This window comes from Oncorhynchus clarkii, chromosome 13 (genome assembly GCF_045791955.1).
Source record: "Oncorhynchus clarkii lewisi isolate Uvic-CL-2024 chromosome 13, UVic_Ocla_1.0, whole genome shotgun sequence".
In the NCBI taxonomy this organism is placed as follows: Eukaryota; Metazoa; Chordata; class Actinopteri; order Salmoniformes; family Salmonidae; genus Oncorhynchus; species Oncorhynchus clarkii.
Genome location: NC_092159.1, coordinates 33,801,211 through 33,867,787, shown reverse-complemented (window position 1 = coordinate 33,867,787; position 66,577 = coordinate 33,801,211). Strand labels below are relative to the sequence as shown.

Here is a 66,577-nt window from a genome sequence, read left to right as displayed (position 1 = left end):
AATGTTTTTTTTTCTAAACAATGATTTATCATCGTTTGCTTTTGTCAGTCAGTTGTTTAGAGCAGTCATTGCATTGATATTCTCCGTGTCGTCCGTGGCCACAAGAAGTAGACCATTTATTTTGCTTTATTATGTACTATCAGTATTTGTTTTTTTATTTCCTGGATCAGCTGATGATGGTCGACAATATCACTAGACAACTAGCCTACATCTAGGCACCAATACGCATCCAATCCATCCAACAAGTAGGCTATAAGGTAATGAAAGTAGCCTAGGCCTATATACAGTTGACTCTTTCAGTTAGAAGCATTTGATTTTGCAAGGGCATAGGCCTACATTATTTTGGATTTGTGTGCCCGAGAGAACAGTTTTCACAGTGAAACAATTAAATGTTCAGTAGGCATAGTTACACTTAGTGTCTCCATGATCCAGGATTCCCACTGGGTTCAATGTTCTAATAAAATTGTCAAATGCTTAATAATGATAAATAACAAGCCATAAATGTCACTAATGTAAAGAAAGAAAGGTAGTGTTTTATGACACACACAGGAGGCTGCTGAGGGAAGGACGGCTCATAGTAATGGCCAGGAAACCATGTGTTTTGAAGTATTTGATACCATTCCACTCCAGTCATTGCCACTAGCCAGTCCTCCCCAATTAAGGTGCCACCAACCTCTTGTGTTGACACACTATCTGTTAAGACTCCAAGCATTTTTTACTGTTTACAATGTCTTTGTCAATTAATTGTGTCCGTGCTAACCTTGTGATATCTTAATGGTGCTTTCAAGACAACTTAGAATTCTGAAAAAAACACAGTTTAAATCATGACGTTAGTGATCTTCAGGTCGGAAAGTCGGAGTTCTAGGAAGATGCCTGCGTTTCCGACTTGTAATTCCGAGTTGGATGACCATTCAAAACAATTTTCCCAGAAGGAGCTGTTTTTTTTTGGGGGGGGGGGGGGGGGGTTGTCTTGAATTTACTGAAGTCGGAAGTCTGAGATTTCCGAGTTCCCAGTTGTTTTGAACATGGAAACAGCAGCTTTATCTGAAACCTGCCTGTGTTCATGGGTGTAAAATTGCCTCGGATAAAAGGATAGGCTACCGGCAGTGGTGTAAGCCTAGTGGAGGGTAAACGCAAGGACTGTAAATGCAGTTAACCCACCTTTTTCAGAAAAATGCATAGAAAGTAGAGGGAGCATTAAGCATTACCATCATCCACATATCAATTCATTCCAAACTTTGCTTTTTTGTGTCAGCAATTAGACATTGTTCTTACGGGGGCTAGTTACCCCCTAGTACCGTATTTTTTTTTTACCGCGACTGGCAATCAGAGTTTACACACCTATTTATTTTACCACACCAGGCTACATAACTGGTTACCAGTAGGCCTATTTGAAGTTCATGGTAATACACATCGTATTATAGTAAATTGACGCGTTTGTCAGGGTGATCATGACATTTTTCCTGGAACAGTTTGAACCCCATTTCATGAGACCTGACTTTTCAGGCTACAAAAAAAGGTACATTTGTCAGCAAGAGCATCAATTAATGTAGGCCTAATCAATATAGAGTTAATTAATGTAGGCCTAGTCAATATAGAACTAATTAATGTAGGCCTAGTCAATGGCAATCTGCGAATGTCAATAGACACACTTTTTGTAACAGATGTCTATTTCCATTCATCAAGTGGCTCAAGTATACTGTACATGCAGTGCACTGTTTGGATGCTGGCATTATATTGGAGTGGATGACTACTACTACAGGCAGACTACTTTATTTTATTAAAAAAAAAAATGTTTACCCCGTTTTCTCCCCAATTTCATGGTATCCAATTGTTTAGTTGCTACTATCTTGACGAAGGTTGAAAGTCATGCGTCCTCCGATACATAACCCAACCAAGCCGCACTGCTTCTTAACACAGCGCGCATCCAACCTGGAAGCCAGCTGCACCAATGTGTCGGAGGAAACACCGTGCACCTGGAAACCTTGGTTAGCGCGCACTGCACCTGGCCCGCCACTGGAGTCGCTACATTTTGGTACACCAGAAGTACATTCATTTCTAATAGAATGCTGCGTTTGCCTTACAGCATTGCGGAGGCAGTTGCTGTCACACCCTGATCTGTTTCACCTGCCTTTGTGCTTGTCTCCACCCCCTTCCAGGTGTCGCCCATCTTCCCCATGATCCTCTGTGCATTTATACAGTTCTCTGTTTGTCTACCAGCGTGTGTACCCCTGATCCTGTCTGTTTCTTGCTCCTGTTTCCTAGTCCTTCCCGGTTTTGACCTTTCTGCCTGCCTTGACCCTGAGACTGCCTGTCGTTCTGGACCCTTTGCACCTTCTCTGGATTACTGACCCCTGCCTGCCTTTGACCTGTCGTTTGCCTGCCCCTGTATTAGAAATAAATGTTTGTTTCTTCGACACTGTCTGCATCTGGGTCATACCCGAAACGTGATAGTTGCAGTGCATTCTGTGTGGTGCATAAAGTGCGTAGACGGCCTGACAAAAACAGTAGCAAAAGGTGAATGTTGAACTTGTCTTACACACATATCCAGAAGATGCTGTTTACCATTTTGTGAATGACACCATTGATGTGATCGAGGCATTATGCACCACACAATGCAATGCTGCCAGGCAAACATAGCATTCCATTGGAAATGAATGTACTTCTGGTGTTAAGCCAAGACAGTAATCCAATCTAAAGGATATAGGAATGGCGAACTTGATGAAATATCTTATTCTCTGTCCACTGATGTTTGGTAGGCCTAAGTAGAATGTCAATGTGAGAGGGAAATTGGAAATATAACATTTAGCATTATGGTACTTTATGGTCACCATAGCAGCACCCACTCGTAGCACGCGCTCCAGCAGGTATATCTCACTGGTCACCCCCAAAGCCAATGGCGATGGCCTCCTTTGGCCATCTTTCCTTCCAGTTCTCTGCTGCCCATGACTGGAACGAATTGCAAAAATCTCTGAAGCTGGAGACTCACATCTCCCTCACTAGATTTAAGCACCAGCTGTCAGAGCAGTTTACAGATCACTGCACCTGTACTTAGCCTATCTGTAAACAGCCCATCTATCTACCTACCTCATCCCCATACTGGTATTTATTTATTTATTTTGCTCCTTTGAACCCCAGTATCTCTACCTGCACATTCATCTTCTGCCGATCTACCATTCCAGTGTTTAATTGCTATATTGTAATTACTTCGCCACCATGGCCTATTTATTTCCTTAACTTACCTCATTTGCACTCACTGTATATAGACTTTGTTTTTTTTGTTCTACTGTATGTTTTGTTTATTCCATGTGTAACTCTGTGTTGTTGTATGTGTTGAATTGCTACGCTTTATCTTGGCCAGGTCGCAGTTGCAAATGAGAACTTGTTCTCAACTAGCCTACCTGGTTAAATAAAGGTTAAATAAAAAATAAAATAAATGTCAAATGATCAATCCAGGATTACACTTGAATATGCAGTTGTGCATTTTCCATTTATTATTCCATGATTTACTGATATTGTTGTGTTACTAGGGCTATTTGTTGTAAGATTATGTGTAAAACAGTCTTTGATGAAAATAATGTAGACAATCTAATGAGCTGAGTTCCCACTCATTTAAAATTGACCACCAGCTCAAGAACATGTGTTACGAATGAATCCCTTTTGGCCCGACAGTCTAAGGGGGGATGGTAACGAGACCCGTAACATAACTCGTGCAAATTATAATAGTGAAACAGTATGAGTGAGAACAAAATAACCACAGATAACTAAATTACCATCAAACACTCATGGTTTATTTGAAAACACAAGGTAAAGGGGGGAGCAGGAAAAGGGGCTGAGCTGGACCCAAGGAAAGAAATAATAAGTATCCAAAAACACCCCTAAGCTAGACGAGCCTACTTCACCAACAGCTAACTAACCAAAAATACAGTGGGTGGTCCGCCCAGTTCTAACTAGTGTTCTTATGCAAAGTATTCCTATGGGTATGTATGCCCATTGGCAACTTGTCTTGGTTCCCCCTTTTCCCACCGTCAAACAAACACCATAACAAAACCAATACTCACAGGTGGGGACAAAGTGACATGTGGTTGCCAAAAACCAAACAAGAGATCTACAGACAGATGGCATTGACGGAGAGATTGAGCTCTAGAGGAAACATAGGACAGGGTTTTTAAACCAAGGGAAAGGGGATGTGATAGGGTAATGGAAATAGGAGGTGCGTCTTCTGATTGATGATTGATTGGTGACTGATTGGGGAATGATGATTGCCACCTGTGAGGAGGGGCGAAGGAAAGAAAAGAAATACACACACACACACACAGGATACACACACAGGATACCTGTATCCGTAACAACATCCGTGAAAACAGAGGAAGATCTTCAAAGGTAAGTGATTTATTTAATCATTATTTGTGATTTTGTGAAGCCTGTGCTGGTGGAAAAATGTGTTGTGTGTCGCTGTCCTCATATTATTGTATGGTATACTTTCGCCGTAAAGCCTTTTTGAAATCTGACAACACAGTTGTGTCCCGCTAGCGGAACCCCTAGCCCAAAATGAAGGTTGATATTAATGCATGGTCTGTTGTACATATTCTTAGAAGGGCTAGGCCCCTTAACTGTTCATATTTGTCCTGGGCCCCCTATTGGCTAACACCTGCCCTGGAAAGTGGCGACACATTGCCGTGAGTGCTTGTGCTCTGAAGAGAACATCTAAATTTCAGCAATTGTTACTTGTCAGGCAAGTCACTCAGGTAACTCAGAGGTGTCAAGCATTCGTGCCGTTTTTTGGTGTTTGCTAAACAATGGGTTTTTAAAGTAGTAGTAGTATAGTAGGAACGGTAGTACAGTATTATTACATGCTTTATTGGTGGTGTTTTTCTTAGGATTATAACCCTTGGGATACAGCAGAGTGCAATCAGACCCAGCGCCAGGATAGAGTGACTAAGGGGGAAGTTGAAATCGATGAGGGGGCACAATTCTTTGGGGTTCTTGCATTGGAATTATATTGAATTCTGCTTATATAACGCTATACCACAAACATAAAGTTCAAATGCCGAGACTCCGAGATCATTGAGCGCTTTTGATGTGTTGCTGTATCAGCACAATGAACAGTGAACAGCGTAAGGCCATTTTGGTAATGACTAAAATGTGGCTTGTCATCTAAAACACTCACAAACTTTTACAGGTGCATAATTGAAATCCTGTCTGGCTGTATCCCTGCTTGGTACTGCAACTGCTCCGCCCACAACCGCAAGGCTCTCCAGATGGAGGTATGGTCTGTATAATGCATCACCGGGGGCAAACTACCTGCCCTCCAGGACACCTACAGCACCCGATGTCACAGGAAGGCCAAAAAGATCATCAAGGACAATAACTACCCGAGCCACTGCCTGTTCACCCCTCTACCATCCAGAAGGCAAGGTCAGTACAGGTGCATCAAAGCTGGGACTGAGAGACTAAAGAACAGCTTCTATTTAAAGGCCATCAGACTGTTAAACAGCCACCACTAACATACAGTGGCTGCTGCCAACATACTGACTCAAATCTCTGGCCACTTTAATAAATGGATTTAATAAAGGTATGACTAGTCAGTTTAAATAACGGCACTTTAATAATGTCTACATATCCTCCATTACTCATCTCATATATATATATATATATACTGTATTCTATACCATCTACTGAATCTTGCCTCTGCCGCACGGCTATCGTTCATCCATATTTTTTTTTATATGTGCATACTCTTATTTACCCCTTTAAATTTGTGTGTATAAGGTAGTCGTTGTGAATTTGTTAGATTACTTGTTATATATTACTGCACTGTCGAACTAGAAGCACAAGCATTTCCTACACTCGCATTATCATCTGCTAACCATGTGTATGCGACCAATACAATTTGATTTGAAGGGGCCTAGCCCAAACCAAGACAAACAGCCCCAAACCATTATTCCTCCTCCACCAATCTTTACAGTTGGCACTATGCATTGGGGCAGGTAGTGTTCTCCTGGCATCCGCCAAACCCAGATTCGACTGCCGGACTGCCAGATGGTGAAGCGTGATTCATCACTCCAGAGAATCCATTTCCACAGCTCCAGAGTCCAATGGCGGCGAGCTTTACACCCCTCCAGCCGGCACTTTTCATTGCCATTGGTAATCTTTTGTGCAACTGAGCGGCTATGTAAGCCCATTTCATGAAGCTCCTGATGAACAGTTATTGTGCTGACATTGCTTCCAGAGGCAGTTTGTAACTGGTAGTGAGTATTGCAGCTGAGGACAGAAGATTTTTACGCGTTACGTGCTTCAACACTCGGAGCACTCCCATTCTGTGAGCTTGTGTGGCCTACCACTTTGCGGCTGAACCGTTGTTGCTCCTAAAGGTCCCACTTCAAAATAACAGCACTTACAGTTCACCCAGGCAGATCTAGCAGGGCATAAATATGACGAACTGACTTGTTGGAAAGGTGGCATCCTATGACGATGCCATGTTGAAAGTCACTGAGCTCATCAGTAAGGCAATTCTACTGACAATGTTTGTCTATAATCAGTACACCGAGATTAACTGGCGACAAAAGAGCTGAGCGTAGAACTCTGAGATATGCAGCAGGTAACTTCGATTGTAAACTACATCGCACATGCCTGTTCGCAAAACTATGTGGAGATATGGGATCAAAGCATGACAATGTTCTATTTCACACCGAGGCTTGGTGGTTATCGAGGGGGAGTGTTGGAAAGATTTTTTGAATTGAGAGTGAATGTTGTCATTTGCAATGGATGTAAAAAAAAACAGACTGTTGACTTTCTGGGTAATGAAAAGAAAATGTGTGCCTTGCCTATGTAAACAGACATATTTGTGAACCTGAACAAACGGAACGCAAGCAAAAAATATCTAGAGATGAGTGACCGAATCAGCTAAATCCATTTGACTGTGATCCTGGCTCTACTGACATGCCAGTAAGTGAACTCGAACAGCTGATTGAGTTGTCATGTGACCGAATGCTGAAGACAACACATTCATGGGTCACTATGGAGGAATTTTGGTTTATGACTCAAAGGGAAAACGGTGCCGTCTCCCTCTGAGCAATACATCTCATGGTAGATTGATTCAGTGCTCTTGTCTGCAATAAAAACAAATATCAATCCAGGCTGGATGTGACAGGAGAGATGAGGTGCGCACTGTCGACCACACCCCCTGACTTTGAGAAGCTCCTATGCGACATGCATCAAGCACCCATCTCATTAGTGGTGGTGAGAAATTATGAAATTATGTCAGACTCATTTGCAATTGACTGTCATAGCCCCATATTAAAAGTACAGTTAACGTCGGAGGTTTACATACACTTAGGTTGGAGTAATTGAAACCACTCCACAAATTTCTTGTTAACAAACTATAGTTTTGGCAAGTCAGTTAAGGACATCTACTTTGTGCATGACGCAAGTAACTTTTCCAACAACTATTTACAGGCAGATTATTTCACTTATAAATAACTGTATCACAAATCCAGTGGGTTAGAATTTTACAACACTAAGTTGACTGTACCTATAAACAGCTTGGAAAATGCCAGAACATAATGTCATGGCTTTAGAAGCTTATGATAGGCTAATTGACATAATTTGAGTCAATTGGAGGTGTACCTGTGGATGTATTTCAAGGCCTACTCAGTGCCTCTTTGCTTAATATCGTGTGAAAATCAAAAGAAATCAGCCAAGACCTCAGAAAAACTTTTGTAGACCTCCACAAGTCTGGTTCATCCTTGGGAGCCATTTCCAAATGCCTGAAGGTACCACGTTCATCTGTACAACCAATAGTACGCACGTATAAACACCATGGGACCACGCAGCCATCATACCGCTCAGGAAGAAGACGCATTCTGTCTCCTAGAAATGAATGTACTTTGGTGCGAAAAGTGCAAATCAATACCAGAACAACAGCAAAGGACCTTGTGAAGATGCTGGAGGAAACAGGCACAAAAGTATCTATATCCACAGTGAAACGAGTCCTATATCGCAACATAACCTGAAAGGCCGCTCAGCAAGGAAGAAGCCACTGCTCCAAAACTGCCATAAAAAAGCCAGACTACGGTTTGCAACTACACATGGGGACAAAGATTGTACTTTTTGGAGATATGTCCTCTGGTCTGATGAAACAAAAATAGAACTGTTTGGCCATAATGGCTTAAGGACAACAAAGACAAGGCATTGGAGTGACCATCACAAAGCCCTGACCTCAATCCTATAGAAATATGTGGGTAGAACTGAAAAAGCGTGTGCGAGCAAGGAGGCCTACAAACCTGACTCAGTTACACCAGCTCTGTCAGGAGGAACTTATTGTGGGAAGCTTGTGGAAGGTGAAATGCTTGACCCAAGTTAAACAATTTACAGGCAATGCTACCAAATACTAATTGAGTGTAAACTTCTGACCCACTGGGAATGTGATGAAAGAAATAAAAGGTGAAATAAATCATTCTCTCTGCTATTATTCTGACATTTCAGATTCTTTAAAAAAGTGGTGATCCTAACTAACCTAAAACAGGGAATTTTTAATTGGATTTAATGTCAGGAATTGTGAAAAACTGAGTTTAAATGTATTTGGCTAAGGTGTATGTAAACTTCCAACTTCAACTGTATATGATGCTGAGTTGAAAATACAATCAGAAATACTGTTTTACAATTGACTGCCATAGCCTTAATCAAACAATAAGCATTGGCTGTTAATTACATATATTTTTTCACATGGTTGGGGTCGCAGGAATTTTCAGATATCAAAATATGGTCGTAGGCCAAAACATTTTGGGAACCCCTGGGTTATATTAATAAGTGTGTGAATCGGAACATATTGCTGTCTTGGCTGAGCATTCAAAATGTAACAACTACTTTTGGGTGTCAGGGAAGTACATATTCTCATTAGGAATGTAGTGAAGTAAAAGTTGTCATCATACAGTATATAAATAGTAAAGCAGGATCCTGAGTGGAGCAACGGTTCGTTCCCAGGCTTTGTCAAAACCGGTCAGCCCTGTTGCCCCATAGGACAGGCTTTCCTTGGCTCATTGCGCTCTAGCAACTCCTTGTGGCAGGGCCGGGTTCCTGCAAGCTGACTCAGTCCTCTGACACATTTGGTGCGGCTAACTTCTGGATGAGCCGAGCAGTGTGATAAGAAGTAGCGTGGCCAGGCGGGTCATGTTTCGGATGCCGCATAACTCAACTTTCGCCAAGCCGATTGGGGAGTTGCAGCGATGAGCCAAGCGTGTAATTCGTGGAGAAAATTGTGAAAAAAAGGATACACTGGTGGCTGCATCTTCGGGCCTGGTTAGTACTTGGATGGGAGACCGCCTGAGAATACCAGGGGCTGTAAACTCAAATTATTATTATTATTATAAAAAATATATTTAAATAGTAAAGTACAGATACCCCCAAAAAAATACTTTAAAGTATTTTTACTTAAGTACTTTACACCACTGCCATTTGGGATGCCACCCGACTACAATCGTTGTCTGGCACCCGTTTATGAGCTCTACTTGTGGTTACCGTAGATTTACAGCATACCTTTGACTATCACATGCACAGATTACATTACTATGTCCAAGACCTATTCACGTATAGGGTCCCAGAATCAAACCCACTATCCTGGCGTTGCAAACACCATGTTCTACCAACTATACTACAGAGGATCAAGTCAGGTAGAGTCCTGCTTGAGAGGAGTCTGTCTGTGTAGCAGATGGACACCATAGCATGCCATTGCCAAGCAGTGAGTTTGTACAAATTAGGCTAATTTATAGCCCCCATTACAACAGCAGTGGAATGGCCTGCGGTTCGAGGACAGGGTGTAGCTGTCCACCACTGCAGATTGAACCAAGTGAAAACCCTGAAATGCTCATTGTGTGGCTGAGTGAGTGTTGTGGTGTGGTGGAAGACTGTTGTTAAGGCTAAAGGAAAGTGCATGCTCCTTGGGACTACACAGAGAAAACCAGACCAAAAAGGGAACGCCTGCCCATTGTGGTCGGGTTGCGTTTAAACCACTAATGTCTCAGTCAGCACAACTATAGAGAGGGAATCATGAACAATCATGAAATATTTTCTCACTGTGGTGTTTTTTTTTATGTCCACTTGAACTCGGCTCCACTCTTGTGCACTAACCAGTCCATCCAACCATGATATTCTTATTGCCTTTGGTAGAAGGCTACAATAATCCATCAACACTCAAAATAACAGATAATAGGTCCTATAACATTGGAGGTTGTTCATTTATGAAGACATGTAAAGTAAGCTTGAGGTTGAGACAAAAATGTTTCCATATCTTTATTATTGAAAAGGGTTTGCGAAGTTATTGTAAAATATGTATTGGTCGTTCATGTTTAAGCAGAATATGTAAAAAAAAATATTGAATTACAAAACAAAATATAATGTAGCACCTTTTTGTACATTATTTAGCACCATAAGACAGACAATCAAGTAACTTGAAAAGCAAAACACATTGGATCATTTTTGTCATGAATAAAGGAGGAATAGTTCTCAGATGATGACATCTCTACCCCTGTGTCTACTAGCTAACTTTCTAAATGAAAAGTTCTCCCCTGAATGGCCAGCTTCCCAAAGCTAACTTCCTATCAACTCATTCCCCATTCTGACACAAAAACAACATTCAACAAAATTGCTGTGTGAAGAGGTTTGAACTTGGCTGAAGGATGCCACCTGTTGTTAAAACCATTGACCTACATGGTTAGGAATTGGTTCATGAGGGCAACAGTACTGTGAGTACTTGGTAGGGTTTTTGGATAGCTTGCACTCTGCCATTCCATTGAAAAGCCACTGTCTGTCACACCATTAAACACATATAGAATTATATTTGTCCTTCATTCGCTCTCTCTATTTTCACACTTAATCAACCCTTTGATCAACAGTTTATCTTTGTTTGATCTCTGGACTCCCTTCTGCATGTGATATGTGGGTGGAGGTCTGTCTGGATGACTGACTCGAAGAAACTTACCTGCACCTCTGACATCCTGTTTTGAATCTTTACAGCCCCCTCCCTTCTTTACATTCCTGTAAAGCCCCTCTCTGACTCTCACACAGACATTCATAAACCTGCAGTACAACCACACATTTGGAAGCATTTACGGTGTGAATTTGAAAACGATTGAAGGATGTTTTAGCACCATGTTTTTAGCATACAGTAAGGCTACTGCTGGTAACTGGATTTGTGTTGATTTTAGACTCCGATATGCTCTATTTTCTGAAGCTATGTTACTGTTGGAGTTTTACTGGGTTTCACGCCATTACTTTTCAGAGTACCTGGCAAAATAGTATCACACAAGGAACCTCTGATATTTCCGTAAAAATGTAAATTCCCTGATGTGCAAGGCGACAAATTTCACAATACTTGTCTCAGCTGCTGTCATTGAAGGAAATACTGCCAAGAGAACTGTTCATACATTTTTTTTTTGTCGTTACTTTTGGAATCAATCAATTCATCTTTCTACTCCAGAGGGCTTATTCGTGGTATTGAATACTTGATCCATGTCGACCCTGTTTAAGTGGTGCGATGGTACCCTATTCCAGCTGGCACTGTTAGTCTTCCACATCAGGTTCTGACTAGAGAAGACCAAACAGAAACAGCACCAAACTGTAAATAACATTTATGTATCCTGTTACCAAGGCATCCCTGTTGAGATTGAACTATTATCATATTTTTCTAATTTGTACTTGTGAGATCAATTTTGCAAGCCCACTGTAATCACTACCATAGTCTTTTTCATTTATACAACTGTGGAAAATATCAGGATCTTATGAACAGCTTTTACCAGACAGAATTGATCAAGAGCTCAGAAACTGAACACTAAAAAAAATCAGCATACACACTGGACTAGTGTCCAGACAAAACTTCTGAGGTAAATGACAGAATTAGGGCATTATAGGAAGGCAACCGGGCTTTTATGGAATCACTAATGGTTTCAAAGCATTTAAACCTGTGTGTCTGTTCACTGTGAAAACTCTTAATAAATCTTAACAACCAATAGTGAAATCCATTACAGCCAGATGCTTACAAAGGGGTTTGTGTCTTTAAGGGGACATCTCTTTCCTTGTGTCATAGGTCTTTTCCCACCCAGCCTCCTTGTCAGCATATACATCTAATAATATTAATTTTTCAATACAGGAGAGAAGGAGTCTATGTTAAAAAAAATAAAAAATAAAAAGAGTATATGTATTTGGAGTCATTACCTTACAAGCCCCCAGTATCCCCTTGCACCGTATAGAGGCACATAAAAGTGGGTGTGTGCGTCAATGAAAACCCTGCATAAAGAGGCCCCCTCTCAATGTGCTCTCCTGAACTCTGACCTCTAGCCCCCTCCCCTCAGGTCAGTCAGATCATGTTCATAAGGGCACACCGTACCAAAACATGTCAAACATTTTGCAACGGAAAAAGAAAACAAGCGTTTCTTCCTGGACAAGTCCAGATAGTACCTCCCCGTTTGACTCTGTTTAGGGCGCTTTCTTCCATTTTGTGCCTACCGAACACGACCCAGCAGGTCATCTCACTCCAAGGTGGGCTTGATGAGGTATCCGTTGAAGGTGATGTACACATCCACATCGTCACTATACACAGCGTTCTCCCTCTCCCTCTTGTACAGCCGGACCCACACCTCGTCACTGAGCGCAAGGGGCAACATAAGGCTCTGGCTTTGCATGATGGACCTCTCGCTGGGCTGGGCGTACACAATGGCCTGCTCCTTGTCATTCCTCATGATGTGCAGGTAGGTCTCTTTAAAGTTCCAGGTGTGGATGTTGACGTTGAAGAAGTAAATCCCAGGGACGTAGCAGTAGAACTTTCCTTTGAACATGTCTAAGTGGCCCTGGAGGTTGACAAACTCTGTGTCGAACACCAGGGCCTGGTAGTAGTCCACGCTGTGGAGGGACTTGCGACGCCCCACCGAGAAGGCTGCGTCCTGGTTCTTGAAGGAGTCCCCTGGGGGGCTCGCCTGGCCCTTGGTTCCTTTGGGGCCCATTGGCCCTCGGGACCCAGGAGCGCCTTCCTCACCAGACTTCCCAGGTGTCCCTCTGTCCCCGCTGTTTCCCTTGTCCCCTGTGAGGCAAGATGGAAAATATACAGCACATGAGTCCTCAGAGCGCTATGACACAGTAATGTAGACTAAAGGTCCAAGTGGGGTAATGTTGAGATTAAAGTTAGTATAACATGAATCACAGAAGCTTTTGTATAGATAGATTGTTTATGATTTTCTGAAGTCCAGATAGGAATGTTACGTAAACTCGGAGCATACACCGATGTAATGGTCACATAAGCCCACTGCTAACACAGTTGGCTTCATGCTACAGATTTTGCCTTCGACAGCCATCAATATCGTTAATCCCTGCACAACTAACGTGCTGTTTCCCATTTAACAACAGCAACAGAAATAAATGATGCTCAACTGGGACCACTGGCTGATGTGATTTATTAGGAGAAAACACAACGCAAGGAGAGTACGATTTACATCTGTTACACTAGCATACTACCAAGTCTCTTAATGTGTCAAATGAGAGCAGGGGTCCAATTGAGTAGAGCCTTGGATCGGAATACACATACTGATAATCCAATCAAATGAAATTCAGTCATTGTGTACAGTGTAGCATGTTTTTTTTTGTGCTGTTTTGCCAATTGCTTTGTCTTTGGTATGACAACCACCATAGGAGTTGGCAAAACACCACAAATAGACCTGGGATCAAGCTATGTCTATTGCAGGTGTAAAGGCACAATCCAGGCGCACCTTTGAGGATGGTCATGTTGATGAAGGTGCGGACTTCAGGTATCTGGTTCAGGCCACTCTTTTGGTCCCTCATCTGAGGGGCCCTCCTGTGGCTCCAGGTCATCACAGCAGCGGCGGCAGGGGGAAGGAGAGGCATTTCCCTGGGGTGGGACAGGGATGACCAGGGGGAGGAAAAGGAGGACGGGGCTCAGGAGGAGGAGGCGGTCAAACATGGCTGCTGCACCTGGGAGGACAAGGAAGGTCAACAGACAGATTAGACACAACCTTTGACCTTTTTACCCTTAAAGGGATAGTTCGCCCATGCAGACAGAGTTCAGTGTGTCAAATCGGAGGGCATGTTGTCCGGTCCTCTGGCAGTCTGTATGGGGGCGCCACAGGGTTCAATTCTCAGGCCGACTCTTTTCTCTGTATATATCAATGATGTTGCTCTTGCTGCGGGCGATTCCCTGATCCACCTCTACGCAGACGACACCATTCTGTATACATTCTGTACGGGAGTTGCAGCGATGGGACCAGTCTGTTACTACCATTTGGATATCACGAAATTAGGGAGAAAAAGTCAAAGTACCTCCAAAAAAATAAAAGCAGGTGAAAATGTTAACTCGGATATCCAAATTGAACCTAGCTCATTTCCAATACATATGACATTGTTTGACAACAGAGGCAGCAAAACAGTACTTCAATTATATGATACTCCACTTACTTAACATACTGCTTGACTAGATGGGCAACATTAAAACCCATTCAGTCTGTCTACAAACGGGCTCTCAACGTACTTGATATAAAGCACACAAAACTGCAGCAACTATCTCACCTTCACAGTAAAACATAAAGTCATGTCTAATGGACAATCAGACTTGTAAACATCATTGTTAGCAATATATTGCCGCTTTCCATGTTATCTGTTCTTTCTTTATATTGTTTTATTTAACTAGGCAAGTCAGTTTTTAAGAACAAATTCTTATTTACAATTACAGCCTACAAAAAAAACATGTATATACAGTGGGGCAAAAAAGTATTTAGTCAGCCACCAATTGTGCAAGTTCTCCCACTTAAAAAGATGAGAGAGGCCTGTAATTTTCATCATAGGTACACTTCAACTATGACAGACAAAATGATAAAAAAAATCCAGAAAATCACATTGTAGGATTTTTAATGAATTTATTTGCAAATGATGGTGGAAAAGAAGTATTTGGTCAATAACAAAAGTTTATCTCAATACTTTGTTATATACCCTTTGTTGGCAATGACAGAGGTCAAACATTTTCTGTAAGTCTTCACAAGGTTTTCACACACTGTTGCTGGTATTTTGGCCCATTCCTCCTTGCAGATCTCCTCTAGAGCAGTGATGTTTTGGGGCTGTTGCTGGGCAACGTGGACTTTCAACTCCCTCCAAAGATTTTCTATGGGGTTGAGATCTGGAGACTGGCTAGGCCACTCTGGGACCTTTAAATGCTTCTTAAGAAGCCACTCCTTCGTTGCCCGGGCGGTGTGTTTGGCAGGCTGAAAGACCCAGCCACATTTCATCTTCAATGCCCTTGCTGATGGAAGGAGGTTTTCACTCAAAATCTCACGATACATGGCCCCATTCATTCTTTCCTTTACACGGATCAGTCGTCCTGGTCCCTTTGCAGAAAAACAGCCCCAAAGTATGATGTTTCCACCCCCATGCTTCACAGTAGGTATGGTGTTCTTTGGATGCAACTCAGCATTCTTTGTCCTCCAAACACGACGAGTTGAGTTTTTACCTTTCATCTGACCGTATAACATTCTCCCAATCTTCTTCTGGATCATCCAAATGCTCTCTAGCAAACTTCAGATGGGCCTGGACATGTACTGGCTTAAGCAGGGGGACACGTCTGGCACTGCAGGATTTGAGTCCCTTAGTGTGTTACTGATGGTAGGCTTTGTTACTTTGATCCCAGCTCTCTGCAGGTCATTCACTAGGTCCCCCTGTGTGGTTCTGGGATTTTTCCTCACCGTTCTTGTGATCATTTTGACCCCAGGGGGTGAGATCTTGCGTGCAGCCCCAGATCGAGGGAGATTCCATTTCCTAATAATTGCTCCCACAGTTGATTTCTTCAAACAAGCTGCTTACCTATTGCAGATTCAGTCTTCCCAGCCTGGTGCAGGTCTACAATTTTGTTTCTGGTGTCCTTTGACAGCTCTTCGGTCTTGGCCATAGTGGAGTTTGGAGTGTGACTGTCTGAGATTGTGGACAGGTGTCTTTTATACTGATAACAAGTTCAAACAGGTGCCATTAATACAGGTAACGAATGGAGGACAGAGGAGCCTCTTAAAGAAGAAGTTACAGGTCTGTGAGAGCCAGAAATCTTGCTTGTTTGTAGGTGACCAAATACTTATTTTCCACCATAATTTGCAAATAAATTCATTAAAAATCCTACAATGTGATTTTCTGGATTTTTTTTTTCATTTTGTCTGTCATAGTTGAAGTGTACCTATGATGAAAATGACAGGCCTCTCTCATCTTTTTAAGTGGGAGAACTTGCACAATTGGTGGCTGACTAAATACTTTTTTGCCCCACTGTATGTTGTCTGTAGCTTGCGTGTTGTTTTTATATATTTTGTTCTGTTTCTTTTTGTGCTATTTCTCTGTCTGTCTGTGTGCTATGTGTTGCTTGTCATATGTTGCTCTGCATGTTCTCATTGCTCTTTGTTTGTCTGTATTGTTATTATAATTGTTTTTAATAACCTGCCCAGGTACTGCGATTTGAAAATTAGCCGGCTTTAAAACCGGTACTTTTACTGAAACGTTGATTAATATGCACTGTCCCTGTAAAAAATAATCTCAGTAAAGTAAAAGTCTGTACATAATGCCAGGCATGAGAAAGTATATGAGAAACATCACATTTTGAATGGCTTTTATTTCAAGTCCACCATCTGGAATGAATGGGAAATAAAGTGGATCTTTGGAACACGATCCACATTAATTTGTCCCTGGTTATCCCTATTGCCTCAAATAAAAGAGCTTCCATATTCTCCCCCCCCTCTAATTTAGGCTAGTCTGTATCTTGGTTACGATTACAGTGTCGTTGACACTTTCCTCCGGGCTCTGTTTCTAATCCACACAAATAAAGAGGACAGACACACCCGACTTGGCCCGACATCCTCAGATTCCAGGGTGGACCCGTTCCAAGACAAGCTCTGATTTTGTAGATTTACTGTATGCTAGTCATGATTTTTTTTATTTCCCTCTTCCTCTGTCTCTCTCTCTCTCTCATTGTAGCTTCATCACCCTGCACATGCTGAGGAGGAGGGCGACAGACAAACAGGCAGGCAGGGGATCCTCAAACAGAGACTCACATGAGACTAAATCAAGCAGGCGCCCCATACTCTGTGCAGATGGAGGTACCAGAGTCTTATACAGGTGAATATGGTGTACAGATGGAAAATGATACACATTCTACAGAAGAAGAAAAAAGTAGTAAGCCAAGTTCAAAGTGACCTTCCGCTCTCGAGATTCATGTGGGAGTCGTTAGTTAGTCTTGTATCTCTATTCGTTTAATCACTTGATACTGCATCTTGTCTTATCATTCCTCTTTGAATACACTCATTCATAGTTATAGAGAAGTTGCCGCATAATAAACGGGAGTATGAAAACTCTTTGTGAGCAGCTGAAGAGGCCAGGGAATAGCTGAGGGATGGAGAAGTGCAAGTGTAACCGATGTGAAATGGCTAGCTTAGTTAGCGGTGCGCGCTAAATAGCGTTTCAATCGGTGACGTCACTTGCTCAGAGACCTTGAAGTAGTGGTTCCCCTTGCTCTGCAAGGGCCGTGGCTTTTGTGGAGCGATGGGTAATGATGCTTCGTGGGTGTCAGTTGTCTGTGTGTGCAGAGGGTCCCTGGTTCGAGCGCGGTTAGGGGCGAGGGGACGGACTAAAGTTATACTGTTACACAACCACTATAACATTCATAGAGTTATGGATGCAAAGACTGACAATCCATGAGATCAAAATTATGGTTTTAACCATGTTCTGAGGCATACTCAGTGTTTCTTTACAATTACATTGTTTACAAACATTGGAGTAGAACAAGCTTATATTTGGGGTTTTGGTGGGGCAAGACAGTTGAACTAAGCTCATAACATATTTATAAGTTATATTTTTCAAGAATAAATGGGTATATATCATTTATCTAAAAGTAAAAAAACGTATGTAACAACTGCAGATTGCCCTTTTAAGGTCTGTTTTAGGTCTGTTATTGTTTTCTTGGCTGCACATTACAAGGTAGAGGATTTATTCTGTGGTATTTATTCTATTGCCACCTGGTGGTAAGAAGCTGACACCACACTAAACTGTTTAAATGCCCAGTGCAGACAAAACAGCTGACGAAACGAACACTGTAAAAGTGTGAAAAAAAATGTATTAGTGTTATTTCCTGATAGTTGTTGATTGAAAATACAATCCGCACAGGGCCTTCTAATCAGCAGGTTTGCATGGGTGGGAGTTTTGGCTTTCCATGGTGATATCACCATGCAGTAAATTGGTTTGTAGAACACTAACAAACAGAGTTCCAAACGTCTCTGCCAACAGCAGCTAGTTTTAAGTTTTCCACCCCTTACTCAGACCACTATCAGACAATGCTAGCAAAATTCTTGTCAGGAAATGCAGCTCTGACTCGGGTTCTGCTGTGGGGAAGTGGTTCGACAGCCTTTCCTCTACACGGAGCCTGGTTTTCCTGTGTCTAGCCTTCTCAATGGCAAGGCTGTGCTCACTGAGCCTATACTTTGTTTTTGTAACTATGGTTAAATAAAATTTGATTTGAATAGATTTGATTTGAATAGTTTGCCATGGTGTACTGTCGATTTAGGGCCAGATAGCATTACAGTTTACTTTGTGCATCTGTTTGTGTTTCCCCATAGGTAATGTAGTTTAGTTTTGTCTGTGTTGTAATTTGGTTTATTCTGACTAATTTGACGTTCAGGTCCTGAGGATTCAGTGTGTTAGTAGAACAGGTTTGTGAACTCAGCCCCATGAGGGGACTTTTCGCTGCCGTAAAGTGCAATTGGTTCAATGACAAATTCAATTAGCTTTAGCCACATTTTAATAGGTATTTAAAATGTGGTATTAGGTATTTCTGTTTGAATTAGTTATTTAATGGCGTAGAATGCCCTGTGTGCTTTTCTCTCAGTTAATTCACTGACCCCCCCACCCCAAGCTCAAACTTATTTTTCTTTTCATCATAGCAATGCCTTGTAACAAGTAAAACAACGTTTTTAAGAGAGCGAAAGTCAGTGGTGGGGACGTGGTGTCACAGTTAAATGTCAGACCACATACTAATACATAAACTCATTCACACACCTGACAGGACATGTTTACACACACAAACAGACCTAATTTCGCATCCTAGCTTTCATAAGCCACAACCGCCCTTAGATCGGCTACACAATTACACTCTCAAATCAGAACCCCTCCCCCACACAACTCACAGGCCCACACACATGCACACACAAACACGCACACATACTGTACATACACACTGAGGAGGCTCCTCAGAGGAGGATAGGGGAAAGGGGGATACCTAGTCAGTTGAAGACAACTGAAAATTGTCTTCCAAATTTCCTCAGTGAATTTCCTTTATTTTAAATTGGTAAAACAATTCAAAAGCATTTTTTTTTATATAAAACTATACTAAATATATTTATGTCACCAAATAATTGATTAAAACACACTGTGTTGCAATGAAGGTCTACAATAGCCTCAACAGCACTCTGTAGGGTAGCACCATGGTGTAGCTGGACGACAGCTAGCTTCCGTCCTCCTCTGGGTAACAGTAGCTAACTCTGTTCCGTACAGATTTTGCGTACCGCGGCATTCAAACAAGGCTGCGATGAAAACTAATAGGACTGTAGTGACTGTGTTGGCATCAAAATCCGGGGTGTAAACTACCCTTCTATTGATTGACATGGTAATAGACCAATGTCTACAATATGTAGCGAGAAAAGTTGAAAAAGCGCTGTACAATCCATTGTGACATATCGTGAAGTATCTTACAGCACGCATTATGCAACACATTGTGTGCCATACAGAGTCTTTCCAACAGGGGTAGCGAGAGGGACAGGGGCATACCTAGTCAATTGTACAACTGAATGCATTCATTTTTCGCGTCATCTCTGCACGCCATCATGATTCTTAAAAGCCGCGAGACAGACGCAGTTTACTTGTGAAGATAACTTTAGCTCCGTACTTAAAACCCTAAAAAATCTGCCGCCCTAAAAATAATGATACATTATATAAACTCTTTATAGTGTTTTATTAACATTTTTGAGAAATCGGTTGAAAAAAGCAGTTTCCCCCCGCGACATCTCTCCCCCTTTCACTATTACTCAGTAGCCTTCTCTTCCCCAACCACAATTTTTTTTAAAGCCAGGTGGAGCTCCATTGCATTCTTCAATCATGCAGAGACGGACAGAAGGTCTGAAGGTTGATTTTGCAGGAAAGCGGAGAAATTGTGCTTTACAATAGTATTCATATTACAGTTGACCTGGAAGTATACATTTTTGGGGGCACTAAAACACTCTCAAGTACGGACGTTTGTTAGTTATCGTTACATTGACTTACAATACAAAACCTAGGAGGCTCATGGTCCTCACCCCCTTCCATAGACTTACACAGTAATTATGACAACTTCCGAAGGATGTCCTCAAACCTATCAGAGCTCTTGCAGCATGAACTGACATGTTGTCCACCCAATCAAAGGATCAGAGAATGAATTTAGTACTGAAAGCATAAGCTACAGCTAGCTAGCACTGCAGTGGATAAAATGTGGTGAATAGTTGACTTGAAGAGAATAGCTGAACAGTTTTGAACATATTAATTTATTCCAAAATGAAGGAGAAGCAAGAGAGAAATAGAGAGATAGTCATTGTTTTTTCACTTTCAGTTTCACTTACTTAGCTAGCAGATGTAGCTAGCTAGTTTAGCCGACTGAAACACCCTGCTCAAACAGAGGGATGCTAGCTATGACTATCCAACACAACATTCAAACACTTCCAATTCAAGGTAAGCTTTTGTTTTGCCACCGGGGCAAGTTCTAAACTGCTTACTAACTGTACACTGTAACACTACTTCATGATTGTAGGGTTACTAACGCGTTAGCTAGTTCTATTAGTTATTACGTTACTTTAGCTAATACGGTGACAATATGTAGGCTGTGTGTAGCGGTTATGATATTGTTTGGCTTGGAAATGTTTTTTCACATGGTCACATACAGCTAATGTGTTGTGCAAAAAAAGTCCAAAAGCAAAGAGAAAAGGTGAGAGGAGGAGAGCGTATGGATGCAATAAAGAATACAACGTGGCTGCTATGAACTGTGAACTGTGTTTTCATGTGATCAAGGGTGCTATTCCTTCTACCGATTCTGTTCAAATGTTTCTTAAACGGAAGCGAACGGAACAAAACTGGGATAAAAAATACGAATTTGTACAATAGAAACTCTTATTTGAAACTGTTGTACTAATGACTACACCCTAGATCAGCTAGATGAAGACAAGAGTGTACAAGGCGGGATTGAATGTGTCACTGTCTATCAATGTGTCACTGTCTGTCATCTTTAATTTTTCTCTCGACCTGTGTGCACCTACGTTGTAAACTTCTTAGACTAGGTTGTAACAACCTCATGATGGGTATAGGGAAATTTTAGTATCATGTAGTAGCCTAAAACCTATCGCTGTTACATTGAACTGGGTGAATGGAATATGAATGACAGTCATCCAACATGCTGTAATAGAAATAACGCAATGCTCATAACATTTTTTTTAAAATGGTCCTCCCTCATCTTTAACAGACCCGACTGCGACTGATACACGCACGCAAACACACCAACACACATACACACACAGCAGGAACACTTGTCCACTCTTTGCCACTTTAACTGCCCTACCAAGCAAAAAAGCAGTAACTGCTCAGAGTGGAACTGAGAAAAATGGCTTTTATTTACCTTGGTTTCACAGTAACTTTATGTAGTTAATGCTAACATGACCCCCATTTTCTCAAAAACACAATACATTAGAGAAAGGATACTTGTCCACATGATTAAGCATGTATTTAACGTAGCAAAAACGACTAACTCATTTTCGACCAAATTAGCAGTTACTGCCTTTTTGCTTGGTACTGTAGGGCAGACTACCTAAGCCCACAAACATAGGAAGTTAAAGGCTGACCCACTTCTCTTCTGCCAGAGGTTTTATTCAGGTCTTCATACAAACAAGATGTCAGTGAACGCATTTAAAGACAAAAACAACTAGCAGCACTAACTATCTGAGATAAAGTAACAACGCATTGGCAAACCAGCTGCCTCAATAGTAATACAAGTAATATGCAAAATGTATATAAAATACAAATAAACTACATGGTATTTTATCATGTAAAATACCATGCAAAAAATTATTTTGTACCTGCATTATCTGAGCCTTGTGTCATAGTTTGCACGAAGAATAAGTTCAACAGCTCAACTAAAATGTAAATTGAGTGAAAAATGGATTGTTCAAATAGACTTGTTGCTGTAGGTATTCTGCAGCTCATTAATGGTCAAATAGCCGCTACAACTGGGTTCCACTGTCATCGAGGAGGATCTGCCTAGAGCAGCCTCTACTGGCCAGGCATTGTAACTGCTGCTAGGCGCCATGGCAGAGTTAGTCTCAGGATTATGAAGGGGGAGTTGAGGGAGACTCGGGGGATGGTGAGGGCCTGGAGGGATCCCAGCAGGCAGGTGGACTGGTAGGACAAGAGGAGGGGGTGAATGATGGTCAACTGGAGCCACATCCCTTTCCTTCTGACCCTTTCCTTCCTCCTCCACCTGGTCCTTCCCCTCTACGCTCTCCATGCAGAAACCAGAGTCTGGGCTCTGGGGCTCCCTCTGCAGCCGACCGAGAAGTTCCAAGAGCTCATAGGAGGAGGATGTGGAGGTGGCGTAGAGAGAGCTGTGGTCCCCCTGGTAGGTGAAGTAGATGGGACAAGACTCGATGCGGAGGCCGCTGGGGTAGAAGTAGCCGATGTTGGAGAAGCAGGAGGACTGGCCGCTGCTGTTCCAGCCATCAGAGGGGGTGTTGGGGTCAGAGTGTAGGAGGAAGGCTGTGGTGGTGGAGCTGGTGGAGTCGGTGACGTCCCAGACTTCTGTTCCAGACACCTCCACAGGGGAGATGTCCTCGCCGGGCTGGGCGGTGATGAAGCACTCTGGAGCAAACAAGGGGCTCAGCCATTTCTGCATGGGGAGGGCCAGAGACACACATCAGTATATGGAGCACTGTACAGTGTCACGGTTATTGGTGAAATGTAAAGTTATGCTGATACTTAGGCAAAATGACAAAGGACAAATATTTTACTGCATCTACACTGGCAAGTATCAAGTTTTGAAAGTTGCTGCAAGATCAGTGTGTGTCTGTATCCTTGTTTGTAATACAAGATGCATACGTGAGTTTATTGGTGTGTTAGTGTGCGCGTGTGGTAGAGAGAGTGTGTCTATGTCTGCATCTAACTGTTAATGCGAGGAATTCAAACCAACAGAGAAACCATATCAAGGGGAATATGCTCATGACTAATGTTTTCTTTGGGTTTTTACTGTGGCTGGGCTTTCCTTTTACTGGCAACGAAAGAGACTGGTCCCAACTGCAAGCATCCAATGTAAGTAAGTAGTAAGTAAAGTTAAATAGGGACACAAATGCAGACATCAACCAGGTTCAAGATTATTATATTAGGCTGTCCACTAGGTTTTCGTATCAAGAAAACATTCACGCTAGTGAATAAAGCCACATACACAGAATTGTATTGGTTCAACAGGTTTCAAGTTTAGCAGGAAGTTGGAGAATTTTCCAGGTACCTGAAAGTTTCCACCGTGGACAGAGTTAAGTGGCTGGAAGTACTTGGCGGGGTCAGGCACATACTGGTGTTTCCTGTAGAGCACCAAAACAAAATGGATTGTAATAAACCATCTTGGGTCTGTTCCAGAATTCATTTTGATACTACATACCCAAACATTATGCAACCAAGGTTATGGGTCTCACTCCTGATCTGAGCCAACAATACGCATATAAATCCACCTTTACGCATTACTCACCTATTGTTAATATGTGTTTTGTAGAAGACTAGCAACATGACAATGATGAGAGTGAAAAGCGCACCACTCAACACCAGCCACAAAGCCAGGTCCGGGGACTGCACTGAAACACAGAACGGAAGCATGGTTGGAATATATGTCTCAGAAATACATCTGGATGCATTTAACACGGGTCGTTAACACAATTTTGTAGACCAGCAAATTAGTTGTATTCCTGTATGGGCCGCATGAACTTCACTATGCACCGACTGTCAGTTTCTCTGGATAGGATAGAGTGTTCTGCATGACCGAACATATAGTAGATGTAATGTTTAAGTTTGTGGCATGACATGGCTTCAAACGTACCAAAGGTTGGTGAGACCTCGTCCTCTGATGTCCAGGATGCAGTGGGGCTCCACTCACTCCAGTGGCTAGAGGCGGGCTGGGTCGGCTTGACTCTCACCCTGATGTGATGAATCCCACTCTCCTCCACACCCAGCTCCATCCACGGTTCCTGCTTTGGTCTGGTAAAATTCTTGGCCTCCTGACAGAGACAGACAGGTAGATAAAAATAAGCATAATCACTGCAAAGCTACAAGACTGTCTCAAACTATTCAGGCTGAAATCCTGATTTGAGATGAGTGTATGTAACTCATAATCGTACTACACAGGCTCTGACGCTCGTCGGATGTGACAGGGCTTGCAAACCATTACAGACTACAAAGGGAAGCACGGTGGATAGCTGCCCAGTGACACGAGCCTACCAAACGATGCTCGCTATGCTCGCTTCGAGGCAAATAACACTGAAACATGCATGAGAGCACCATCTGTTCTGGAAGAATGTGTGATCACGCTCTACGTAGCCGATGTGAGTAAGACCTTTAAACAGGTCAACATTCACAAGGCCGCAGGGCCAGGCGGATTACCAGGATGTGTACTACAAGCATGCGCTGACAAACTAGCAAGTGTCTTCACTGACATTTTCTACTTCTCCCTGTCTGAGTCTGTAATGCCAACATGTTTTAAGTAGACCACCATAGTGCCTGACCCAAGAAACTGAGGTAACCTGTCTAAATGACTACCGACCCGTCGCACTCACGTCTGTAACCATGAAGTGCTTTGAAAGGCTTGTCATGGCTCACATCAACACCATCATCCCAGAAAACCTAGACCCACTCCAATTTGCATACTGCCCCAACAGATCCACAGATGACGCAATATCCATTGCACTCCACACTGCCCTTTCCCACCTGGACAAAAGGAACACCTATGTGAGAATGCTATTCATTGACTAAGGCTCAGTGTTCAACACCATAGTGCCCTCACAGCTCATCACTAAGCTAAGGACCCTGGGACTAAACACCTCTCTCTGCAACTGGATCCTGGACTTCCTGACGGGCCACTCCCAGGTGGTAAGGGTAGGTAACAACACATCCACCACGCTGATCCTCAACACAGAGGCCCCTCAGGGGTGCGTGCTCAGTCCCCTCCTGTACTCCCTGTTCACTCATGGCTGCCCGGCCAGGCACGACTCCAAAACCATCATTAAATTTGCAGATGAAACAACAGTGGTAGGCCTGATCACCGACAACGACGAGACAGCCTATAGGGTAGGATGTCAGAGACATGACCATGTGGTGCCAGGACAACAACCTCTCCCTCAACGTGATCAAGACAAAGGAAATTATTGTGGACTACAGGAAAAAGAGGACCGAGCACGCCCCCATTCTCATCGACGGGGCTGCAGTAAAGCAGGTTGAGAGTTTCAAGTTCCTTGGTGTCCACATCACCAACAAACTAACATGGTCTAAGCACACCAAGACAGTCGTGAAGAGGGCATGACAAAACCTATTCACCCTCAGGAGACTGAAAGGATTTGGCATGGGTCCTCAGATCAAAAGGTTCTACAGCTGCACCATCGAGAGCATCCAGACTGGTTGCATCAGTCCCTGGTATGGCGACTGCTCGACCTCCGACCACAAGGCACTACAGGGTAGTGCGAACGGCCCAGTACATTACTGGGGCCAAGCTTCCTGCCATCCAGGACCTCTATACCAGGCGGTGTCAGAGGAAGGCCCTAAAAATGGTCAAAGACTCCAGCCCCCCTAGTCATAGACTGATCTCTCTGCTACTGCACAGCAAGCAGTAACGGAGTGCCAAGTCTAGGTCCAAGAGGCTTCTAAACAAGTTCTACCCCCAAGCCATAAGACTCCTGAACATCTAGTCAAATGGCTACCCAGACTATTTGCACCACTGCTACTCTCTGTTGTCATCAATGCATAGTCAGTTTAATAACTCTACCTACATGTACATACTACCTCATTTAACCGGTGCCCTGGCACATTGACTCTGTATCGGTGCCACCCTGTAAATAGTCTCGCTGTTGTTATTTTACTGCTACTCTTTAATTACTTGTTACTTTTAGCTCTTATTCTTATCCATATTTTTTTGAAATTGCATTGTTGGTAAGTAAGCATTTCACTGTAAGGTTTACACCTGTTGTATTCGGCGCATGTGACTAATAACATTTGATTTGATTTTGATCATGCTTTGATATCTATGGAAGTGAAGAATCAGCCAAAAATCACAGCTAAATACTCAGGCACCGGTATTATGCATGACTACCCACTAATAAGATTCACTGTAACTCATTCAGCAGGAATACTGCATGTTCCGCCAATACCACACTTTCACACCCACCCACACAATGGTATTGTCTCACTCACCCCCCATAGCTGGTCTTCCCTCTTCACCTTCACCTGGAACTCATATGCAAAGATCTTCTTAGACAGCGGACTACCAGCAGTCCAGGTGGCATTTGTCCCATTGATGATGAGCGGGATACCAGGAGGATGCATCTTAACTGCGAGGAAACAGAGGGAGATGCCACAGTCATCTAATACCATGAAGTGGAAATATAGAGGAGGCGGTTTGGTGAACTAAGACCAGGTGATGAGTAACCATGTCTTGAGACCTGAAGACTTAATAATATTGTCATTTAGCAGATGCTTTCCAAAGCAACGTTTACATTGATAGTGGTACACACATTCAGTATTGAATATGGCCCATGCAAGAATCAAACTCTCAAATGAACCAGTGAAGAAGAACAGCTATTTATAGTGTGAGGCTACTCTCACAGGTACACTAGCTTAAAAGAGAGCACTGAAAAAGTGGACACTCACTGTGTTCGATAGGTGTGTATTTTATGAGGTTTGCCGCCTCAGACCCGTTACACTCTACCTTAATGCTGGGGAGGTTCTCGTTTGAACTGAAATACTGTAGAGAAACACAGTCAGGAAACAGATTGCATGTTTAATAAAGTAAGAACTCCTTGCATCTGTTCTACATTCATGGAGAATAATTCCAGCTGTAACTCTCATTTTCACAAGTAGTTACTATCAAATACATTTCACATTATATATTTAGTTCACTTTTGAAAAATACAATAGAAATCGATATACATTGAAAACAATGAAAATTATATGGAAAATAACATATTGATGGAGAATAACATACTGTATATAATTCTGATATCAGGAAAAACTTACATGGCCCTTAAAGACAAAACTGCAGCCTCCAAAAGAATGACCTTCCAAGGGTTTGAGATCACAACCACTCTGGCTATACAAAACAAAATAAATAAAATATTTCACAAGGAATGCATTTATACCTCAAAACACAATGCAGTCATTTTCTGTATTGCAGTAATAATAAAGACAGACAAAAAAAATATTCCTTACAAAAAATTGTTTTCATAGTCTTCTCTTGTACCGAGGAGCTGGCAGGCCACATCTGGATCTATTCCCGAGCTGTTCCACACACAGGCGATGTTGTTGATGTAGTCATTCACACAAAACAGTCCTTGGAGGGAAAGACAGCAAAGGCAAACCAAAAAGATTATTACTGTATATTAACACTTATCATTTAAAAATCCACAAACTCACCAACTTCACAAATCTGACTTACATTTTTTTTTGGGGGGGGGGGGGGGGTAAATTCAATCAATAAATCATGTTTCTCCACAAGGTGCAGGTACTGTTTGTTTTTTCACAGATCTTATCTGAATGAGTAGGCTGAGAGTAACATGAAGTCACTAGTTACCTTGGAGGTTGTGAGTGAAGCCTGGTGGGACAGACAGCAGGAACAGCAGGTGAAGCATGGACCACATCATTACCACCCCTGTCTAACTGGAAAACAACAGATGGCATAGATGAAGAAAAGAAGACGAAGAAACGGTCACTTACAGAGTCTTGGCCATTGCCACCACTGTTTAAATGTAAAACAAAGATGATGAAAACGTAAGATGAAGAGGCTGTTATAACAAAGCACTGGAACACCAGCAACATTTAGACAGTAAAAATCCTGAGTAACAGTTGCATAGAACAGGAGCAGACACGACACTGATAAGGGACATCCTGAATTGATTGTATACGACGTGAAAATCTTTCCGTCACAAGCCCAATACCATTATGACCCACTGTCATCACCTTTGACTGTAGTACATGAAGAGTTTTAGTAGGCACTTAAAGGCAGCAGCAGAAACTCCTCTAGAATCGATATCTATACAGAATACACATTCATCCAGAGACTGATGAATACTGCATGACTTAATGTTCAACTCTCAATGAGAAAACCTTTTGTACCCTTGTCTCCCCTTAATAGGCAGATGTTGTAGTTCGTTTGCACCAAAAGAAAAAAAACTAGACAGTCTAAACACTATCCTCTTGAGTGCTTGTTGGACAGATTCACCAGGTTGGCCTAGATGTAAAAAGTCAGCCATAGTAATACTAAGCAAATTAGGGTTAAGTGTCTTGCACAATGGCACGTCAACAGATTTTGCACCTTGTTGGCTTGGGTATTCAAACCAGCGACCTTCATTGTGGCTCAACACTCTAACCGCTAGGCTACCTGCCGTCCTAAGGATTAGTTTTAAATGACTACATTCGGTGATGCGGCTGACACCTTGATGATAACAAGAACCATACACGGATAGATACTCAATGATAATTTGGCTTTTATATATATATATAAAATGTTAATCTAAGTTGAATCTTAGAGAGTAAGTGCTAATGCACATGTAAACAAATAGGTATTCAACCTCTTCAGACTTACCCTCTTAGTCAGGGTCGACGTGTCAGCACAGTCCTCATTCTGTTCTCGTACTTTCTTTGTTCTGTTTTGACTATTTGACTTGTGCAGATGCTCTCTCCTCTCTGTCTCCTTAGCCTCAGGTCTCTGTCTGTCTGTCTCTCCCTTTGTGACTGTCTCTCTCTGTGCCTCTAGCGCTCTCTCACTCTGACTTTCTGTCTCTATCATTCTCTCCTGCTCCTTAACGCTATCGCTCTCTTACTCTCTCTCTCCCTCCCTCTCGATTGAAGTGCCCAATGACATTTCATGGTGACACATGTAACCACAACCTCTCGCTAAGGCTGACATTTGCCTGTCTTGCAGGAAGCCACACAAAACACTGAAGATTAAAAAAAAGTATAATTACCATTCTCTACAACAGTGTTTATCAACCTTGGTCCTGGGGACTCAAAGGGTTGCCCATTTTTGTTTTTGCCCTAGCACTCACACACCTGTTTCAAATTAAAGGCATGAAGATGAGTTGATTATTTAAATTAAGTGCAATAGTGCTTGGTCCAAAACAAAGATGTGGTAGCCCTTCCTAGGACCGAGATTGAGAAACACTTCTCTACAACACATACTCTACAAGCAAAGCCATTAGGCCCCTGAGCCCCATTATGTGTTAAGGTATAAATAGTGAATACACCACATCCTGTCAGTCGAGCACCAGTAAAGTAGGCTAGAACAGAGACGCACGTTTACACTGACATTGCGTTGGAGAGGCAGTTGCAGCGCGTTCTGTGTATTGGATTGCATTTCTCGAGCGTATGCCTCAAACTGTATGCGTAGACGGCTTGACAGAAATGGTAGCAGAAGGTGAATGTTGAACTTTTGTTGCACACATAACCAGATGATGTAACATCCGGGGTGTAGTGGGTGAGAAGTCAGGCGCAGGAAGCAGAGAGTTCAGCGTAAGTGCTATACTTTTTAATGTACAAAAACGGTGACCATAAGCCAACCCCACAAAACACAGGCCGCACACCAAAACAAATGCCCCAAACACGGGGGACTTAAACAGTCCAGCAAACCCCACGAAAATGGGAAGACCGTAACTCACAGACGTGCACACAAGTACACCAAACAATCCCAAACCAGGCCTGCTGGTAAATAAAGCCAGACTAATCAGCCTAAAACACAAACAGGTGAAACCAATAAACAGAAAGGGGAAAAGTGATCAGTGGCAGCTAGTAGTCCGGTGACAACGACCACCGAGCACCACCCGAACAGGAAGGGGAGCCACCTTCGGTAGGAGTCGTGACAGTACCACCCCCTGACGCACGGCTCCCGCAGCGCGCTGACACTGGCCTCGAGGGCGACCCGGAGGGCGAGGCGCAGGGCGATCCGGATGGAGGTGATGGAAATCCCTCAACAGTGACGGGTCCAAGATGTCCCCCACCGGTACCCAGCACCTCTCCTCCGGACCGTACCCCTCCCAGTCTACGAGGTACTGCAGGCCCCTCACCCAGCGTCTCGAGTCCAGAATGGCCCGTATCGTGTACGCCGGGGACCCCTCGATGTCCAGAGGGGGCGGAGGGACCTCCGGCACCTCACCGTCCTGCAGGGGACCAGCTACCACCGGCCTGAGGAGAGACACATGAAACGAGGTGTTAATACGATAATTGATAGGGAGTTGCAATCTATAACACACCTCGTTTATTCTCCTCAGGACTTTGAAGGGCCCCACACACATGGAGCGCTGCACCCACTCCTCCACCGCAGGAGCCTCGGTCTGACTCAGATGCCAAGCTGCCAGGACCGGCTGGTAGCCCAACACACTGAAATGGTGATAGGTTCGTCAAGGAGTGACGGAGTGACGGAGTGAGTTCTGGGCCAAGTCCGCCCATGGGACGTACCTAGACCACTCCCCTGGCCGGTCCTGGCAATATGACCGCAGAAACCTACCCACCTCCTGGTTCACTCTCTCCACCTGCCCATTACTCTCGGGGTGATAACCGGAGGTCAGGCTGACCGAGACCCCCAGACGCTCCATAAACGCCCTCCATACCCGGGATGTGAACTGGGGACCCCGATCAGAGATGATGTCCTCCGGCACCCCGTAGTGCCGGAAGACGTGGGTGAATAATGCCTCTGCAGTCTGTAGGGCTGTAGGGAGACCGGGCAACGGGAGGAGATGGCAGGACTTAGAAAACCGATCCACAACAACCAAGACCGTAGTGTTCCCATGAGACGGGGGGAGATCGGTCAGGAAATCCACTGACAAGTGAGATCATGGCCATTGTGGAACGGGGAGGGGTTGTAACTTCCCTCTAGGAAAGTGCCTAGGTGCCTTACTCTGGGCGCACACCGAACAGGAAGAGGCATAAAACCTAACGTCCCTAGCCAAGGTTGACGTTACTTCCCCCTGAGGCCCCGCACTGTCCTCACCACACCAGGATGACCCAAAGAGGGTAGTGTGTGAGCCCACCAAATCAGTTGGTCACGAACACCAAGCGGCACGTACTTACGACCAGCCGGACACAGGTTCCGCCCGTAACGCCCGCTCGATGTCCGAGTCCACCTCCCATACCACTGGTGCCACCAGCCTCGAGGCTGGAAGGATGGGAGTAGGCTCGCTGGACCGATCCTCCGTGTCATAGAGACGGGAGAGCGCGTCGGTCTTCGTGTTCTGGGAGCCTGATCTATAAGACAGAGTGAACCTGAATTGGGTGAAGAACATGGCCCACCTTGCCTGACGCGGATTCAGTCTCTTAGCTGCCCGGATATACTCCAGATTCTGGTGGTCGGTCCAGATGAGAAAAGGGTGCTTAGCCCCCTTAAGCCAGTGTCTCCACACCCTCGGGCCCTTTACCACTGCTAACAACTCCCGGTACCCCACATCATAGTTACGCTCCGTCGGACTGAGCTTCCTCGAAAAGAAAGCGCAGGGGCGGAGTTTTGGTGGCGTAACCGAGCGCTGTGATAGCACGGCACCCACCTCAGGATGTGTCCACCTCCACTATGAATGCTAGCGAGGGGTTCGGGTGCGCCAACGCGGGTGCATCTGTGAATAGCGCCTTCAACCTATTGAAGGCTCTGTCAGCCTCTGCCGACTACCGCAAACGCACCTGGCCAAAACCCCGGATAAACCTCCGGTAGTAATTGGCAAACCCTAAGAACCGCTGCACCTCCTTCACCGTGGTTGGAGTCTGCCAATTACGCATGGCCTTAATGCGGTCACACTCCATCACCACCCCCGAAGTGGAAATGCGATAACCCAGGAAGGAGACGGCTCGATTGGAGAACACACACTTCTCAGCCTTGACGTATAGGTCATGCTCCAGCAGTCTACCAAGCACCTAGCGCACCAGAGACACATGCGCGGGTGGCGGAATAGATCAGAATATCATCGATATAGACAACCACGCCCTGCCCAGGTCCCTGAGAATCTCGTCTACAAAGGATTGAAAGACGGCTGGAGCATTATTTAACCCATACGGCATGACGAGGTACTCATAGTGGCCCGATATGGTACTAAACGTGGTTTTCCACTCATCTCCATCCCGAATACGCACCAGACTATACGCGCTCCTGAGGTCCAGTTTTGTGAAAAACTGTGCTCCGTGAAATGATTCCCCCGCCGTAGCGATGAGAGGTATTGGGTAACTAAACCCGACCGTGATGGCATTTAGACCTCTATAATTCATGCACGGATGCAGACCTCCCTCCTTTTCTTTCCAAAAAAATAAACTTGAGGAGACGGGTGAGATGGAGGGCCGAATGTACCCCTGCCCCAGAGATTCCGTGACGTATGTCTCCATAGCCAACGCCTCCTCCTGCGACAATGGGTACACGTGACTCTTGGGAAGAGCAGCATTTACCTGGAGATTTATCGCACAATCCCCCTGTCGATGAGGTGGTAATTTAGTCGCCCTCTTCTTACTGAAAGCGATAGCCAAATCGGCATATTCAGGGGGAATGCGCACAGTGGAAACCTGGTCTGGACTCTCCACCGAAGTGGCACCGATGGAAACTTCCATACACCTCCCTGAACACTCCTTTGACCACCCCTGTCTCCACGAAATCCTAGGATTGTGACTAGCCAGCCAGGGAACCCCCCGCACCACTGGAAACGCAGGTGAATCGATAATGAAGAGACTAATCCGCTCCTTATGATTCCCCTGCATCACCATGTCCAGTGGAACCGTGGCCTCCCTGACCAACCCTGACCCTAATGGCCGGCTATCTAGGGAGTGCACAGGGAAGGGGGAATCTATCGGCACTAGCGGAACACCCAGCTTTATGGCGAGTCCACGATCCATAAAGTTCCCAGCTGTGCCTGAATCGACTAGCGCCTTATGCTGGGAAGAGGGAGAAAAATCAAGAAACAAAATCAAGACAAACATGTGACCAACAGGGGGTTCTGGGTGAGTTTGGTGCTGTCTCACCTGGGGAGACCGAGAAGTGTTCCGCCTGCCCTCTCGACTCCCAGACGGGCCCCCCCAGCACCGATCGGCCGTGTGTCCTCTCCGACCATTGCTGGTTCAGAAGGAGCCTCCTCCTCCGGTACTCCTCGGCACGGCCCCCCCTAACTCCATAGGAATGGGAGCGGGAGTGCTAGGTGGTGGAACGGACAGGACCCTCTCCGAACGCCTGCGGGCAGCCAGCAGATTGTCCAGCTGGATAGACATGTCTATTAGTTCATCAAGGGAGAGAGCGGCGTCCCGACGCGCTAGCTCCCTCCGGACTTCCTCCCGGAGACTACACCGGTAGTGGTCTATCAGGGCCCTGTCGTTCCACCCATCCCCAGCGGCCAAGGTCCGGAAACCCAACGCGAAATCCTGCGCGCTCCTCTTCTCCTGCTTAAGATGGAACTGTCGCTCATCTGGGTAGTGCTCCTTCGCCGAGTCTGGGCCATTCCACTCCTCTCCCATCGGTCCATTCTCTCCATCATCTGATCCATCGCCAATCCTATCCGATGGAGGGCGGTGGTATGATGGAGGACACGTTCCGCCATCGATGGAAGGGGGGTTGGCAGCTGCTCCTGCTGACTCCATCAGGTGGTGCAGGATTCTGTAACGTCCGGGGTGTAGTGGGGGAGAAGTCAGACTCAGGAAGCAGAGTTCAGGGTAGTGCTATACTTTTTAATGTACAAAAACAGTGAACATAAGCCAACCCCACTAGCACACCAAAACAAATGCCCCAAACACGGGGGACTTAAACAGTCCAGCAAAACCCACGAAAATGGGAAAACCGCAGACGTGCACACAAGTACACCAAACAATCCCAAACCAGGCCTGCTGGTAAATAAAGCCTGACTAATCAGCCTAAAACACAAACAGGTGAAACCAATAAACAGAAAGGGGAAAAGGGATCAGTGGCAGCTAGTAGGCCGGTGACGACGACCACCGAGCGCCACCCGAACAGGAAGGGGAGCCACCTTCGGTAGGAGTCGTGACAGATGATGCTGTACCATTTTGCGCAATGACACTGTCGGTGTGATCAAGGCGTCAGGTGAATACACTAAACCATAAATAATGGTTTTCCAATATACTGTATATCACTCATGAATGCAAGTCAGGTCATAAACATGTTTCAATCAAGTAGTAAATGGATAATGAAGTCAAAAGATCCTTGTGGAAGTCAATAAAATGCAGAAGTAGAAATGGCAATAGAAAGATGAAGAAGATGAGTTAGTATTTTATGATGAGTTAGTATGACAAAGCAAAGGTCATCGGACATCTAATTTTGTAGCCATAGAAAGACAGGCCTTTTCCTCATAGAATGAGTATTGGTTTGTCTATGGTGTCATGCAGAAGGTCATGGCAGGCACCTGACAGTGTCAGATCTCCAGCATGATACCCATTTCCTCCATTGTTGGATTTCTTTCACATACATACTTTCATTACATGTTATGCGACCTACAAAACAACATAAGCAATAGGTAGATAGCTATTTTATGTCACACGGTTACATGAAATGCTTTGTATCAATCTATGTAGTGGATTGAATTTGTTATGAAAATGAAAATCATCCATTCATCATAGAAACCGATGGAAACCTCTACTTGTTACAACATTACAAAAAGCATGCTGTAGTAGATGCTTAGCACATTGAGATGAGCAGGTCCTGTGAAGTGTATCTGCACATCTTAACTCATGCTTTATCTTTTGGTACAGGAGTGCATTGTGAAACACTCTTTATGTGAACGGTGAGGAACAAAGCATTCAATAAACAAAGTGAAGTTCAGGCTTGTGTCGCAACAACTGCCTGTTTTTTCACAGAATGCAAGTGAATGCGTTGGTTTGGCCATGATGGCACTTTTGACACCATCAGATATATGGGCTCTAGCTGAGTACTTTTCACTCTGCAGCATGGGTTAGGGAGGCTTGCAGAAGAGTGGCAGGGGGTGGGGTAGGTGACACACATGACGCTTGTTGAAAGGTCAGAGTCCGCTTTGTGACGGGAAGTTGGTGCGAGGCCTCAGTGTTATGTGCAGTTTGTGTAGAAGCAATAAGAAAAACAATCTCCATCTGTAGACCACAGGAGGGACAGGGGTACAGGGGCTGTGGTGTGTAAAGGGAGGAGGTGAGAACAATGTTTTGTAAAGTGAAGGTGTACCATCACAACACCTCTGACACTTTACTTACTTTTGATTTATTTTTCGACTGTGTTTGTCCATGTATGCATCTGTTAATCAATGCATTTCTATGGGCTAATAGCAATAAAGCCAAATTCAATGTTTGATCCCCAAATTTTTTTTAGCGATAAATAGATACCTAAAAGGGTCATCAAATTCTAAATCAAATAGCTAAATGATCATTGGTAAGACCATCTTAAAACAATTCCATGTTAGCTTAGTGGAACGTTTTTTGTAATTACTCTAAGTGGGGCCTATCATTCTAATCAGATTGAAATCATATCCTAAGCTCCAAAATGAGTAATTTGGTGTTCAAACATTTCATTTTAGAAATGATATAATTGTTTGACTAATTGGTTTCTATTCTTAGAATAGAGTGAAAAGTCACAGCTGGGCTAAAGCTTTTAATTCAAGGCCACATAATGAAAGTGCTTGTGACACCCACAATTGCTGAAAATAAGATACACTATATATACACAAAAGTATGTAGACACCTTTCAAATTAGTGGATTTGGATATTTCAGCCACAGGTGTATAAAATCAAGCACACAGCCATGCAATCTCCATAGACAAAGATTGGCAGTAGAATGGCCTTACTGAAGAGCTCAGTAACTTTCAACGTTGCACTGTCATAGGATGCCACCTTTCCAACAAGTCAGTTTGTAAAATGTCTGTCCTGCTCCGGTCAACTGTAAGTGTTGTTATTGTGAAGTGGAAACGTCTAGGCGCAACAACGGCTCAGCCGCGAAGTGGTAGTCTTACGTGGAGTGGAACAGGGTAACCCAAGAGCAGACTCAGACATGGAGACTGGGATGAAGTAACCAAGGTGGGTTGCTGGAAAACTAGGGTTGCTGGAAACCAGGTGCAGAGGCCGAGGCTGGAGCAAGAGGGGTTGAGACAGGGTAAGCAGGTCTGGAGGGGAATCCAAGGGAGTAGTAGAGTGGGGAATCCAGGACAGAGTAGCAGGATGATGAGACATAGGGCTGGAGACAGGGACCAGAGTCAGAGCAGGCAGAACTGTAGCGGAGAGGAAAACAGCGTCAGGCAAGGAAACCAGGCACAACGGGATAACAGGATCTGAATAGTAACAAACGGCTAGAAAAGTAGACTGACTGAGCAGAGATTACTATCTGGCAGCGTGGAAATGGCAGGGCTGAGTATTTGTAGAGGTCTTGATTATGGAACAGGTTGCAGCTGGAGGGGATCTGCTCTGACTCCGCCCACACAATCACACACAGAGAGAGGGAGAGGGAGAGAGTACCAGGGGAGTGGCGGCAGGTCAAGCAGACACAGGATGAGCAGTTGAGGGCGTTGCAGGAGCAGATGTGACAGGTAGGCCACACAAGCTCACAGAATGGGACCACACTTCACCCTCTGGCAATCCAACGGACAAATCTAGGTTTTGCGGTGCTAGGAGAACGCTACCTGCCCCAATGCATAGTGCCAACTGTAAAGTTCGGTGGAGGAGGAATAATGATCTGGGGCTGTTTTTCATAGTTCGGGTTAAGCCCCTTAGTTCCAGTGAAGGGAAATCTTAATGCTACAGCATACAATTACATTCTAGACAATTCTGTGATTCCAACTTTCCCCCAGTTTGGGGGAAGGCCCTTTCCTGTTTCAGCATGACAATGCCCCCGGCCCACAAAGCAAGGTCCTTACAGAAATGGTTTGTCGAGATCGGTGTGGAAGAAATTGACAGGCCTGCACAGAGCCTTGACCTCAACTCCATCGAACACCTTTGGGATGAATTGGAACGCCGACTGTGAGCCAGGCCTAATCGCCCAACATCAGTGCCCAACCTCACTAATGTTCTTGTGGCTGAATGGAAGCAAGTCCCTGCAGCAATGTTCCTACATCTAGTGGAAAGCCTTCAGAGAAGAGTGGAGTCTGTTATAGCAGCAAAGGGGGGACCAACTTCATATTAATGCCCATGAATTTGGAATGAGATGTTCAACGAGCAGGTGTCCACATACTTTTGGTCATGTAGTGTACTTAAAAAAAATATATTGTAAAGATTGTAGAGTGGTATTGAATTTAGATGAATAAAAAATATGAATTATAATTTAATTATAACAGATATACAGTTCATCAAAAGCTAATTTCCCTAAATCCCCCCCCCCCTCCCCCCATGATCTGTTGAGATGTATTACTGACAATTACTGATATCTCAGGATTCCTTCCACTGGGCTCGGTATGACAGCTTATTTACTGTTGTTGAGTGAGTGAGGTGAGTCAGTATAAAACAAAACACCACTTTTATCCTCTAAAGCCCCAGTATGAGTCATCTCTATAGTCTCTAGACTGAACACAACAAATATAGAGATATGGTTGTGACAAAAAGACAGTTTCAGTGTTTTTTTTGTTGAAACCACGTTAGTGATGCTGCCACTTTGCATTAGTCTGCTACTTGTTCACTGTAAAAAGACCGAGACACAAATCCCCTGCAACCATTGTCATCCTTTGAGCTTTTAATTTTGTTTTCCTGTTTCGTTCATTCCATCAGTTTCTTATTCTTGTCATTTGAGCAACTTCATTGATAATATGGTCAGGTGAATTATAGCTACTTGCATGTACATTTGAGACTTGAGCACAGATTAGGTAAAAAGGTACTTCAATATTACTTCAAAATGTACTTGAAGAATACTACAAAGCCGCTACTACAACTTTCCAACCTTAAACAAAACCTTGGTTGATGTGGTAACCACCTAATTGTGGTTTATGTCATATTCTTTTGTTGGTAAAATTGAATTTCCATTTTACAGTTTTATCTGAATATTGATAGATGCTGGTTTAACCGACAATCCCATTCAGTGGGTTTCAGTACTATGAGTAGATGTTTTGATGACAGCTATGAATCCCCTCAGAAGTAAGTGAGTTCTACAATACACAGAACATCAGGTAACTAGGTGAGGGATGCTGGTCTACTTTTATTGCGGTAAAAGAGAGATCATGAACTTGTGTCTACATACAAATGTGTTGGAATGTGTTTAGAGGTCAGGAGATGGGTTGCTTTTGTAGTTTTGAGAGTTTGTGACAATGTTTGTGTGTGTATGCTTGTGCGTGTGTGTATGCTTGTGCATTGTGTGTGAATGTGAGACTGAACGTACCAGAAAGGGTTTGTGAAGGCTTGCATGTAGATATATGTGTAAAAAGAGATGTGCATAATGTGGAGGGTGCATGGGCGCTGCGGTGAGGGTGTGAAATGGCCACTGCACCCTGGCCTCATTTAGACCACTTGTTCTCCATTGCCTTTAGCGCCTTGTTCAACTTCTGGTTCACAATGTTTCTTTCTGTCCATTTCACTATGAAAAAACAAATAAAAGGAGGAAGAATGAAAACAGGGTTTGAGTATAAGTGGATGTAGCAAGGATAGAGCTATTTGTCATATCATTGGTAGTAGTAATCAAATGAGTGGTGTTTATTATTAGCCTATTAGCTTATTATCAAGCTATTATCAAGCTTATTATCAAAGCATATTATGAATACTGTAGCACTATTTGTATTCATAGTACTACTAGGAGTGGTGGTAGTAGTAGTGGTAGTAATAGTTGCTGATATAGCAATAAGTGGCATTAGCAGCACCCACCAATGTCATCAGTCCTGCGGCCGTACCAACGCTGGGTGTCTGTAGGAGGGGCGGGCAAGGGGTGACCGATGTAGGAGTCTTTTATCAGGGACGTCCACACCGGAGAAGCTCCTGGGAAGAATAGAATAGAAAGATGGACAGGAGAAGAAAAGAACATGAGCATTAGACAGAGGAACCGTAATCCTTGACTGTATATGTGCTGATAATTAACTTTGCAACACTGACCTGGAAAGATGTTGGTGTGCAGACAGTGTCCCAGGCTGTGGTAGGAGCAATGGGGAGGGACAAAGGCTGACCCTTTGTCAGTATAGTGAGGCAGCACGAGAGGAGGAACCTCCGGGCATGCTAAAACTCTCACCTCCAACACACACACAGTTGCAAAAACATAATTGAGAGCTCTGTAGTGTGCATAGGTTATGGTGGAATAGCAAGTTTTGGGATATAAACTGAATTATACCATCCCTCTCCAACGCTACTGACCTGCGGCTTGTCTCCAACTGTTGTCTCCGGCTGGCCAGTGGAGGCCTTGACTAACAAACAAGAGGCGTCGAGGATTCTTGGTCATGTAAGCAGAGAACAGAACTAAAGAATGCACTGCCTGACCACAAGTATTCTTGATGTTGGTACAGTCCTGTAGGTTTCCCATGTCAACATTCACTGCCCAGTGTTCCATCAAAAGATGCAGCATTATAAGCTCCTTCATAATAAATCTATTGATGCACAAACATTTGGGCAACCATGAGCCATAACAAATCAACATATGCTAATGCTTAAATAGAGATAATACACTTTTCTCGGCGTATAGTAACTGTTTGACAGAGTATTGGCTTTCAATGGGACTATTAGGCACTGAAAAGGTTAGTGTGAACCCAACAGAGAATTATACTGTGCTGCCCTCCCGCGAATAAGATTACTTTTGCAGTTGACAAGTGCGTCTACTTTCAAATTCGCTCATTTACAGAACACTGGGACGCTGAAGGTCTAGGCCTATTTATTATTTTACACAAGTGTCCGCATTAGCGTTCAAATTTCATCTTATTTTTCAAATGTAATCTTACCCTCATTGGGATATAGCCTAAACCAAAACTAAAGCTGAACCAAACCGGAAAAATGTGACAACCTTATTTTCCTGACATGGATTCGTTGTGGCTGGGTCAGGTGGGCTACAATAACCATCGTTGGCACGTTTAATTATCACATGACAGGCGCATTGCATAGAATGTCTGTAAGTGAGAAATTATATTTTGGGAAAAGTACAGCCTAAATATACTTGCATCTCTGCTTCGATTTAGAGCCTCAGTCACTGTGTAGTTTTGCGATCCTGCGGCTAACCTTACATCAATAAATTCGATTTTTCTGAACCCCACGCATCGTCCAATCAGGGTGAAGAGTAACATGTTATCTGGATAATTTTCTAATTATCCTAGAAGGTAGTCCCGTGAAGGGGGCTCCGATACAGCGTAGAGCGCATTACCTGACATTTGAACTCCATACTCAAGAGCTAAAGGTCACGCAGTTATCCAATATAACACCACCACAGGAAAATAAAGTGTAAACCATAATCCCCCATAAAAGGTCAAATAAAGCCTCCCCTACTAAATACTCATACCCTGTACATTTACCACACAGACAATAACAAATTCAACTATCAGAAAATAAAGTAAAAGGAACAAGGGACACCTTTAGTATTTTCCATTCAATTAACTTTATTTCACAATTCTTACATTATGTGTTTATTACTTTTAATACCACAGACAAATATCAACTTGCTAAAACAATAGAAAAGAACATAAGATCCATATGGACCTACATATTTATATTATATACATACACTCAAGTCTTTGGAGGTAAACCTCTTCAGCTCTCTATGCAGCACACTCTCAGCGCTGACATCCATCTTATTAAAGGGGCATCCCAATAAAAATCTACAATTAAAATCAATGTGACCAGACATACAGAAAAATAAGGCTCACTTAACTTACGGGGGTAATTTATTTAAGTACAGATTCAGTTACAAAATGATGTATCAGACACTGCAATTTGAAATTATTTGTTATTAAACCTTATGAATATTTGATAAGACTAAATATAAGGCAAAGTAGCTTCCTGATTTATAGATCACAAATCCAAATGGAATCTTACTAAATTATAAGAAAGTGTTTTAGAAGTGAAAATGGCAACAACAAAAATTGTGGACAAATGATTTTTTTGTTTTGTTTTAAAATGGCTCTCATGTAGACTACATGACACTTTTCTCATTTAAAGAAGAACATATCAAATTGTAGATTGATCATTGGATTGGTCCTCTAAGTGCTGCTTGCTGTTCAGTACCCAGGTGTTGTATCAGGCTTCTCAGGCAGATGTTCAGCTGAGCTTTATGTGGGGGCAAACTTCTTGGCCTGCGCCCTCACCCTCTTCTCATAGTCCATTCTGTTCTGACTAAAAGAGACAACAGAGGGGGATTAGTCCATTATGAAATTTAGTATCACCCAACAAGGCTATTATTTTCGGTTTAACGAAGTGAGATTGTGTATGTGTGAAGTGTCTTAAAGCACACTAAGAGCCCCTTTACCTGTATCAATTATACAGTAGAACATTCAAAAATATAAAAACAACTATCTCTCAACTGAAACTCACCAGTAAATTGTGTAGGCTTCTGCTTGTGCTGGGTCTTGGATGTTGGGTTCATTGAGAAGCTCTTGGATACCCAACAGGATCTGTGAACACAAAACAGATGAAGTCAGCTTTTAGAATGGATTGAAATACAAAACAATGCAGATCAGAAGACAATCACTCGACCAGAGAGTACCATGCTTTGATCCACATAAAAAAATACAGTAATTTGATACCCGTTGAGCCAATGTCGTGCATTACTCAAACCGGTGAAAGCACTGATGCCTCTCCCATTCTTTGTGTGTGTGTGTGTGTGTGTGTGTGTGTGTGTGTGTGTGCCTGTTTTATGGTGATGGCTGGCCTCCAGTCCTTCTCCTCCTCCAGGATGGAAAGACACACCGTGCCAGATGGGTAGACATTGGGGTGGAAAATAGGTGGCTCAAACTTGCCTGAGAGGATATAGAAGAGATGATTAAAAAGCATTTCTGTCGACTTCCTTACCATCGATATCAAAAATGACTAGGAACAAAACACTGCACATCAGGGGTGTTAAAATCTCAAAATTAAATTGTGATTGTTAAAGAAAAAATACGTAATTGTTTTGTTTTCACAAAATTAAAATCAAAGTGCAGCAATCACAAAATTACCAATTATAGGTCCTGATCGTCCTCATATAGGAGATTAAAGAAATATTATAGAAATACCTAATGCAACAATGCTGTAACAATTTACGCTACTTTATTAACTGGAGCTGTAATCAATGACTATATATACAGTATGAGAGTAGCAGCTCAAGCAGGCAGAGGCATGGGGCCATGCGGTGTGAGTGAGTGATGAAGGGAACAGGAAAGGGGGAGAGAGCAACCAAGTCGACTCGCGCTGGTAAACTAACTTATTGCTAGTTATTGCTCATCTCATCTGATTACATAGTACCCGTCTTGAGCTAATGTTAGCTTGGCTAATTGAGACTACATAACTGTGCTTTCTCCTCTTCAACTTAAGAAGCAGCCTACCTGTTGGCTCTTGGTGATGTAGCCTGTCCTTCTCATTTAACTTAAGTTCTGTCATTTTAATTGCATCTTACTTGATTAGCCTAGATATCTCCTAATAACTTGCCACACGGAGGCTCTAGCTCTTACTATAGCCTAATGCCGGTTTGATGACTTGTGAATGGTCGATAACAACAAGCTGCAGGTTTACTCACATTTTGGCGGCGAGGAAGGATAATCATCCTTGAACAGCATTCGGAGTTTGTATTGGCCTCCCTCCCACAGCGTCTAGAGAATTGAAGAACATAGTTATTACATCCATTAATTGTTCCAGCACACGAGGGTGTGCCTACACACTATAAAAAATAATTTTAAATGAGAACACATCAGTTTGTATTTGTACTTGTGTTGGCCATTTTTTATGTACTATAAGAAACACTATGATATCTGTTTACTCATTCTGACAGACTGGTAGTGGTTGTTGGGTCATGTTAGAGTAAAAACTACAGAAAGAAAAAGTTGACATACCCCCTTCTTCCCCGGAATGGCACATTCCCAGTTCATGAGGTTCATAGTGCCATCAGGATTTTTGGTAGGCACAGCGACAAAACCCTGAGAGAGAGGGAGGGAATAAGGTTTGAGGAACAAGCTTGCCTTCTGCAATTCATCAGAACAAGTTTATTTTCACTGTTTGTATGGTAGCTCCTCACAAATGGGTGGTCTTTCCTCCATGCTTTGCGCTCCTGTGACAGTCTGCTAAGAGCGATACCAGACATGTCTACTCATTAACACAGTCCTGTGGGAAGACATAAAAACACTCAATTAACATGGCTAGATAGCAAAACCACGAGAGAACAAGGATGTGTAGATAACTACCATTTTTATTAGAAATGTCCACGATATACTATAGTTGGATTGAGGGTTGGGGAATAACTGATAACATGTAATCAGTTACATGTAAAATGATTACAAAAAAAAAACTTGCTGTAATCAGCTACATTACAAGCCAAAAATATTGTAATCAGATTACAGATACCTTGAAAAACTAGATGGATTACTTTTAAATTCAGAAAGGATGTTTGCGAAAAAATATATTACAACTCCTTTGTTTTCTTAATGACATTCAAGTCAGTTCAAGTTTGTTCAACCTGAACGAGTCAGAGACCACTATGATGACACACCAAATGTGTTTGATGGATCCTTTGTCTTCTTCTCATGCCTCTTAAGGGGAGCGTAAATCCAAAAGAAACAAAGTAATCAGATTACATTACTGAGTCTGGGTAATCCAAAAGTTACATTACTGATTGTAATTTGGGACAGGAAACTAGTGCCCTGCCCAGCAGGTAGCCTAGTGGTTAAGAGCCTTGGAACAGTAACCAAAAGGTCGCTGGTTCTAATCCCTGAGCCGTGCTGCCCTTGAGCAAGGCACTTAACACCATTTGCCTGTGTAAATCGCTCTGGATAAGAGCATCTGAAAATGACAAAAATCTAAGTGTAAAATGTTGACTTGCCATATTACTCATGAAAAATTCTTATGACATGAAGTTAACTTGAAAGCTAATTAACCTCTTCACTAGCTAGCTATAAAGATTTCCCCTCATTAATTGTGGATAGCAATGATGTGGATATTGCATTGGTCATATACCACGAACCCCCGAGGTGCCTTATTGCTATTATAAACTGGTTACCAACGTAATTAGACCACTAAATAGTAATTTGTCATACCTATGGTATACAGTCTGATACATCACGTCTTTCAGCCAATCAACATTTAGGGCTTGAACCACCCAGTTTATAACTACATTTATATAATGGCATTGTTGAATACTCGTTTCTGATTGGCTTGAATGGTATTCTAGAGCGTGCGATATTTCCCTAAATTGCATGGTAGAATTAAATGGCTATTTGAGCTACTTTTTGAAAGCAAAAGTCAAATTGAAAACATTATTGGCATTGTGGAATTCGATATTCATATTAGCAAGCTTCAAATCTGTGATTACCATGGCAACTACTGTAGCTATGTAGTAGACTTGTTATGTACTTCAGTGGTGTTGAACACATTTCTAGCAGCTAATGCTAATGTGTTAATTTATAGCCATGGTATAAAAAGGGTTTCAACTAGGTGCTCTATGTGTTTTCTGTAAAATAATGCAACTCCGTGGAAGGTTACTTCCACTCCGCAACACACATTCCACGTTGTTCATTATTTTCCATAGTACACATAACGTTAGCCCCTAGTGATTATCCCTTACATATGGCTCTGGTTATTGATATTGCCAGTAACAAGCTGGCTAGCTACCCAGCTAGCAGTCTAATTAGCAACAAACCATCAAACTAGCCAACCAACATACATGCACCCACCCACCTGTAAGCCTAGTTAGATAATATATTAAAGTTCGTTTACAGGTCATTGGTTACTAGTAGTTGCTTACCTTATAATTCAATTGATACTGGCTAGATGGAGTTCGCTTGTTGGTGTTTGTCAAAGCTAACGTTAGCTAGCTAAAAACAATGAGCTGGGTCGCCAATTTTTTTTACTATCAAAACTAGCTAAAGCTGCTTAGTAATGACGATACTTTCGTGCTAGTAATTCGACCAAGTTAGTTCCCCTGACATAAATAAACTGATTGAGAGATTTCCTTATCTGTTACCGCATATGTGAATACCTGAACGATAGCATTCAGCTAGTTAGCTCGCTAAAGTCAAGAAAGAGGACCTAAATTTGTTTATCTCGACATATCCTACAGGCACTTCGCAGGTCACCTTTCATGGTCTTTCTTTTCGGCCATCTTTGGTGTGGCGTCGTGTTGGCTTCATCTGGTGTCCGACTATTTTTTGGAGATATATTATATATCGAAGCTTTTTATCAATTAAAGATCACTTTGAGTCAAAATGCAAGCCGAGATCTACAGCGCAGATTTTAAAAAAACTAAAAAACAACAACATTACTTTAACGTAAGCCAATGTAACGTTAACCAATTAAAAACAGTTATGTAGCAATGACATTTGTGCAGTAGGCTATATTTTATTTTTTATTTTATTTCACCTTTATTTAACCAGGTAGGCAAGTTACAATTGTGACCTGGCCAAGATAAAGCAAAGCAGTTCGACACATGCAACAACAATGAGTTGCACATGGAGTAAAACAAACATACAGTCAACAATACAGTAGAAAAATAAGTCTATATAGGATGTGAGCAAATGAGGTGAGATAAGGGAGGTAAAGGCAAAAAAAGGGCCATGGTGGCGAAGTAAATACAATATAGCAAGTAAAACACTGGAATGGTAGATTTGCAGTGGAATAATGTGCAAAAGTAGAAATAAAATTAATGGGGTGCAAAGGTGCAAAATAAAGGACCCAGGTGGGTGCTACAGGTGGGTGCTGCTATGGTGACCAGCGTGCTGAGATAAGGGGGGACTTTACCTAGCAGGGTCTTGTAGATGACCTGGAGCCAGTGGGTTTGGCGACGAGTATGAAGCGAGGGCCAGCCAACGAGAGCGTACAGGTCGCAGTGGTGGGTAGTATATGGGGCTTCGGTGACAAAACGGATGGCACTGTAATAGACTGCATCCAATTTATTGAGTAGGGTATTGGAGGCTATTTTGTAAATTACATCACCGAAGTCGAGGATCGGTAGGATGGTCAGTTTTACGAGGGTATGTTTGGCAGCATGAGTGAAGAATGCTTTGTTGCGAAATAGGAAGCCAATTCTAGATTTAACTTTGGATTGGAGATGTTTGATATGAGGCTGGAAGGAGAGTTTACAGTCTAACAAGACACCTAGGTATTTGTAGTTGTCCACATATTCTATGTCAGAACCATCCAGAGTAGTGATGCTGGATGGGCGGGCAGGTGCAGGCAGCGATCAGTTGAAGAGCATGCATTTAGTTTTACTTGTATTCAAGAGCAGTTGGAGGCCAGAGGAGAGTTGTATGGCATTGAAGCTCGTCTGGAGGGTTGTTAACACAGTGTCCAAAGAAGGGCCAGAAGTATACAGAATGGTGTCGTCTGCATAGAGGTGGATCAGAGACTCACCAGCAGCAAGAGCGACATCATTGATGTATACAGAGACGAAAGTCGGCCCAAGAATTGAACCCTGTGGCACCCCCATAGAGACTGCCAGAGGCAGTGCCTAATACATTATCACTGCGTATTGACTATGCTTGAATTGCCCTGTCAATGTTGTTCTTATCAGACCATTTAAACATTTGATATTTTTTTAAGTATGATCACACTGGTAATTCATAATTTGTTGTATTACATGTGAGGCACTAAGTGCCTAAGTGAGCATAACAATTGGCTTTTTTTCTGGACTGATGGCCTGCAAGAAGGGAGCAACGGTCTGCTGAGAAAAGGCGACATTCTTCAGCTGATGGCGAAACACAAGTCACATTATTTTTGCCTCATTCACCAATTAATTTTGTTACTCCGATGACCAGAGAAAGTTAAATATTCCTAGATATTAAAAAAGACACCTCATAGGACACATCACTGCACTCTATACTCTTCTGTAAACTGGTAATCTCTGTATACCCGTCGCAAGATCCACTGGTTGATGCTTATTTATAAAACCCTCTTAGGCCTCACTCCCTCCTGTCTGATCTCTCCTGCAGCCTTCATCCTCCACATACAACACCCGTTTTGCCAGTCACATTCTGTTAAAGGTCTCCAAAGCATACACATCCCTGGGGCACTTATCTTTTTAGTTCGCTGCAGCTAGCGACTCGAACGAGCTGCAACAAAGACTCAAACTGGACAGTTTAATCTCAATCTCTTCATTCAAAGACTCAATCATGGACACTCTTACTGACAGTTGTAGCTGCTTTGCATGATGTGTTGTTGTCTCTATCTTCTTGCCCTTTGTGCTGTTGTCTGTGCTTAATAATGTTTGTACCCTGTTTTGTGCTGCTACCATGTGCTGCTGGAAGGCCGCCATTGTAAGTAAGAACTTGTTCTTAACTGACTTGCCTAGTTAAATGGAAATAATGTCCATTGCTTGTGTTTCTTGGCCCAATCAAGTGTCTTCTTCTTATTGTTTCCTTTAGTAGTGATTTCTTTGCAGCGATTCGACCATGAAGGCCTGATTAACGCAGTCTCCTCTGAACAGTTGATGTTGAGATGTGTCTGTTACTTGAACACTGTGAATAATTTATTTGGGCTGCAATTTCTGAGGCTGGTAACTCTAATTAACTTATCCTCTATGGTAGAGGTAACTCTGGGTCTTCCTTTCTTGTGGTGGCCCTCATTAGAGCCAGTTTCATCACAGTGCTTGATGGTTTTTGCGACTGCACTTTAAGAAACTTGACTGACCTTCATGTCTTAAAGTAATGATGGACTGTCATTTCTCTTTGCTTATTTGAGCTGTTCTTGCCATAATATGGACTTGGTCTTTTACCAAATAGGGCTATCTTCTGTATACCACCCTTACCTTGTCACAACACAACTGATTGGCACAAACGCATTAAGGAAAAGAATGCTACAAATGAACCTTTAATAAGGCACACCTGTTAATTGAAATGCATTCCAGGTGGCTACCTCATGAAGGTGGTTGACAGAATGCCAATAGTGTGCAAAGCTGTCATCAAGGCAATAGGTGGCTACTTGAAAGAATATAAAATATATTTTGATTTGTTTAACACTTTTTTGGTTACTACAAGAGTCTATGTGTTATTTCATAGTTTTAATGTCTTCACTATTATTCTACAATGTAGAAAATAAAGGGCAGAATGTAGATAATTAGAATGGCAAAATGTACTCCAAGTAGTAACCCTTCCGGAAGACCAGTCAATCTGTGGGTTGTGTAGCTTTAACCATGAGACGCTCAGAACCAGAGGTGGGTGAGAACAGTCGATTATATGGAAACGGATCTTTTCCTGGTGATTAGCAGGAACATTTCCCTCCAAAACACGGAAGAGTAGCTTTCCATTGAGAGCGTTGGCTTATAGAGGTGAATCGAGCAAAACAGTGTCCAAGCCCAACTGCTTAACAACCCCTCGGTCCAGAAAACTCTCGTCGGCGGCTGAATCGACGAGAGCAGACAGAGGAAAAGCCTGGCTCTGCCAGACAAGGTTGGCCTCAAGCAGGGGTCTGGGAGATGATGGGCAGGCGATTTGGCTCATCCCCCACTACTGCTGAGCCCTCGCTTTTACTGGACACAGGGTACAAGTGGAGATCAGTTGACCAACCTGGCCACAATACAGACAGCTCCTAGTACTGATACGCCACTGCCTCTCCTCTGGAGATAGACGGGTCCGGCCGAGCTGCATGGGTTCATGCCACTATAGCTTTGACCAATTCCCCCTAGGTTGTAAAGCTAGGGTTAATAAGAATTAGGCAAAGACTCAGATTCTGCAAATGGTTCATTGTAGTTTATTCATGTATTCAGTAAGTGTGTTCCGGAATGCTTCCTGAAGGGCCTCGTCATTCCAGCCGCTCTCTGCGGCGAGGGTGCGGAACTCACATGTCATCTCAGCCACACTCTGAGAACCTTGACGAATGGACAGAAGTCGTTTAGCAGCATCCTTTCCACAGACCTTCCTTAGCTCATCTGTGAATCCACTGTAGGAGAAGCAGATAGATGACTGTCTCTCCAGGAGAGCACTGCTCCCTGAAGGCAGCCAATCAAAACAAATTTAGGGTTAGGGCTGTTTAGGGCTGTTGCTCAAACACTAGTGAACATTGTACAAGAAAGGCTCTGCAAACCCCAAGATTGCCATCATAGCACTCAGGAGTCGGAACAAAAGGCTCCCGGGAGGAGAAGAGGAACTGGAGACAGGTTGTGAATTCTGAACAGAGATTCGGACCTGTAGGTCAGACAGGCTCTGTGAAAATTCCTTGATGTTCTCCAGCAGGGTTTTCAGGGCTTGGTCATGTGGATCAAGAAGAGTGCCTTGCCCCACAAGAATTCGGCGAAGAGTAGTAGAGTCTGCTGGGTTCATTTCTTGGCCAGGTCGTACTGTTACGCAGAGCGAAAACAGGGGAACCCAAAAGCGTACTCAGATGCGGAAGCAGGAATGAATGAACCAAAATGTTTATTGTACACAGAGAGATGTGGAGTGCAGAACCGGGGTAGCTCAGATGAGTTACATAAAAACCAGAAGTGTAGACTGAGGTTGGAGTTGACTGAGTTGAACAGGGTAAACAGGTCCTGAGGGGAATCCAAGGCAGTGGTGGTGAGTGAAGTCCAGAACAAGGTGGTTGGGTGGTGAGACGTAGTACAGGATCCAGAGACAGAGCGGTAATGAGCAGATATTACGATCTGGCAGAGTGGAAGTGGCAGGAATGAGTTTATGTAGAGGTCTTGATTTATGGGACGATTTGCAGCTGGTTGGGATCTGCCCTTACTCCAGCACATCTGTCTCTAACCACACAATCACACCAAGAGAGAAAGAGAGTACAGGGGGGGAATTGCAGGTTAAGATGCCACAGATGAACACCAGAAGGCGTAGTGGGAGCAGATGTGACAGTAACATGCTGATTGGTCGACTGTTTGAACCATTAAAGGGTGCACTGCTATTCTTGGGTAGTGGAATGACCTTTACTCCCTCCGTGTCTGAGGGCACACATCGTTTTCTAGGCTTAAAATGAAGATGTGGCAAACAGGAGTCACAATGTATTCCACTACCAACCTCAGCAATTTACCATCCACGTTGTCGGTAACAGGTGGTTTTGTCTTTATTTATAGATAGCAAAAAAAAATGTAACCTCTTCCACACCCACTTTGTGGACCTCAAAACTACAGTGCTTTTATTTCATTATTTGGGCCATTATGCATGAATATGAAGGCTCATCATTTGCTGTTTGCATGTCATACCTCAGTTTGCTAATCTTGTCAACAAAGAAGTTATTAAAGTGGTTGGAAATATCAAAGGGTTTTGTTATGAACAAGTCATCCGCCTCAATGAAGGATGGAGCCGAGTTTATTTTTTGCCTAGAATTTAATTTGAAGTACTCCAGAGCTTTTAACTATAATTCTTTAGATAATTTATCTTTTTTCCATAGCATAGTTTTTTTCTTCTTTTTGTTTAGTTTAGTTAAGTGATTTCTCAATTTACTGTATGTTTGCCAGTCTGCTGACTTATTTTCTATTCCCTTTGCCTCGTCCCTCTCAGCCATACAGTTTTTCAATGTATCATCTATCCATGAGGATTTGGCAGTTCTAACAGTCAGTTTCTTGATGGGTGCATGCCTATCAGTAACTGGAAGAAGCAGTTTCATAAATGCTTTCAAGTGCAGCGTCCAAATGTTCCTCATTGCACAAATTAGACCAACAAATATTATTCACATCTTTGACATAGGAATCATTGTGAAACCTCTTGCATGAATGATGATACACAATTTTAGGTCCAGTCTTTGGAACTTTGGTCATAGAAGTAGTGCAGATCAATCAGCGGGGAGTACAGTAACAACAAATAACCAAACTCCAGGGTGTTAGTAAAAATCAGTTTGTTCTTATTGATACCCTATTACCAGTGGTGTAAAGTACTTAAGTAAAAATACTTTAAAGTACTACTTAAGTAGTTTTTTTAGGTATCAGTACTTTACTTTACTATTTGTATTTTGGACCATTTTTACTTTTACTCCACTACATTCCTAAAGAAAATAATGTACTTTTTACTCCATACATTTTCCCTGACACCCAAAGTACTTGTTACATTTTCTATGCTTAGCAGGACAGGAAAATGGTCCAATTCACTCACTTATCAAGAGAACATCACTGGTCAAATCAAATCAAATGTTATTTGTCACATGTGCCGAGTACAACCTTACAGTGAAATATTTACTTACAAGCCCTCTTTGGACAAGCCCTTAACCAACAATGCAGTTTTAAGAAAAATCACTGTTAAGTAAAAAATAGATAAGTAATAAATAAAAGTAACAAGTAATTAAAGAGCAGCAGTAAAATAACAATAGCGTGGCTATATACAAAGGGTACCGGTACAGAGTCAATGTGCGGGGGCACCAGTTAGTCGAGGTAATTGAGGTAATATGTACTTGAAGGTAGAGTTAAAGTGACTGTGTAGCAGCAGTGTAAAAGGGGGGCAATGCAATAGTCTGGGTAGCCATTTAATTAGCTGTTCAGGAGTCTTATGGCTTGGGGGTAGAAGCTGTCAACAAGCCTCGTGGACCTAGACTTGGCACTCCGGTACTGCTTGCCGTGCGGCAGCAGAGAGAACAGTCTATGACTGGGGTGGCTGGAGTCGTCGACAATTTTTAGGGTCTTCCTCTGACATCGCCTGGTATGTGGTCCTGGATGGCAGGAAGCTTGGCCCGAGTGATGTACTGGGCCGTTCGCACTACCCTCTGTTGTGCATTGCGGTCAGAGGCCGAGCAGTTGCCATATCAGGTAGTGATGCAACCAGTCAGGATGCTCTCGATGGTGCAGATGTAGAACCTTTTGAGGATCTGAAGACCCATGCCAAATCTGTTCCGTCTCCTGAGGGAGAATAGGCTTTGTTGTGCCCTCTTCACAACTGTATTGGTGTGCTTGGACCATGATAGTTTGTTGGTGATGTGGACACCAAGGAACTTAAAGCTCTCAACCTGCTCCACTACAGCTCCATCGATGAGAATGTGGGCATGATCGATCCTCCTTTTCCTGTAGTCCACAATCATCTCCTTTGTCTTGATCACGTTGAGGGAGAGGTTGTTGTCCTGGCACCACATGGCCAGGTCTCTGACCTCCTCCCTATAAGCTGTCTCATCGTTGTCGTTGATCATCGGCAAACTTAATGATGGTGTTGGAGTCGTGCCTGGCCATGCAGTCATGAGTGAACAGGGAGTACAGGAGGGTACTGAGCACGTCTGCATGTCAGCCCTGCTGCCTCTGATCTGGAGGACTCACTAAATATATTACTTTACACAAAGGCTTTGTTTGTAAATTATGTCTGTGTGTTGTAGTGTGCCCCTGGCAATCTGTAAAAAATCTGACTGATGTGCTTATTATAAGCTATTTGAAGAAAAAAAAAACGTTTACTTTTGATACTTACTTAATTAATATTTTTCTGGGTGTCTTTCGCTTTTACTTGAGTCCTTTTCTGTTAAGGTATCTTACTTTTACTCAAGTATGATAATTGGGTACCTTTTCCACCACTACCTACTACAACTCTGGTTCAATTGTACAGTATGTAGTTAGACCAGGAATGTGTTGGATATGTGCCATTGAGCATGATCATGCCATCATCCGATGTACCCATGTGAGAGATAGATACACTGTGTCCTGTTCTCTCTGTGTGTTTCCTTGTGCCCATCCTGCCTCGGTCAAAGTCTGCAGAGAGGCGATGTTGTGCTGCCTGCCCTGTGAGAGATGGTTTCAGCTGTGGGAACGTGTGCTTTGTCATGGGGCTCTGATTACATTCTCAATGTCTGGCTTTTGCGTTGCTCATCGACTAGATAATTGAAATAAATGACAAACCTGATCCCTGGCCTGCCTCTATTTGTTCAATTCTAGGCTATTTGATCAACTTCTGCTTATTTGACAACTTGAGGAATTTTAGTGATTTGCTGATTTCCGAGGCCTTTACCTCGACTAACCCTTTGATTAGCAATTACCTTAAATGTTATCTCAGTGTGTCACGCCCTGACCATAGTTTACTTTGTATTTTCTATGTTTTGATTGGTCAGGGTGTGATCTGAGTGGGCATTCTATGTTTCATGTCTTGTTTGTCTATTTCTATGTTCAGCCTGATATGGTTCTCAGTCAGAGGCAGGTGTTCGTCATTGTCTCTGATTGGGAACCATATTTAGGTAGCCTGGGTTTCACTGTGTGTTTGTGGGTGATTGTTCCTGTCTATGTGTTTTCACCAGATAGGCTGTTTAGGTTTTCGTTACGTTCATTACGTTCTTTATTTTGTAGTACTTGTATTGATTCGTGTTTTACATTTGTTCATTAAAACATGGATTGCAATAGACACGCCGCATTTTGGTCCGACTCTCCTTCTCACGAAGAAAACCGTTACAGAATCACCCACCACCAACGGACCAAGCAGCGTGTCAACAGGCAGCAACAGCAGCGTAAAGAGGAATGGACATGGGAGGACGTTTTGGATGGCAAGGGCTGTTACACTTGGGAGGAGATACTGGCTGGAAGAGATCGCCTCCCATGGGAACAGGTGGAGGCACTTAGGAGAGCTGAGGCAGCCGGAGAGAGGAGCCGGCGATATGAGGGAACACGGCTGGCAAGGAAGCCCGAGAGGCAGCCCCAAAAATTTCTTGGGGGGGGGCTAACAGGGAGTATGGCTACGCCAGGTAGGAGACCTGCGCAAACTCCCTGTGCTTACCGGGGGGCTAGAGAGACCGGACAGGCACCGTGTTATGCAGTGGTGCGCACGGTGTCTCCAGTGCGGGTGCATAGCCCGGTGCGGTATATTCCAGCTCCGCGTGTCTGCCGGGCTAGATTGAGCGTCGAGCCTAATGCCATGAAGCCGGCTCTACGCAGCTGGTCCCCAGTGCGTCTCCTTGGGCCGGCTTACATGGCACCAGCCTTGCGCTCGGTGTCTCCGGTTCGCCTACATAGCCCAGTGCGGGCTATTCCACCTCTCCGCACTGGCAGGGCGACCGTGAGCATTCAACCAGGTAAGGTTGGGCAGGCTCGGTGCTCAAGAGCTCCAGTGCGCCTGCACGGTCCGGTTTTTCCAGTACCACCTCCACACCCCAGCCCTCCGGTAGCAGCTCCCCGCACCAGGCTTCCTGTGCGTGTCCTTGGCCCAGTACCACCAGTGCCAGCACCACGCATCAGGCCTACAGTGCGCCTCGCCTGTCCAGCGCTGTCGGAGCCCTCCTCCTCTCCAGCGCTGTCGGAGTCTCCCGCCTGTTTAGCGCTGTTAGAGCCTTCCTTCTCTACAGCGCTGCCGGAGTCTCCCGCCTGTTCAGAACTGCCAGTTAGCATAGAGCTGCCAGTTAGCATAGAGCTGCCAGTTAGCATAGAGCTGCCAGTTAGCATAGAGCTGCCAGTTAGCAAGGAGCTGCCAGTCTGCAAGGAGCTGCCAGTCTGCAAGGAGCTGCCAGTCTGCAAGGAGCTGCCAGTCTGCAAGGAGCTGCCAGTCTGCATAGAGCTGCCAGTCTGCATGGAGCTGCCAGTCTGCAAGGAGCCGCCAGAGCTGCCTGTCTGCAGGATGCCGCCAAAGCTGCCAGTCTGCAGGGAGCCGCCAGAGCTGCCAGTCTGCAAGGAGCCGCCAGAGCTGCCAGTTAGCATGGAGCAGCCAGGGCCGCCAGTCAGCATGGAGCAGCCAGGGCCGCCAGTCAGCATGGAGCAGCCAGGGCCGCCAGTCAGCATGGAGCAGCCAGGGCCGCCAGTCAGCATGGAGCAGCCAGGGCCGCCAGTCAGCATGGAGCAGCCAGTCAGCATGGAGCAGCCAGTCAGCATGGAGCAGCCAGAGCAGCCAGTCAGCATGGAGCAGCCAGAGCTGCCAGTCAGCATGGAGCAGCCAGTCAGCATGGAGCAGCCAGAGCAGCCAGTCAGCATGGAGCAGCCAGTCAGCATGGAGCAGCCAGAGCTACCAGTCATCATGGAGCAGCCAGTCAGCATGGAGCAGCCAGAGCTGCTAGTCGTCCAGACTCTTCCAGATCTGCTAGTCGTCCAGACTCTTCCAGATCTGCCAGTCGTCCAGACTCTTCCAGATCTGCCAGTCGTCCAGACTCTTCCAGATCTGCCAGTCGTCCAGACTCTTCCAGATCTGCCAGTCGTCCAGACTCTTCCAGATCTGCCAGTCGACCAGACTCTTCCAGATCTGCCAGTCGACCAGACTCTTCCAGATCTGCCAGTCGACCAGACTCTTCCAGATCTGCCAGTCGTCCAGACTCTTCCAGATCTGCCAGTCGTCCAGACTCTTCCAGATCTGCCAGTCGTCCAGACTCTTCCAGATCTGCCAGTCGACCAGACTCTTCCAGATCTGCCAGTCGACCAGACTCTTCCAGATCCGCCAGTCGACCAGATTCTCCCAGATCCGCCAGTCGACCAGATTCTCCCAGATCCGCCAGTCGACCAGATTCTCCCAGATCCGCCAGTCGACCAGATTCTCCCAGATCCGCCAGTCGACCAGATTCTCCCAGATCCGCCAGTCGACCAGATTCTCCCAGATCCGCCAGTCGACCAGATTCTCCCAGATCCGCCAGTCGACCAGATTCTCCCAGATCCGCCAGTCGACCAGATTCTCCCAGATCCGCCAGTCGACCAGATTCTCCCAGATCCGCCAGTCGACCAGATTCTCCCAGATCCGCCAGTCGACCAGATTCTCCCAGATCCGCTAGTCGACCAGGATCTGCTGAAACCGCCAGCCAGCCAGGTTCTGGTAGTTTCTACTACCTGCCTGGGCTTCCTCTCAGTGCTGAGCTTCTTCTCAGTGCTGAGCTTCCTCTCAGTGCTGAGCTACCCATCTGTCCCGAGTTACCTCTGTCCCGAGCTGTCCCTCTGTCCCATGTTATCATTGTGGTGGGTAACCTATTTAGGGACGTTTAGGAGGGGGATTAAAACTGTCATGGAGTGGGGTCCACGTCCAGCGCCAGAGCCGCCACCGCGGACAGATGCCCACCCAGACCCTCCCCTATAGGTTCAGGTTTTGCGGCCGGAGTCCGCACCTTGGGGGGGGGGGTACTGTCACGCCCTGACCATAGTTTACTTTGTATTTTCTATGTTTTGATTGGTCAGGGTGTGATCTGAGTGGGCATTCTATGTTTCATGTCTTGTTTGTCTATTTCTATGTTCAGCCTGATATGGTTCTCAGTCAGAGGCAGGTGTTCGTCATTGTCTCTGATTGGGAACCATATTTAGGTAGCCTGGGTTTCACTGTGTGTTTGTGGGTGATTGTTCCTGTCTATGTGTTTTCACCAGATAGGCTGTTTAGGTTTTCGTTACGTTCATTACGTTCTTTATTTTGTAGTACTTGTATTGATTCGTGTTTTACATTTGTTCATTAAAACATGGATTGCAATAGACACGCCGCATTTTGGTCCGACTCTCCTTCTCACGAAGAAAACCGTTACACAGTGTTTAAGTTCATTAAGTCTACAAACCTGCACACAGTCTTTCAAAAGTGCAAGACTACTCTCTCTGTGTTTCTCGGGTGTCACGAGAAACTTCTGTGTTGTTGTGAAGTTGTTGCTTCGCTTGTGATCTTGTGGATTTTTAGGCAAAAGTATTTTGCCTCAAAGTGTAAGGTTCTGCATTCATTTTCTTAGTCAACCTTGTGTTCTGTTTTGTTGTGTTCTGGAACGTAGCCCTGTTTCTTTGTGTTTTTGAACATAACCCTGTCTTTCATTTTTGTTCATTTCACCTGTGTTAGTTGCTCACCTTGTCTCATAAGCTCCTTATTTAGTTCAGTTCATTGTTTTTTGTGCCTTTGTGAGGTATTGTTCATTTTGACTCTACTAAGCCTTTTCCTAGCTTGTTTGGGGGGAACCAGTTATAGCCTTCAGTCCTAGTTTTGATTCACCTGCCTGTTTGTCTAAATGTGTATGACCGTTGCCTGCCTGTGACCACAATTCCTGCCTTCTGCAATGGCGAAATAAACACCTGCCGCGCTCTGCGTGTGAATCTACACCTTTTTTCCCCTGAGTATTCATTCCACAGAGCGACTCTTGGTGACGGAAGAGATTTAGGAGTGTGTTGTTTTGGGAGATCCGCTTGTTACAAACCATTTCTACTGCTGTTTTTCTATTTAGGCCCTACTCAAAGCGTTCCAGGAGTAAGAATAAGGCAAAAAAATATGACCCAGCAACAATGTCATTTGAATGTTAAAAATACCACAAAGTACAAGATATTGACATTGTTTGATGGCTGACGAAGACAGTGTTTATTAACGCCTTGGTAAGAGAGGAAACCATTGAAAGGATCATACATATAAAACAAACAACAATTCACCTCATAATAATCAATATTTGAAAATTCACACAAGTATGGTATTCTCAAGTGTTTTTATAATCATACGCAAAACCTCAATTTTCTTAAATAGGGCAGAGAAGTGTCCACCTTGACCGATGTGTTATGTTAACAAATATCTTCTCTCACTTGTTTAGACAATTGACATGCCTGTGAACAGTTATTTTGTGTGAATTGAACCAAGTTATTTCTCATTTAACCAGATAATTTGTAACATGGATAGAGAATGATTAAGGGTTTTACATAGAAGGATTTACAGACAGATACTTTAAAGAATTACAGACAGACCGATGTTTCTACATGTAACAAAATCTTGCTTTAGAAAAAAAATGTTATTTGGTACAATTGGCTTGTCTATACAGTACCAGTCAAAAGTTTGGACACACCTACTCGTTAAAGGGTGTTTATTTTTACTATTTTCTACATCGTAGAATAATGTTGATGATAATGTAATAACCAAAAAAGTGTTAAACAAATCAAAATATATTTTGATTTCAAAGTAGCCACCTTTTGCCTTGAAGACAGCTTTGCACACTTTTGGCATTCTCTCAACCAGCTTCACCTGGAATGCTTTACTAAACATTCTTGAAGGAGTTCCCACATGTGCTGAGCACTTGTTGGCTGCTTTTCCTTCCCTCTGCAGTCCAACTGATCCCAAACCATTGTTGAGGCCAGGTCATCTGATGCAGCATTCCATCACTCTCCTTCTTGGTCAAATAGCTCTTACACAGCCTGGAGGTGTGTTGGGTCATTGTCCTGTTGAAAAACAAATGATCGTCCCACTAAGCGCAAACCAGATGGCATGGTGTATCGCTGCATAATGCTGTGATAGCCATGCTGGTTAAGTGTGCCTTGAATTCTAAATACATCACAGACAGTGTTACCAGCAAAGCACCACCACACCTCATCTATGCTTCATGGTGGGAACCACACATGCAGAGATCATCCGTTCACCAACTATGTGTCTCACAATTGATGTGAGTGATTGGAACCAAAAATCTCAAATTTGGACTCAGAACAAGGACAAATTTCCACCGGTCTAATGTCCATTGCTCGTGTTTCTTGGCCCAAGCAAGTCTCTTCTTCTTATTGGTGTCCTTTAAAATATATTTCAAGGCAAAGGGTGGCTAATTTGAAGAATCTCAAATATAAATTATATTTGGATTTGTTTAACACTTTTGGTTACTACAAGATTCCATATGTGTTATTTCATAGTTTAAATGTCTTCACTATTATTCTACAATGTCGAAAGTAGTAAAAATAAAGAAAAACCATTGAATGAGTAGGTGTGTCCAAACTTTTGACTGGTACTGTATATGAAAATATACAAAGGTATATGATAGGATATACCTCCTATTTGTTGCCCTTCCTCATCTACACAATCAGCACATTTTCAACACACAATCACTGCTCTCTCATAACTGCAACTCATCTCTTGTTCCTAGTGTTATAGTATACTTTCAGAGTTTTATAGATATGTTGTCTCGCTTTCTATGCATCCCTTAGGACGTTCAATGGAAGAGCTGACAGTTAGGGGAACTTTTTCATCAGTCTTTGAGTAACTAATGGGTTAGGGATATTTCAAGGCATGTATTTCCTGGCCTTCAAACGGGGTATAATATGTATGTCTCTGATGTCATTATGCTGAAGCAGCCAACACAAATAGCGCTCTGTGCCCATGCCCCACCCACTGGTGAGTAGAGGAATGACCTGCCGCATGTTGATGTACCACTTGTAGGATTCCTCTGGGACAGCGTGATGTCTGAGGGCTTCTTGCACCATCTCGGGGTTGGAGTGACGCTCCCCAAGACCCAGAGTCTCTCCCAATCCCAAGAGGAGGTCCGATGCTTTTGCCTTGCGTCTGCCCGAGCCCTCCACATATGCTTGATAGAAAGCCACTCCCAGGTGGTCCATCTCTGTCAGCCAAACAGCGCCTCCGTACTTCTCAATCAAAACCTTTTCTCCTTTGCGGGTTAACTTCCTGCCAAACTGGGGCTGGTCGTCCTGTACCCACTCCAAGCAGTCTGGGGAGGGCATCATAGGGATGGCCTTGTCCAGAGTGACTCTTGGGAGAGCGGCTCCTCCTTCCAACTTCTCCAGTAAGTCCTGGACATGTGAAAGGGTTCCAGCAGAGTTCAGGATGATGTTAGAGTGTTTTTTCAGCATTGCATTGGTGAGATGAGCCAAGTATCCCTCAGCTATGTGCATGGCAGTATCCATGTCACCCAGGAGCTCACACTCAACATGGTAGAACTGGTTAAGATGCGTGGCATCTGGATCTTCTCCCCGAAAACTTGCCGATATATAGTATGCCCCCGACAAGTTCTCTTGGAATCGCAAGAAATACTCCAGCACAAATTGCATGGAGTCAGCCAAGTACACATCCTGCCCCAGCAAGTTGACGTAAACGGGCTCGGAGTCTGATCCCAGGCCCATCGGAGAGGAGATTGTGTCAGTGGTGAGAGGAGTCAGGGCGTACGCGTACTGACAGGTGTTGTTGAAGTACTCCACTGTGCTGTGGAAGAGGGTATTTTGAATTTGAAAGAGATTGCGGTACCACTGGCTCTTGATGGCTAACATGGAGTGGCTCTGTGGGTCCTCCCAGGAAAGAGGAGGCCTGCAAAGTGTGATTTTGGTGTGGATTTCTTTTAGAGATTCAGGGCTAGCGGGAGGGCCATCGGCAGATGAGACATACCCGGGGTAGCTTTGGAAGTACTCTGGGAACACCTCAGCAGGCTTGTCACCACGTGGAGGAACCAGAGGTATCAGCTTGACATGGGCATAATCAATCTCAAAGCCCTCAAAGATGAGTGCAACACCTCGAGCATGCATTCCTTCCTCCAGCAGCCCAGCTACTTTACGAGTGGCCAGGATCAGTGATGTGTAATCAGTCTCTTCCAGACAGAAAATGTTGCTTGGCAGTGGTTTACGTGGCACTAGAACTGTGAGTCCAGGTGTATTAGGGTAGGGGGTGAGGAAAGCCACATGATCACTGTCCTCCCACACCCTCCACTGTTGCTCCTCGCCACGGACGATACGGCAGAACAGTCCATTGTGGGAGGGATTTCCTAAGAAGTCATAACACAATGGTGCGTTAGGCGTTGGCAGCTTGTCCCGAATCTTGGCCTGAACCCGGTCCAGATCTGCGTCTTCCCAGCGTGGGCCACTCTTTGAGCTGCAGTAACCTGGGTCACAGGGCTGAAAGTCCTCCTCCCCGGTCAGATGGGGGCACCAGTTGGTTTCCAGGCCATGAAGTGGTAGCACTCGGATATGGGCCGGGGTCTCGGGACGTGGGTTAAATACTAGGGCGCAACGCTGTACCCCCAGTCGTTCGCATAGCAGGTTTGAAACAGCCTGTGCTCCTTGCAACAGTTCTAAGAAGTCTGGTACAGCCAACTGAAAGATGCTGCTCGGTCCACTCAGAGTCTTTTGGGTAAGGATGGTGGCACCTGGTGTCCAAGGGTTTGAGTGTAGGTGAGCAACTAGTTTGTCAGTCTCCCAGATCACATTGGAATAACTCTTCATGGGTCTTAGGACTTCGACACGTGCAATGCCACCAACCATGGATGCTACAAACAACACCCCAGCATTGGTTTCAACAACAGCATCGCCTTTGGCGTCTACAGCAATGATTCCAGCACAGCTGCCCTTCAAGTTCTCAGACATGACTTCTCGACATGCTGCCCTAAGGCTGTAGCCTTTATGATGGTAGAGACTGGCTACTTTTTGAGCAACTGTGTGCCTTAGAAACACATCTCCATCACCAGAGCAGGTTACTGCAAGCTTGTCATCAGCAAATATACCTGCTCCCACTACTGCTGTGTCCCCAACTCGACCCTTCCATTTTCCCACCAACCCACCAGTGGACGTTGCAGCAGCTAACCTACACCACCGATCCAAAGCAACAGCTCCCACTGTCTGTGGATGGTTGTTCTTGGAGGCATAGCCAGCACTGAGTTTTGCTATCAGCTCTCTGCGACGGATATCAGTTTGGAAGTATTCCGCCCTCATAGGCTTCTCACTCTCTTCTAAGCCTTGCAAAAACTCTTCTGCACCTTCCCCTACTAAGAGTGAGTGTGCACTCTTCTCCATGACCTGTCTTGCTGCTTTCACTGGGTTCTTCACACTCTGCACACAAGCCACCGACCCAGAGTTCATCCCATTTCCATCTACTATGGTCGCCTCCATCTCATTTTTCCCATCTTTGTTGAAAACCGATCCCTTCCCGGCGTTGAACAGAAAGCAGTCCTCAAGAGCTTGCACACTCCGCTGCACTGCGTCAAGACTACTGCCTCCTTGTTGTAGCACTTGTGCTCCGAGGGTCAGGGCTGTCTGCAGAGCAAATTCAATGACCTCTACCACCTTTGTATTTAGCATCATCTCCTCCCCAGCTCCACCATGGATCACCAGAGTAAAGTCTGGACTCATGTTGGAGGCAGAGTCAGAGGGAAGTGTTGACTTGGACATTGTCTTGCCTTGTTTTTGGCCTGCTGGACTAATACTTTTGTGAATTTCCCCTTGGGTGGATCCATTCCTTCTTCCTACTTGTCCTTCTTGCAGCAGACACTCCATTGCTCCCATTTGCCCGGCTACGGCATATCTGACAGCGAGAAGCATCACCAGCTTCAGATTTACTTTCAGGCTATCTTGAAGCTTCTCCAACACTGTGGCAAAGGTGCCTTTCCCATTGAGCACCATACGGACCCGGTCTCTCCTCCCCAGGTAGGTTACAGCCAGTTGGTCTTTAGCGTACACATTCCCTACAGCAAGCTCCACTCCCTCCATCAAATCCTTGCCAGTAAGATAAACGGAGGGGCACCCAAAGAGGTCAAGAAACTTCTTGAGAGGATTGTCTGGAGACATGGACCAGCGTAGGGCTGCGAGGTGAGGGCCCACACCATGTCCACTTTTAGTGGCTTTGATCAGGTTCTTGTGCTCCAGGAAAGCCACATGGAACAGACGGAGCAGTTCGTTCGTGTATCGAGGATTGTTATCTGGTCCGATGCAGGATTCCAAAGCACTAATGAGCTGGCAGGATTGCATGGTGAGGGAGTATGTCGGATCGCAGCGGCCGTGCTTGTAGTGACGCATATGGGTAGGGGTTACAAGAATGTGGCTGGCAGCAGATTCCCCAAGAGTCTGCCTTAGGGAGAGCTGCAAGGAAAAGTTGATCCAGGCATCGTACAGGCCCCTGTGACCCCGGATGGTAGCAAAGACATCTGGGTAAGAGGGAACCTCAAACGTGATTATGGGATGAATTGCTTTAGGGGAGGACTTTGGGGGGTCTGTTTTAGTTATACCCTTTAGTGGGAATGCTAGGGGTCTTGGGGAGGAGGAATCAGCCTTGTTAAGATAGGCTGACCCATTGCTTTCTGTGTTGGCCTGGACTAGGTCCACATTAAGAGACTCAGAGAGATACCACACAGTCTCAGCCACTAGCCCAGCCACCATTCCATCCAGTGCACTGTGCTCGAACACCATCCCTGCTGTGCTGTCTTTGAATACCACCAGGTTCACCACCTGTAGAAAAAGTATAGAAAAATAGTTTTTATTTTACTTGTGATGTTTGCTTGTGATGTTGAGCTAAAGAGGAACCAATGTTTTCAAGTCTTGTGTCAGTGAGTTAATAAACTGAAGTTTGTTGGGTGCAATTATGTATGGCTGATGTGCAGTAAAGATCCACTTACAATTTGATTCAATATAGAAAAATTGATTTAACTCCATTATCTAGCGTATATTTTTGTCAACACATAAAATCATGTTCCAGGTTTTAAATGAGATGCATAATTTAAGACCATATCCTCATCCGGTAACCCGATGAATCCAGTTGATTCACTACAACACCACTGTACTGTACTGTATTGTATGGACAGACGCTGGGAGACAAGAAGCAAGTGCAGGGAGCGAATACTTAATGAATAAACAGACAGGAAACAAAACACGAACAGCGTCTGGACAAGGCACACATAACAACATTAATACTGACTCTGGAAAGAAACAGAGGAAATTATAGATATAGGGGAGGTAATTAATAATGTGATGGAGTCCAGGTGAGTCCGATGAAGCGCAGATGCGCGTAATAATGGTGACAGGTGTGCGTACTGATGAGCAGCCTGGCGGCCTCGAGCACCAGAGAGGGGGAGCGGAAACAGACGTGACACTGTATTGTAGTAGTTATCATCCACAATTACAGTACCACAAACATCCCATACTGTACCTTGTCATAGTATCTCAGACAGGGCCCATCTCCCCCTCCCAGTCTGACAGCGTTGAGGGTGTCTGCCAGATCAGCTGGTGGATTGCAGTCTTCCAGGGAGAGAGCCACCACAGCACTCTCCATCAACCCCAGTGAGGCGGCCGCTTCCCCACCTGCTCTAAGGATCTCCTCCCTCACTGCACTCCAGGCTTGCCGCTGCAGGGCAGAGAGGCCGCAGATGGCAGAGGGCTCATTGTTCTTGGTAGCTCTATGTTGGCTCATCACATGAGCCACTTGGCTGTAGATGTCAGGGAACGGTAAAGGGGACATAGGACCACCTGGGCTGAGACGCTGCAGTATGTTGACTGAAAATACCTCTCCAGCACAGATTACGATGGCATGGAGGCAGTCTGGGTATACCTGTAATACAAACAGCACATTAAGAAGTAGGAGATAATCACATTAGATGAAAATAAGACAAGGGAGTATGATGAACTGTTATCATTATCATCAGAGATGGTGTATGAAAACACAAAACAACATTGAGTCAAAGTACTCTATTTTTTCCCCAAAACTTACTTTAATCTCATCTTGGGTCTTCCCAGGAATGCGGCTGGCAGCAAACACCTCTGATTGCTGTGTGCGCTCAGTTTGCCCCTCTCCCTCTACCAGCGAAGGCTCACTATACATCTTGGCCACAGCCCAGAGCAGAGCGGCAGCCCTCTCAAATTGGGCACATTCCTTCTTGGCTCTGGAGGGGGACAGGACAGCGGGGATGGCTGTCGAGGTGGGCAGTGGGTCGGTGCATGAGAGCAGCCGGCTCTTGAATTGCTCTGTCACCCAGTTCTCTCGGCCAGAGGCGGCAGCCGCCAAGCAGTTTTGGGCCTCCTGCAGGACCTCCCTCTGTTGGCTAAGGGTGTTTTTGAATTGAGGGTAGAGCTCGGGGCTCAGGGTGAGCTGGAGCACACGGCTTGCCTCTTGTAAGGTGACATCTAGCTCTGGAATAGGGTAATCGAGAAGTGCCATCCTGTCCTGTTGATAGGGGGAACCTAATGCAATGAGAGAGCGAGGATGCACAATCAATTGAGTTACTGTAAAGACACTCAGGAAATTTGCCCCAATATTCCCTCTCAACCATAGTATGCAAAAACGTGACATATTAACCTGTATGAGTGGTAAAGGCTGTATTTCAATCATTCATATTATCTAGGAGAAGAGCTCATGAGATACACAGAGGACTCTTTATGGATTCATTTGGCTGAGGGGAAGATACATTGTGACTTCTCCTTTATCACACTGTGTGTGAGAGAGGCTGCTCTACATTACCCTCATCCCTTAATAATAAGAGTAGCATAGTGTGTGTATTGCCAGTTGTCATGGGAATATGTCTCATGCTGCATGACCCTTTTGGGGTAATTAGATTCATGCTGATTCGCCTAGTCAGTCTCTCTTTACAATGCTGCCTGTTTTTCATTCTTCTAAGGCCGATTCAAGTTCAGCTATGCCTCTGACCTTGTGATTACCAGGAAGTTCCTAATTATTATAACTAAATTAAGTTACAATCGATAGGTTTCATGTAATACCACCTTCATAAACGGTATAGGTAATATATACGTTCCGAAATTAACTTTAGGATTAAACTGTAGGATTTAAGTACCATATTGTAATATTTACCATAAAAATAAACTAATAACACAGTTGTGTCACTTTTGTCAAAATTGAGTTTCATTAAAACCAGTTATGAGCAAACTAAACCAGCTTATTAGATGTCAAAATCATGTCACAGAATACATGTTTGTTTATTTTGAATTTTCTCTCTTGTACTTTGGAAATTAAATTGTTTACAATTCACTTTTGAATGTAATAGCAGCTCTCTTCAAGAGAAGAGCTCTCGACAATCTCAGGGCAACACAACCGCAACACAACCAAAATATACTGGGTTACAATGTGTAAGTTCCTCAAATGTGATTGTGACAACCATTGCTATTATATTTTGCATGCCTAAAATACATGTAAAATAACAACACAGCTATTATATTAAAAACATTTTCCCTCTGCCTAAGGCAACTTTTTGTCATCAAAGTTGCTAAGACCAATTACAATGATTTAGACTATAAATAGGAGAGTAAATCATTTAAGTTGACATACTTTATCAGGGGTATGTCCTGAAGTCCATACATCTCTCAACAGTATTAGCAAGGAGGCTGCCCTCTACTAAATAATGTATCATACCACTATGACTCATTCAAGCGTGACTAACATTAAAACATGCATTTCAAGATAGACCAGCATACACATCTGGCTCAGCTTCGTAAGTGAAAAATAATGCAAATTGTAGGTACACAAAATACCACTATGATCAACAACACAAGCATTCACAGATACATGGCTCTTATATTACACTCTGTAATTAGGCTACACATAAGTAGATAAAGTTGTGTTATTCCTACAGCCATTGTTTGTATGTATATAAGCTCATAAAATGTCATTTATAAAAGTAGAAACTAGTTTACCTCAATACCGAATACACTTCAAGATATGCACGCTCCGTAAGATGCAGCGATAGTCAGTGAACAGCAAGTTTTGTTGTACCACACAAACAAGGGTTGGCTATAATATGTACCTAGTGATTCCAATTAAGGAATTACATTTCCTGTCTCTCAATAGACACTGGGTGAATCTGAGGCAGCCTCTCACTGCAAATACTCTCCCGAATGGCCAATGTCAATGTTCAACGAACGTTGGATCTCTTTTTAAAGGTTTTTCAGGTGCATAATTAGATTCACGCTTTATGCTCTATTTCACCC

General features: G+C 44.0%; 3 protein-coding genes and 1 pseudogene across 3 annotated transcripts; all 4 read right to left on the bottom strand.

Moving 5' to 3' along the window:
- Positions 1-12,524: 12,524 nt before the first annotated feature.
- Positions 12,525-13,966, bottom strand: LOC139423890 (complement C1q tumor necrosis factor-related protein 1-like; annotated as a pseudogene).
- An 8,153-nt stretch (positions 13,967-22,119) lies between these two features.
- Positions 22,120-29,037, bottom strand: LOC139423889 (interleukin-2 receptor subunit beta-like). Its single transcript, XM_071175530.1, has 10 exons — positions 28,919-29,037; positions 27,908-27,993; positions 27,547-27,667; positions 27,355-27,427; positions 26,989-27,082; positions 26,533-26,669; positions 24,173-24,350; positions 23,828-23,930; positions 23,591-23,663; positions 22,120-22,975 (listed from the first exon to the last, which is right to left on the bottom strand). Exons 2-10 carry the CDS (start codon positions 27,975-27,977, stop codon positions 22,259-22,261), a joined length of 1,566 nt encoding a protein of 521 aa, XP_071031631.1. The 5' UTR covers positions 27,978-27,993; positions 28,919-29,037; the 3' UTR covers positions 22,120-22,258.
- An 11,747-nt stretch (positions 29,038-40,784) lies between these two features.
- On the bottom strand, positions 40,785-45,461 carry LOC139364568 (SUMO-conjugating enzyme UBC9-like). The gene is made up of 7 exons (XM_071101404.1): positions 45,131-45,461; positions 43,409-43,494; positions 43,227-43,310; positions 42,914-42,986; positions 42,049-42,158; positions 41,734-41,813; positions 40,785-41,535 (listed from the first exon to the last, which is right to left on the bottom strand). The coding sequence occupies exons 2-7, from the start codon at positions 43,472-43,474 to the stop codon at positions 41,472-41,474; spliced, it is 477 nt and encodes a 158-aa protein (XP_070957505.1). The 5' UTR covers positions 43,475-43,494; positions 45,131-45,461; the 3' UTR covers positions 40,785-41,471.
- Positions 45,462-58,282: 12,821 nt separating this feature from the next.
- Positions 58,283-66,330, bottom strand: LOC139364567 (uncharacterized). Its single transcript, XM_071101403.1, has 4 exons — positions 66,284-66,330; positions 64,350-64,819; positions 63,792-64,190; positions 58,283-63,094 (listed from the first exon to the last, which is right to left on the bottom strand). The coding sequence occupies exons 2-4, from the start codon at positions 64,794-64,796 to the stop codon at positions 59,156-59,158; spliced, it is 4,785 nt and encodes a 1,594-aa protein (XP_070957504.1). The 5' UTR covers positions 64,797-64,819; positions 66,284-66,330; the 3' UTR covers positions 58,283-59,155.
- Positions 66,331-66,577: the final 247 nt, after the last annotated feature.

Coding starts and splice junctions, on each gene's coding strand:
- LOC139423889 (XM_071175530.1), bottom strand. CDS start 27,977: ATGATGTGGTCCATGCTTCACCTGCTGTTCCTGCTGTCTGTCCCACCA. Junction 27,083..27,354: donor GTTTTGTCTTTAAGGGCCAT/GTAAGTTTTTCC, acceptor GTTTCTCTACAG/TATTTCAGTTCAAACGAGAA. Junction 26,670..26,988: donor ATACACACCTATCGAACACA/GTGAGTGTCCAC, acceptor GTTTCCTCGCAG/TTAAGATGCATCCTCCTGGT.
- LOC139364568 (XM_071101404.1), bottom strand. CDS start 43,474: ATGTCTGGTATCGCTCTTAGCAGACTGTCACAGGAGCGCAAAGCATGG. Junction 43,311..43,408: donor GGAGGAAAGACCACCCATTT/GTGAGGAGCTAC, acceptor CCTCTCTCTCAG/GGTTTTGTCGCTGTGCCTAC. Junction 42,987..43,226: donor CCATTCCGGGGAAGAAGGGG/GTATGTCAACTT, acceptor TCAATTCTCTAG/ACGCTGTGGGAGGGAGGCCA.
- LOC139364567 (XM_071101403.1), bottom strand. CDS start 64,796: ATGGCACTTCTCGATTACCCTATTCCAGAGCTAGATGTCACCTTACAA. Junction 64,191..64,349: donor AGACCCAAGATGAGATTAAA/GTAAGTTTTGGG, acceptor TTTGTATTACAG/GTATACCCAGACTGCCTCCA. Junction 63,095..63,791: donor GTCTGAGATACTATGACAAG/GTACAGTATGGG, acceptor CTTTTTCTACAG/GTGGTGAACCTGGTGGTATT.